The sequence below is a fragment of the Hesperophylax consimilis genome, chromosome 19, assembly GCF_061612785.1.
Source record: "Hesperophylax consimilis isolate HC1 chromosome 19, BYU_Hcon_1.0, whole genome shotgun sequence".
In the NCBI taxonomy this organism is placed as follows: domain Eukaryota; kingdom Metazoa; phylum Arthropoda; class Insecta; order Trichoptera; family Limnephilidae; genus Hesperophylax; species Hesperophylax consimilis.
The window spans coordinates 15,604,416-15,676,504 of record NC_142854.1 but is presented as its reverse complement, the minus strand read 5'-3'; the positions used below and the strand labels follow the sequence as shown (position 1 = coordinate 15,676,504).

The 72,089-nt window shown below is 34.5% G+C and overlaps 2 protein-coding genes across 7 annotated transcripts; one reads left to right on the top strand and one right to left on the bottom strand.

Moving 5' to 3' along the window:
* The first annotated feature begins 29,524 nt into the window (after positions 1 to 29,524).
* Positions 29,525 to 34,072, top strand: LOC149414887 (putative RNA polymerase II subunit B1 CTD phosphatase RPAP2). Its single transcript, XM_089643538.1, has one exon. It carries the CDS (start codon positions 29,616 to 29,618, stop codon positions 31,437 to 31,439), a length of 1,824 nt encoding a protein of 607 aa, XP_089499664.1. The 5' UTR covers positions 29,525 to 29,615; the 3' UTR covers positions 31,440 to 34,072.
* Positions 34,073 to 37,050: 2,978 nt separating this feature from the next.
* On the bottom strand, positions 37,051 to 71,037 carry LOC149414886 (folylpolyglutamate synthase, mitochondrial-like). Of its 6 annotated transcripts, none has more exons than XM_089642906.1 (10): positions 70,904 to 71,037; positions 70,070 to 70,360; positions 64,813 to 64,893; positions 62,822 to 62,929; positions 61,677 to 61,856; positions 57,747 to 57,883; positions 53,175 to 53,355; positions 47,411 to 47,901; positions 44,698 to 44,846; positions 37,051 to 43,530 (listed from the first exon to the last, which is right to left on the bottom strand). In XM_089642906.1, exons 2-10 carry the CDS (start codon positions 70,184 to 70,186, stop codon positions 43,250 to 43,252), a joined length of 1,725 nt encoding a protein of 574 aa, XP_089499032.1. In that variant the 5' UTR covers positions 70,187 to 70,360; positions 70,904 to 71,037; the 3' UTR covers positions 37,051 to 43,249. The 6 variants fall into 6 exon arrangements, with proteins under 6 accessions (XP_089499032.1, XP_089499031.1, XP_089499030.1 ...); XM_089642905.1 differs by having other exon boundaries at positions 70,853 to 71,029; XM_089642904.1 differs by having other exon boundaries at positions 70,070 to 70,310; positions 70,853 to 71,029.
* Positions 71,038 to 72,089: the final 1,052 nt, after the last annotated feature.

The window sequence follows — 72,089 nt, the reverse complement described above, 5'->3', positions numbered from 1 at the left end:
CCCTATTAATTTAGCCTTAAAAATAGTTCAAATTTGAATGTTACATTCGATACTCACTTTAAATCCCTCTACTCCGGGTAATCTAATTGTATATAAACTTACTTTTTATTTTCAAATACAAAGTATACAAGCGAAGAAAATAAATCTTAATCAACATATCATAACTTAACTTAATCAACAATCGAGTTCGTGTCTTACGCTCGTAACGGCAGCCCGTCCCACGGCACTGTCTTCGCGCTCTCGTTACACCGCAACGTAACACTTTCATGACGGTAGAAGAGTTGTTGAGTACGCTAAAAAATGAAGTTCAAAAAATACAAACCGTTAAAGACTCAAAAACCAAAACAAACATCGAAAAAATTATTATCGATCTTGACAATGAAGTGAAATCTGAAATATTAAAAATGCAACAGCAAATAATTCAACTACAAGACAAACTTATCGAAAAAAACGACCAGCTTGTGGGAAACTTTGAAAAAATAATGAAAAGCGCAACAACACCATCATATGCCCAGAAAGTATCAACAACCAAAGTTACTCCTCGAGAAGAAGAGAGATTCTCAATCATCATTTCGTCCACCAAAAATAATGCTAAAGCAGAAGAAATTGAAAAAATAATAAAAAAAGAAATAAATTTAAGTAACATAAAGATAGGAATAAATGGTTTGAGAAAAACAAAAGAAGAAAAAATAATAATATCATGCCCAAAAAAGGAATATGCAAATACCTTAACAGCCGAAATAAAAAAACTGAATACCGATTTGGTGGTAAATGAAATTCAAAAGAAAAGACCAAAAATAATAATAAAAGGATTAAAATCCAATCTTACTGAAGACGAACTAGTTTGCGGAATAATTACCCAGAATGAAGGAATTGAAGATGTTTACAAGGAAAGTGAAGACAACAAAATCACACTTATAACGGAGATAAAAAACACAAACATAAACGAAAAGCAGCGCCAATTCACTAGCTACATCATGGAAACCAGTGGCAAAATGCGAAAATGTCTCCTTGCACTCGGTAAACTAAATATACAGTTTCAACGAGTAAAAATTGAAGATTGCGATCCATTAACTCAATGTTTTCATTGCTGTATGTTCATGCATACGGCTAAAAGATGCCTACACCGAACCAGCCCTCCAATTTGCCCACACTGCATGGGCGACCACATCCTTTCAAAATGTCCGGGAAGAGAAAAAACAGTACCAGCATGTGTAAACTGCACCAGACAAAATTCTAAATATGGAGAAAAAAACACCACGGACCACGCAGCCAACAGTATTAGGTGCAACTATAGAAACAAAATGCTAAAAATTGCGAGGGATCGCATCGATTACGACTAATGATGCATATCATTAATTACAAGTCTAACGAAAACCTAAATAAATTGCACAATATTTCAAAAAAATATTGCGAAAAGCCCTCCCGCAAAGTGTTAACACGCAGTGATAATATAAAAGTCAACACAAGTAATATTATAATTGCAAATGTGAAGTGTATTCCCAGCGCCAACATTATTGTTAATTTTTATTACTACCTCAAAATGAACGACTTTATAATAAACGCAATAGATAATTCATTTAAAATAGACGTAAGGATTTTTGACACGGTAAATAATACAAACGATTTTATAGATATAAAACCTACAGCCAGCCTAATAATAATACACATGAACGTTAGATCTTTTGGAAAAAAATTTCGAAGAATTTCTAATAACTATTAAACAATTAAATAGACTTGACTGTATAATATTATCAGAAATGCATTCATCGAGTGAAATTAATTATAATATACCGGGTTACTCGTACTATACAACAAAATATAAAATTAACAGAATTTGCGGCGTCGCCATATTTGTATCAAATATTTACGCTGTCACAAGTGTAAATGAAATAATGGTGAACAATGTCAATATATTAAACTTGGAGATAAATTTTAAGAATTATTCATTTAATATCATTGCTATTTATCGGACACTTAAATTATTTGAATATGTTAGCAGAATTAAATTACATTTCATGTATAAATTCATACATGAGATTCATAAGAGATTTTGTTACCAATTTATTTTTGTTACCATTGTGTTTTTTTTTATTCTAACAATTTTGTTAATATTTATTTTCTTGCTGAAACTAATGTTTCACTCGGCGAACACTTTTTCTCCTCAAATACATTTTTTCCTACAATTATATTTCAACAATACAATAATGTCAAAATCGAAAAATTTATTTTTCTATACTCTTAAAACACTACCATGTCTGACTCATTATTTGAAGAGATAGACTCATCTTTTAATATTTCGGAAAATATTTGTCTAACTAGTGTTGAATGTAATAACACATTATTAGAAATAGATCCTCTAAAAGCATTAACAATCCTTCACCTAAATATTCGAAGTGTCTCGAAAAATTTTGATCATTTTACACTTGCATTAAATGAACTCACTCATAAACCGGATTGTATTGTGTTGTCTGAAGCCAGAATTAGCGGCTACTCAGGTACCTATAATTTACCTGGTTACAAATACTTTGTCACAACTTACAAAATAAATCAAAACAGCGGAATCATTGTTTTTGTAAAATCTATTCATGAGAATATTTCCGTTAATGAAATTCATATCGATCTTGTAAATTGTCTTCATATTCGAATTATTATAAAACACACGTTTTATGATATAATAGCATTATATAGAACACATAACTCGAGCATTAGTAATTTCACCGAGAATCTGAAATCTATTATAAATACTAATTGTTCTCAAAATGCATTTGTTGTAGGCGATGTTAATATTGATATATCTAACGAATTTGAAAATAATAGAAATAATGAAAAAACTGAATATATCAACACATTAACGGAACTAAATTTTAAACAATGTATAAAAAAATATACGAGAGAATTTCATGGACAAAGGCCATCATGCATAGATCATATCTGGTGTAATTCTAATGAAACTGAAAAAATAAAAACAATTATTTGGAAAAATAACATTACTGATCATCACACATGTATTGTAGCTTTTAAAACTGATAAAATAGATGTGAATAATTACTCCCGCAATAATTTCCCAAAAACTATTATTAATTACGAAAAATTACAACAAAACCTTAATATTGAAAATTGGGAAACTGTTCTATCCTCTAATAACACCGACTTATGTTCACTAAATTTTGAAGCAATCTTGAATAAGCACATCAAATCTTCCTCTTCCATTATAAAATACTCTCCAAAAACTAAATTTAAAAAATTAAAACCATGGATCACTCAAGGAATCATAATTTCAATTAGACATAAAGAAAAAATTTATAAAGAACATAAAAAGTTTCCAGAAAACTATAAACTATATGAATACTTTAAAAAATTCAGAAATAAACTATGCCACATTATTCGGAAAACCAAAGAAGATTTCTATAAAGAAAAAGTCAATATTGCTGGCAACAATAATAAAAAGATATGGCAAACTATTAATGAAATTATCAATAAAAAACCAAAAAAATCTAACATAAACAAAATCACAGATATTGATAACAAACTTTACGATGTAAACACGGATCCAACGAAATGTGCAAATATTTTTAATAGTTATTTTGGGTCAGTTGGTGAAAAATTAGCACTTAAAATAAAAAACACTGATAATAATGAAAAATTAGCACTTAAAATAAATAACACTGATAATAAAGATCTACCGTCACCATCCAATAATTGTAACAACTTGAGTCAATTTCAACGAACTAATGTTGATGAAATTAAACAAATTGTTAATGAATTAAAAGGTAATTCTTCCCCTGGTTTTGACAATATTTCTGTAGAAATACTTAAAAAAAATTCTGACTCACTCTGTAAACCATTGGCTCACATCATAAATACAAGTTTTGAAAATGGAAACTTTCCCTTTACCTACAAAAAAACTATTATTTCCCCAATTTTTAAATCTGGGGACCCTAATCTAAGTAGTAACTATAGGCCAATTTCTCTCACCTCAAACATTGCCAAAATATTTGAAAAAATTGTAAAAAAACAAATATTTAAATTTGTTAAAGAAAATAATATTTTAAATGCACATCAATATGGTTTTAGAGAAAATATGAGCACTCAAGATGCTATCGTTGACTTAACATCTGAAATTTATAAATCTTTAGATAATAAAAAAAATGCATTGGAACATTTGTCGACTTAAGAAAAGCATTTGATAGTATATCACACTCTAATCTTATCTCGAAACTAGCGAAAATTGGTATAACTAACAATGCTTTAACGTGGATTGAAAATTACCTATTTAATAGAGAGCAATTTGTAAAGTTAAATGGCTCTCTGAGTGATTCGCAGACCACAAATTTTGGCATCCCGCAGGGAACTGTTCTAGGTCCAATTCTTTTCATCATTTATGTCAACGATATTTTTAATCTCTCAATTATGTCTAAACTTATTTCATACGCTGACGACACAGCAATTTTAACTGAGGGATTAACTTGGAATGAAACCCAAAGAACAGCAGAGTTAGATATAAACATACTAAAAAAATGGTTCGATAATAATTTGTTAACACTTAATACTGAAAAAACTTTTATAATACCTTTCACCATTAATAAAAATTCATTCCCTGATAATTTAAAGATAAGTATACACTCATGTAATTGTAATAGAATTTCAAATTTATGTAAACCTGACTGCTCTGTACTTACTGTTAAAACTAATGTAAAATATCTAGGTGTAATTATAGATAGTAACATAAAGTGGAAATTACAAATCAATGCAATAGTAGAAAGATTAAGAAAATTATTGTACATTTTTCTTAGAATACGAAACATACTAAATTTTAAATTATTAAGAACCATATATTTTTCACTAATTCAATCAGTATTACAATACGGAATTGTTGGTTGGGGTGGAGCATTCAAAACTTCTCTCTTACCTTTAGAAATCATCCAAAGAATATTAGTAAAAATAATTTTGAAAAAACCGTATGATTACCCCACAATTAGATTATTTCAAGAATTTAAAGTCCCTTCACTTCATATTATTTATAAAAAAATAACTCTTTTTCAAATACATAAAGATTGTTTCAACATTGACAACTTAATAACTTTTTCGAACAGCAATAGACAAAGTATTCTTGGCTCTATAACTATCCCGCGCTGTAACACCACCACAGCCCAACAATTTTATAAATATTTTGGTGTCAAATGGTTTAACCAATTACCTCTTAACTTAAGATTGGAAATGAATTATAAAAAATTCAAAAGCTCAATAAAAGCACTATATCAATAGCATATTAAAATCGTTTATACTTAAAAAGACAATATAATCTCTCAATTATTATTATATTGAAATCCTTTTCTCTTATTTCTTATTCTTATCTCTTTCTTTCTTTTACATCCTTTTCTCTTTTCTATTTGATAAAATTTTGTTACATATAAAATTTTTATTTTGTTATATTAAAAAATAAAAATTCTTTTCATTATCATTACACTCTCTGAAAAAATATGTTAAATTACTATTTACACGCGTATCTCCGCCTTTTTAACACGAGCATTTGCTCTAAAAAAAGGTGTATCACGATGTACTGTAATAAAAAGAAAATAATCTTAATGTAATGTAATAACATGTAATTGTAAATTTAATATTAAATAAAAATTAAATATTTATTTTTTTATATATTTTTATATATTTTAAAAGAAAGTGTTCTACAATGTGCGTGCCGATAAAACGCTAAAGTAAGATACAATTGTAGAAGATAGAATTTTCAGAAGATCATCGACTCGTGTTGGATGCAGGGAATAGACGTAGCATTGGACAGGAAACGATAAAAGACTAAAAATCAAATAGTTGAAGGGCCTCAAAGATCCTCGAGATCAGAAATAACATCACAAGCAACAGGGGGTGACAGCACTTGCTCAAGTGGGATGGTTGGTATCTTCTTTAATTTCTTCAATTTTTGTTCGTAGTACAGAGCAATGGCGTTATTTTTCCTTATTTTGGAGGTCATCACTTGATCTAGTAAATTTTTCTTCTTGCTCTGCTTTAATTTGGCGTTAACCGGAGTCTATTCTAAAACAAATATTTTCATATTAAATGTATGGTTGCTAAGCTGTCCAGATATTGTTAGGCCTAGTGATGCGTACGTACGTCGACTCAATATGATTCTACCTATATATTCATATAAAATGTATGGTTGCTAAGCTGTCCAGATATTGTTAGGCCTAGTGATGCGTACGTACTTCGACTCAATATGATTCTACCTTTTTACTGTATTGTTTAGTATTCTCTTTTTAATAATTTTTCACTCACACTGTGTATGAATGTTTGAATTAACTTCTAGCTGCTATAAATATTATATGGAACATAACTGGTTTAAATCATGTTCTCTATTTCATGTTTAATTATTTAAAAAAAAACTGTATGTGTCCTAAATAAACTTAAATAAAATAAATTAAAACATATAAACAACATAACATGCTCTTTTGAACGATCTAATAAACTCTCTGTATAAAAATGACCATGCAAATGGTGGAAAAAGCTATTTAAGCTGTTTTTTTTATTATATAGCTATTTAAGTTGTTGTTTATTTAGCATTCGTGAAAGAAGAGAAGGTATCATTTTACATTATCCAAAGAAAATCATACAAAAAATGATACACACCTGTTATTGGAGTTTATTGTGGTTGCCCGCTTCTTTGCTGCCTTCTTTAGATTATCCCACTTCAATTTCAATTGAGATACATCCCTGTGAATGCCCCCGTTGTCTGCGTTCAAATTTTCGGCCACTTCGCTCCACGCTGTTTCCTTTGACGCATTTGTGACGGCGTCTGTTTTTTTGGGGGAGTCGCTATATGCACAGCGACTAGTCGACAGGGGCGTGGCCAACATATCCGAGCATACCCGAGTGTGTTCCGAGTAAATTGTTTCTCACTGCCTGTAATGCAAAATCAGTGAAACGAAACGTCAGAAATCATCAGAAATGGCGTCTTTGTGTGCCGGTTTATACCGTCTTTTAGAAGTTTCGTTAAGTAATTTCAAAAAGAATTCAGAGACGGGTGTTATCAGTGGATACATTGACAATGAAGTAAATTATGAAGCATGTCTGTGTTCTGTGAACGCGTTGGGGCACACTTTTTCAACGAGAGACAGTATGAAAAAGAAGTTGGGAGGTAAGTTCTAAACCTTAGGGCCTAGGTCTATGGTAGGCCTTCCCATTTCTTCAGTTCATAAGCAGCTGCTGATATTTACGAGTTATTCGAAATTAACATTTCCAATCTTTCAGATGTAGTATACAGTGTATACACGTTCTGCCCGCCTACAGTGGAGTTCTTTGGGATTCCATTTTTTTGGGCTGCCATTTACATTCGGTATGAATGCGTACAGAGAGTGCGCCCAAGGCCCCCGACTACACCGCCCAAATAAAAAGAAGAAAAGAGAGTTGAATTGGTATGTTAATACACCCTTGAACCACATCAGCTAGGCCTACTCCCCCTCGTCTTTCAATAGTAGCATTGACAGAGCACCGAGGACTCTCTGGTCCAAGATTAATGTCTATAACCCCAAAATGATCACCGTATCGTCGGTGATGTGTTTAAAATAAAAAAAAGCGATGGGCCTGGGCCTAGGTAATCTAGGACTAGATTACACCAGGGGCCTTCCTAATATGGCAGTTGGAGCTCCGTCTCATTTAGATTAACACGACAATCACACCAATCACAATTCATCTTTGTGTGTTTAAAAGTGTGCCGTGGCTCGTAACACATCCTCATGTCGTGTTAGTCTAAAGAAGACCACGCTCAAAGTGCCAAATTAATTAAAGCCCCTGCAGCTATATTTCATTTCACAATTTTAATTCATATCACACTGGATTATAACCACACTTGTAATTTTATACTAATGTCAACATTGCATAGGCCCTAACAACTTTTATAAAAGTTAATCATCTGCGTCAAATAAATTAACCATGGGCAATTTATTTGCCGCATAAATAATAGGCGTCTTATGCGTATAAGCCTATTAGACCATATACCTTGAATTGTTCTTTCAGGCTGATCACCCAAACCGTAAGAAGAAGAGGTTCCGGGTTTTGGACTCCAAGAAGCTTGGTTGTCCCGCAATGATGAGTGTGAAACAAATAAAATATTTTCCAGAATTTCCTGTTCCACCTCAAATTGCAGAAAGAGCAAAAACGAAGGTATGATAGTTTCTTTTCTCTGCTTATCCCTACATGGGCAATCACTTTATAACATTATTTTAATGTTTTCACTATAGTTAGATGCAGTGTTGTGTCAGATACTTTTTAAAAGTATCTAGATACAGATACTTGGCAAAATTTGTAGCTAGATACAGATACAAGATACAATGTAAAATTGTATCTGTATGTAGATACATATACTTTTTAAAAGTAACTCACAGATACTCGGATACTTTTCTTCTTTTTTGGGGGAAAACTTAAAATATATATATTATCGAAAACAGCGATTACTTTAATTTCTTAAAGACGGTAGACGTAAACGCTTGTGATTATTTTACATATTTACACTCGCTTGTTTTATTCGTTGGCCAAAAAGATATTGGCAAATTGGCCTGCAAGCGGTGATAACATAAATGCATTAGGGGTCCTCGCGAGTACCCGGGTAGCATATTACTATCCGGGTACCCGACGCCCCTTGGATAAATAAAACATACGTGAACTATTTGCAACTTGATTACTTTGGGTTCTGATGGAAAATTAATTATTCATAATTTTTATTTTATTTTTTAAATTCTTTTTTTTTTTATATACGGGGGTACCCGGGTACTCGGTTACTCGGGTTAGGACCCCTAAAATGCATGTATATAAACTGCTATAAAATATTATACACTAGATGGACAAAGGTACCCACTAGCTGAATCTGTAAGAAAACTTTAAAATTAACTAGAGAAAATCGGTAAAGAAGTTCACTTCGAAAATAAAGTATCTGAAAGTATCTGAGTATCTGAGGTGTCAGATACTAGTAAAAATGTATCTTGATACAGATATAGAAATATAGCTAGATACAGATACACAAAAATGTATCTAGATACTACACAACACTGGTTAGATGCAAGGTTATACAAATACCGTTTTGGACAACACACATTTGTTTAGAAGAAAATGTGGTGGGAATACGCAACTTCCCATCGCTTACTTAAACACATTTTCAACATTCTTATCTATTGAATTTGACTGTGCTGCCATGGTAGATGTCAGCACAGTACCATGGCCGGAAATATGATTCCCAGGGCCTCAACACTGCAAAATAGAAGGTGTGAAGCATACTTCCCTGTGCCCTTCAGGAAATCAGATATTTTTTTGTTGAAAATATTATTTTATATTTTTTACTGCCTACCAAACCAATAATTACTGTTTTTGTAGGGTTCTGATATTTTTATTTATAGTAAAACATTGTGGCTTGTTTTCAGATTCTGAAACAAGTGAAGGCAGCCCTTCAATCCACCTAAATGTGTGCTACGTTATTACGTCTCGGCAACCGGAGAAGCGAGCCACAACCACAGCAGAGACGCGGCCAAGATGACCCAACAAATTCATCCTGACCTGATACAGGAGATCAACAGGCTTGTTGAAGCTGGAGTTTCCTCAGTACGAGATGTGTCTCTATTGTTGGAGCAATTTATTAAACATCAATTTCAGGATGGGGCAGAACCTGATCGGCTCAATTCAGGATTTATCTGTCATGTTTTTAAAGGGGTTTGTTCCCTCAATGTTTATATTTCCTTTGTGTGGTGTAATGTATTATTTTCCATTAATAAAATAATATAAAATTTTTTAAATTTTTTTTAATTGGCTTTCAAGCTACAATCCCGTTAAACTGCAATAAAGCAGTTTGTCAACAGGATGTTAATGATCAATTACATACATACACACATAATATTATTACTATAACTATACAATTAACACACCTAAATTAATATAAACTATCTCTATTTAGTAACCATTGTTTCAGCATATATCTCAATCTATTTGTAGAATCGCAATTTTTTATATTAATGGGTAACATGTTAAGCATTTTTGGCACGTTAAATTCTAGGGTTCGCCATCCGTATTTATTATTATATTTTGGAACAAGCATTCCTTCATTCTTTGTAAACCTTGTATTATATTCATCTTGCACTTTCTTTTTATAATCAGACTCAGATATATGTTGAATCAATATTTTGTACCATAATAAGGCCTGCACCGGTAATATTGTTAAATTCCGAAAGAACAATGATATGTTTCGTCTCTGTGAAAAAATATGTTTTTGAGCTAATAACTTAACCATAGAATTTTGTACTGATTGCAGGTGGTTTAAATTAGTTTTACAAGAGTGACCCCAAGTAGTTAAACCATACCGTAAAGTTGATTCTGCGAGTGATAGGTAAATAATTTTTAAAATATTCACCGGAACGAAACATTTCAGTTTGTATATCCTACCCACTATCGCTCTCAGCCGCTTGCAAGTTTTGTTTATTTGTGTATCCCATTTGAAATGACAATCAACAGTCACCCCCAAATAAACGTATTCATTTACCAGTTCAATACTTTCACACATACAGGGCTGTAAAATGTTTTGATGAATACGTATAAAGTTATGTGAAATTATTTTAGGCATGATCTGAAATGAAGCATGCGGAGACCGTATGTACATCAATTTAGTTTTCTTGGTATTAATGATTAAACCTGCGTCATGTGACTATTTTATCAGGGACGTAAAGTCATGTTGCATATATTTAATCACAATGGATAATTGTTCATCGGATATGACAAGAGCAGTGTCGTCAGCATATACAAAGTGTCTTACATATTTAAATATTTTTTTCATTATTGATACAAATATAATATAAAGGGTTGGACCCAAAATCGACCCCTGCGGGACTCCAGCATAGATTTTTTTCCTCCAGCTCATTTTTTTCTAATATCTTTACACAGATATGTCCATATAAAAAATTTTTAAACAAATTAAGTAGGTTACCTCTAATTCCAATTGCTTCTAAGATTTTTAATAATTTCTGTGGGTCAATTGTATCAAACGCTTTGGAGTTATCTATAAATAGTACTAAAACATGTCTTTTATGGTTTAATTCATCCTGTAATAAATTCTCTGTGCTTTTTTTCTTTTGAAAGCCATATTGTTTTTGGTCTATAATGCTAAATTTTTCTAAGTATATGAATCAATGAATTGCCCAACTTCCTTCATTGCTCACTTATCCTTCAACATACTATATGGCATCCAAATTTTCACATAGACTCCAAATAATGCTAGTTTTACTTTCCCATAGGTGTACTGTTTTGTAATGTAAAAAGATTAGATACTTTGAGTATATATTATAGGCCTAGTACGAATCTGTACAAAAGTTGAACATAGGGCCTACCACAAGTCTTTTATTGTTCAAAATTAATTATATTTGCAGGAATTAGAATGTGGTTGCCATACCAAACAGTCTTTATTGAGGCTTTGGAATCGACTGAATGATATTGGCCATATAGTAATGTAATCTAACCAAATGAAATCACGGTGCAAGAATTGTATGAAACTAAAGATGAAAATTAGCTATCGGCTGCTCGGCAATATTCGGAAATGCTCGGCCGTGACGTCACAAAAAAAATCTGAGCGGAGAACCAATTTCAAATAAAGCGCCGAAACACTTCACTTCGGGTATGCTCGGATATGTTGGCCACGCCCCCTGTCGACTAGTCGCTGTGCATATAGCGACTCCCTTTTTTTGGAGGTTAATGCCGGCATTTTTTCTATTAAATTCAGAAGTCTGTAGAGATCTTCTGTGGTGAAGTTTCGGCCCTTCGTTCTTTTGTTCATGTTTATTTCTGAAAAATTACAATAATTTCATTAAAACCACATCACGATTGTGTAAAAATATGTCAACCTTTTTAATATATGTAGGTTAGTTTACGCGCACATAAAACTACAAAATAATGTTAATCAACACTATATGCATTCGTATCCACTGTATTATAAATATAAACTTACTTATTTTTTATGTATATTGAAGATTTATAAAGTTATTTAAACTTGTAGCTTAACAACGATTGGCAACGATCTTGACAGCCATTTGACAGCTGACCATAAATAAACATAAATATACCACTCTCTAGATCGATATCATAAATAAACCACTCTCTAGATCGATATCTTCGGGCTTTTTGTATGGCGCCATTTTGTCACCCCCTTAACCACAGACGACCACAGATAAAACGGTCGTTTGGTCCAGACAGGTAAATATATCGTGGACCACAAAGAAATCTCAAGGACATTTAAAAAAAGTGCAAACATAGACAATATAACTGCACCCAAATAACATCGTTCATTCACTAGCCCAAAAAATTATATTTTACAAATAAAAATATTGGAATGCAGGAAAAGGAAAATTAAAAAAAACCCAAAGCTATGCACACATCAAAATATTTTTTATTTTCAAAAAGACAATGGACAGTAATACAAAACAGGGTCAGTACAACCGATGTATTGAGCATTGATTTATTATTGAAGAAGAAGATAATAATAATTTATCTAAACAAAAAATGAAACAGTACAAGACACAGAAAAATAAAAAGTAACGGTCTCAACTAGGAATCGAACCCAGGATTTCTGTGTTACTGCAACAACTTAATAGGATTTAATTTGACCTTGCACAAAAATACAAGAATATATACACAAAATACATATTCAACGTGTTGAAAGATATTCATTATGTCAAGTAATAGTAACGCCTTTTGACTTTTACATGGTATAATTTAAATCATAATACATAAACCATAATATAAAAGAAATAACAAAACAACATAAAACAAAAGATATTATGAAATAGAAGTTAAGAACATGTAATTAATATTTCTATTTTAGATACTGACAATTCGTGGTGGAATCCATTTTCTATAAATATTATAAAATAAAGTGACATTCGCGTCTGTCTGTTTGTGCGCTTAGTTCTTCTTAACTATGCGACTGATTTCAATAAGGTTTTCAGCATCATTTAGAGAATTTCTTCCGGAAGGTTTAGATAAATAACGCATGCATTGACATATATTGATAAAAAGCAGAGAAAAGTCGATATAAAGATTATTTATGGCCGCTTACATTGCTAACGCTGGCGAGACCTTATGAGAATACCAAAATAATGTACTACGGAATTGTATACCTTAAAAAGGCCTACAGAGAAGTCTGTTATATATCGCACCTCCGGTGCTAAACTGTCACTTATGCAAATAATGTAATTTTTCAGGAGAAGCGTTTGAAAATTCAACATCCTATTATAATGTATAGTTCTTCTTATCTAAAAAATGAACTGGTAATTATTTAAACTACAACCTTAAACTTCATATCAAAGTAAAAGCAAACGTCCCACAACTTTGTAATAAAAAAATATAAACATTTTAAATTTACAACCCTCCCAGAAGTGACGTTATGGCACTAGAAAACAATTTACCAGGCAATTATGTCATAACAATCAAAACACGATATCATACTTTTCTAAAGATTTATTAATTGAAAAATCAAAGCAGTATAACAAACTTTCTTAATTCTACATATAGAACTTTACTATTAATCAGACTTTTTAATCTCAGTCTTCTTACCATTTTACGAACGGTTTTCAGCGACATTTCATATTAAATCAGTCATTGGTCACGTATTGTACCTATTTAATACTATAATTACGGAATTAACAACAGTATCAAACAAATACAATTTCTTTTACTTATTATTATTATTTTAATTAGCATTAATTTTGTACTAATTGGGTACTCTTAAAAAATCAAAAACCTTAAATTTATTGTCACATTCCCAGGAAAATCAGGGAGTCTTTAACACTGCGGTTTCAATAAACTTGTTTTCCTTGCAAGTGGAAATGTGACTTTATAGAATGTTAGAAGTACAAAAAATGAAATGAGATCATTGTAGAAACTTTCATAGTATCTTGGTATGATATTTGCCTCCACTAATTGCAATAAATCACGCTTTTTGCGTTCTGTAATTGGTATTTTTGAAGTGTATGCTTGCTTGAAGGGAATTTCATCTATTCTTGGGGCGTTGCCTCTACTTCCGCGTAATTTTTTTCCTCTTGGTTGAATTATAGCTTTTGCTTCCTCCCAGTTTTCAGTTTTGTAAGTTGTTCGATATTGGTAATTTTCACAATTCTTTGTGAATTTAATGCATTTAATATCACCAGTTTTGATTACAACTCCGTTTAAATTTTTTGCTATATTGAACTTCTGAACTAAGTGACTTCAAATCAAAGAAATCATCGTAATTTATTTCTTTTACCACAAATGGTTTACCAGTCTTCTTCGCCCCACGAATCAGTGATATGTATTGGTCGGGTACATAAATAGATCCAGCATTTTTTGCTCTTGTTACAGCTTTTTCAATAACCAAATGCGCTACGTCGCCTTCGTTTTGCGTATGACCTCGAATCAAAAAGTTATGTTGAATGGAATTAATGTCAAACTTACTGACTGCACAATAGTACATCGCAAACACAAACCTGTTCTTTTGTTGGCCACAGCAATTGTCCGAGTAAATAATTATATCACTGCCATGACTTTCAAGTGCAATCTGCTCCAGGTATTTATACACACACGATCCTATTTCTATGGCTCCTCTATTGCCCAAGCCTTCGTGCCAAAAATAACAGGTTGTTTCTTTCTTTTATGCATTAGACATTGTTAAATTATAACAATTTAGTCTCGATTTGTAGTAAAAAGAGCTTGATTTGCCAACAGGACAGGGTAACACTGCTTGTAAGTCATGGATGAAAACAATTGTGTTGGTGTCAGGTTCATGACACTTTTTCATATCCCTGTCTTTTTCAAGTCTACTTAAATTTTTTTCTTCCTGATGTAACTTGAAGCTGTCATGTAACATTGTCACAATTGTTAATTGAACGAAAACTTTATACCATAAAACATAAGGACTGGGGAAACAATGTCACTACGTACACAAGTATCTTTATTATTTCAAGAAAAAAATGTCACAACAAACTTAAGTGTTGTTATTGCTCCAAAATCATGAAAATGAATTGTCACAATTACCTTATTGGCGTTGTAGCTCCAGGAGACTGCTACTCGTGCGGGGTGCCGCGCGCAACTAACCAATCAAACGTTGTTTCTCCCAGTGGAGGTTAGATTTGCACCAAAACCATAACGACATAACTGCCCTCACGCGGAAATTATACGCACTACACAAGCGACGATGACGCACCAAGTAAAGAGGTACATAAGCTATTTTTTCTCATACTCAGATCAATTTTGACAAAACTTGCATAAGTGACAGTTTAGCACCGGAGGTGCGATATATACAAATGTTATGCATATCGCAGCTGCCGTCTGGTCCCCAAAATCTCCAAGTGCGTCTTCTGTTTCCTGGGAAAAAGGGCTGCCGTCGGACCAATGCAGCTCAAAATGCCCTTCGTCTTACCTAGGAAAAGACAAAATTTGAGACCAATGATTCTATTCTAGTATTGTACACATATTTGATAAATTTCATGGATTAAAATTAATTAAAAATATTTTAAGAAAAAGGGGACATTAATGGTGATGGGTTAATTCACTGTTGAACTTGTGAACTTTCTTGTAGGTATGGGAAAAAATCGCGTTTTATGCAGTTTCTGCAGAATTTGTAGGGAACGAAAACAAAACTTCTTGAGCGAGTTTTACTGCAATATAAATTAGGGGTATACCTTCAGAATATTCCTTCAAATGATGAGGATTCCACACTGTTGAAGCGTACTGTAGGTGACTTACATCTTATAAATATTAGTTAAAGAGTAACAAATTTAAGTGTTAATTATTACTGCCACAGCACTAGAAGTTATTCAAATTCTCCTGCAAGGGTTTCATATAATTTCCACAGCTTTGTCGTCAACAAACATTATTGAAAATGCTGTTAAATCTGAATAAGGTACTTACATGATGCAATTCTGGAGAGGTTTAAATGACCTTGTTTGATGTAATCGTGGCTTTGTTTAGCAGTTTTAGCATCCTAATACGTGGTATAGTATCGCGTCGGAAAACGGATGCGTCTGAAAAGGAAAATTAATTAAATTATTAGCCAATGAAGTACATTCAGGAATCAGGAACGAACATTGTATCAAAGAACGAGAGGTTAGTACCTGTATTTAACGGGTTCGGGTCCTTCTTTCAATTGGTGGAGATAGACCCGATAACACACTTTAACACAACACGGCATTAATTTATCACCTTGAAGAATTCTAGCACGTAACATTATTTTTAGATGGGTGAAAGAAAATTCAAAATATTTACGCTAAAATCTTCAACTGACTTTTCAACTTACGAAATGGCGTCTTGGAAATTACCGTTAATTTTTATCGGAGCATAACTCACGCTTAGCTTCTCTTTCTGTTATACAAGTCGCTATGGTAGAGAGCGAGAGATCAAACTACAATTTTTGCTCTAAGCCAATGAGATCTGAGCTTTCACCAGTCAACCGTGCTGTCATCTGTCATAAAAACCAAACAGGCTGATGAAAAGATAACGCCGGCTTGTCATGGATAATTTAATATTTAAACAAACAGCGTAGCTAGCCTCGTGAAACAAAAAGCAAATGTTAGTCCGTAATTGGCGCAAGCGATTCTGACCTTTTGCTTTATACAAATTCTTTATACATAAGGCTTAAAATCGCATTTAAAAAAAAAAACGCCGGATTTAAAAAAAAGCCCGCCGGCGGTCGAGCCACAGATGACTGGAGAATGGTCAGTACATAGCAGAAAAATTGACGCCACAACAGCTTTGTCTATAAGAATTTGGGTTGGGAATAACTCCTCCCATCAGGGTTACAAGGTTATGCGGGAGTTATACGCCCCTGATCGATATCTTCGGGCTTTTTGTATGTAACGGGATTATACATTACTTAACCACAGATATACAAGCAGTACCTGTGCGGAGCAGAGCAGTAGACAAGGTAGAGGAAACTCAAGGCCATTTAAAAAAAGATGCGACCATAGACAACATAATTGTTCTCAGCCTACTCTATTCATTCACTGGCCCAAAAAAACTATTATAAAAATAAAAATGTCCTTGAAGCAGAAAAATGTCGAAATGTTTTCCAAGGGCAAGGTTCATCTGACTAAGAAAATAAACTTTTACAGTGCATTCCCTTAAGATGAAACTTGTTAATCTGAGAAGAAGAAACCCAAAATGACAAGAAATTTGCAAAAACACTGAAGAAAATTTCCAAAACATGATTGTCCGACAGTACGACGAAGAATTCCGACATTTTTCAGCCTCATGAACTAATGGTAACATATGTTTAAAAATCTTTAATTTCACCAAAACAATAAGATAATACAGGATAACACTAATCAATAACATGAATAAGTTTATCGATATAATAAATAACATTTATACGTTGTGGAGGAAGACATATGCCAAGTATGAAGCATTGTTCAAAAAACCGAACGAATAACCTAAAACCTGTCAATTCACTTTAAACTTGAACTTACGTAGGTAGGTTGAATATATGTTTGTAACTCGCTAACACTATACTGGCTTATATTGTATTTTTATCACGAACAACTTTAACACGCAATATTTTCGACGGAAATGATAGTATTTCGGCAGCAAATGACAACCCGCGTGTATAAATAAACCACACTAATTTTGTTTGAATGATTTGAAACTGTCAAACGGCAAAATTCCATCATCTCTTTCTGTTACACGAGTCATTATGGTAGAGAGCGAGAGATCAAACCAATCCTTCTTTTTCTCACCAATGAGATCTGAGCTTTTAGCCATATTATTCGTTTTCTATAAGAATTTTGAGGTGGGCGTGGCGGTTTCAAATGAGTTTCAAGGCCAAAGCTTAGTTAAATGCCCCTGATAAATAAACCACTCTTTAGATCAAGGCTGCCCAACCCCAGGCCCGCGGGCCACAATGTGGCCCGCGAACGAATTATAAGTGGCCCGCGTGAACCATTTTCAAAAAACCCGCCAATTAGAATTTCTCGGGCCCGCGGTAAAACAAACAATGCAGCTTGCGCGCGGTCACCAGTGTTGCCAACGAAGGCGTTAGGCTACTCAGAACAAGAATCAGCGACGAAAAAATATAACCTCTTGAACGTACTTTTTAAACAAAAATACACCGATTTTTGATATAATATTTTCTGCGTCCGAAATGAATCTTGTCTTGATTATCTCACAATAGTACATTTTTATTACTACCCAGATATGAGATATTGTATGACTTATTGGCAGATAATCCGGTTTGCACTTAACAAAAGCGTTTATAGCAGCCTCAACTAAAACAAACCGGCATATATGCCAAAATGTCTGACCCGGGTAAGATTTCTCCCGGTTAAAAAAATAAATTAAAATACGCAAATTTAACAAAAAAAACTTTAACAAACTGTAAGATGCGAAACTGCGTTGAGGAATACGAGTCTAAAACCCGTGGAAGAGTGAACCAACGAAGCATGAAGCCTCCTTGCCACAACTGTAAACTCAAGTGTTCCTAGTCATTACTACAGATCTCAAAGTTCTCGGGAGTATATCGATGCTGGAAAATCTATCGCCAATCACAGAGATTATCTAAAAGAAAGAAAGGAGTCAAACCTTGCAGGAATCAGCTTCTACCAGTACAGAGGTTTTTTCAAGTCATACAAACTTTCACACCGAAGAAAGATCAGTGTGATGTTTGTCTCATTTACGACGGCAACTTTTACTTCAAAACCTCCTACGGATCACATGCCTGGGAGGAGGCAAAGAAAAGGAATAAACGGGGCAATGGGAGCGTGAATCCTGTTCTGATGCAAGCTTATTCCAAGAGACCATTGATGAGAAGAAGAAAAATGGTATCCTAAAGTTAGTTACCGCCGGGATAATACCGTCAATTTATTCAGATTTCCATAAACGATTGGGAAACTGTGAAGTTACCAGCAAAGGAAAAAGCAGTATTATGTTTATTGTTTATAAAAAAATTGTGAAGCAATAAATTATTTTTTCATTGACAACATTGAGTTTTTTTATACTTTAAACAGGTTCCAAAAGAAGAAGCCACTGTGACACAAATGCAAATTTTACACTGATTTTAAAGCCATACTGACATATCTGCTTTTACTCTTAATTTAAGCAATTTTCGATTTATTTGCAACTACTACTTCAATAAGCAGTATTCGTCTAAATTTTATTCATTCATAAGGTGGCTTTGAGGTGAACCAAACGGACGTTAAAAGGAAAATATCATATAATAATAATAATAATAATAATAAAAACGTTTATTTGACAATAATTTTTTACATGTTTGCATATAGTTTGTACACATACATTTTATATGCGAAATCTTTAAAGCGCTCTGGTGAAAAACAAGCATTTTGCAGATATGCCGGTTTGATTTCACAGCGACGATATGTTTATAGAACGCAAAATAAGATAACGAACGGATAGCGGCCCGTTAAAGAAAAACGGTTCGTTACGTAACCGAAATTTGGTACTTCGTTTATAAAACCGGCCCTAAATCTAATATAAATTTTAAAACCAATTTAAATGTATTCATTACTTAAAATTTACTTTTGCATTGGATCAAGGGAAGTAAAAAAAAATATTTGCTAATAAAAAATGGGCGTGTAAAATAACTTTTACATTTTTATTTGTAAAACCACAAATACACCCTGTATACAGGGTGCCCCGGGGTAAAATGCACAAACTTCGGGAGGTGATTCTAATGACAGTACAAGTAAAAAAGATATATATTTTTTTTTCGGAATTCCCACATGCCTCAATACAAAGGACTATCCCATCAAAACCGTGCTTTCAAAAATTCCCCCATTTTTGCAAAAAAGAAATTTGTTCACTTATTCGAATGAGGATTGGACATTGTTGGGGTCCTTCCCACCTTTTAAAAATTCACGTTCTTGACTCCCCAGATTGTACATTCTGTGGTCTAGAAGTGGAAACTCCCCAGATTTTACATTCTGTGGTCTAGAAGTGGAAACTCCCCAGATTTTACATTCTGTGGTCTAGAAGTGGAAACTGTAGATCACATATTTTTTGGTTGTCCCTCTTCTATCAAGCCTTATCTAAAATTGCCTCCCCTCCATTCAACATCTCATCTCTTTTAAGTCTGAACTCGACTCCAATTTTCACTATAATTTTGAAATTTGCCTCCTTTAATAAAATTGATATTTAAATTCACCTTTCATTTCTCCATAATTTAAATGATGTCCAAGAATACCCTTGAAGGGTGAAAGCCAGAAATAAAGGTAAAGGTAAAGTGTAAAGGTAAAATTAGTCCGACTTGTGCGGCCAGCATTATTATTTTGCATTGTTGTCAAATCTGCCGTCCAGCGCCCCTCACCACTCGCTGCCGATTCAGTCAGTCTATTTACTTGCCGTGTGTTGTGTCAATGTCTTTTATTTTATTCTAGATCTGATAATTTAATGTACTGTTTGACTTAACAAGTTGATGGTTATAATCAAAACAGGAAAGAATCAAGGAAGTTGTCGGAAACAAACTAGAAATATTTATAGTGATTTGTTTTTGGGGTATTATGTTGTGTCGCGCTACCTCCTTCTTTATCCAACGTTTCGGACAGCATTGCAGTGTCCATCATCAGGGCAGATGTGTAATGTAAGTGTCATTGCACATCTGCCCTGATGATAGACACTGCAATGCTATCCGAAACGTTGCCTAAAGAAAGAGGTAGCGCAACACGGCATAATACCCCAAAAACAAATCACTTTAATACTTTTGGCTGTGAAAATCTCAAATCATACTAGAAATATTTACATACAAGCTGACCTGTAGTGTGTACCCGCCATTGCTCCGGGTTATGAAATTAACTTAAGTAATGTTATGGTCTTAAAAATAACTTCATTATTAAACACAAAAAAGCACTTATTTTTAGATTTTAGCATGCTCTAGGAATGTTCCTAGGTATTCCCCTCTCAATGACCCAACTCTTAGCAAATTTAGAATCAAACTAGATGGCATCTTCTCCTCAGAGAGATTGATAAGAGCCGGTGTCCCTCAAGGTTTTATTCTTTCACCAGCTCTCTTCAACATTTATTTAAATGACATCCTGTACCCAAGACATACCGATGTCATGTCATCCCTCGGTAAGCGAAAATAAAGCTATCCGTAAAGTTCAATCCCACGTATCCAAACTAGAAACTTTCTTTAAAAATTGGCGAATTAGGATAAATCCCCATAAAAGTGCCGCCTGCTTTTTCTCACGTAGATACCCTAAAAGGCCACCTAATATTCACTTGTTTTGAGAAAACGTCCCGTGACCCTCAACTGTAGACTAACTAGGAAAAAGCACATCATTGAAATCCTATCCTCTAATCCTTGCAGCCCATGCTAAGCAAAAAGAATAAAGTCCTAATTTATAAATCAACTGTAACTAACTTATGCAAGCCCAATCTGGGCCCACGTTTCAGAGTGTCTTTTGAAAAAACATTTCAGAAGAAAGCATAGCCCTGGGTGCCTGGACTTGCAAGGAAAGGGGCGAAAGCACCACTTGCGGGATCCAAGCCGGCCGTAGGAGTAGCAGCTTGCCACACCAAAATACATATTGAGGAATGGGAAAGGGCACCCGGAATGAGGCAATCCAAAGTACTAACAAACGGACCAGACCCAAGATGAACCAGACAACTACTCAATATGGACAGTGCACTCACTGAGGGAACTGGTAGGACTACTAACGGGACACTGCCATCTCAGGAGACACATGCAGCTGTTGGGAGTGGAAAACACCAACAGATGCAGGAAATGTGAAGAGGATGAAGAGATTCCAATTCACTTTTGGTACCAATGTCCGGCTCTGTTGGGAACAAGGCTCAGATACCTGGGAAGACACATTGTAGAACCAGAAGACATAGCCACATATCCAATGACAACCCTGGGGAACTTTATTAAAGGGACCGGATTACTGAGGAATGAGGTAACACGGGAGATAACACAATAGGCCTACGGCCTAAGTGCTCATGGGAACTATGTATATGTAAACCGTCTCTGCTCTTTTTACTTATTTTTATTTTTTATATATTTTTTATTTAATAATTAAACAGTTTACAATGTATAATAATATTTGCTAACAATAATGATATATAAAAATAAGTTTTCACTTTTTTTTTTTTTTTTAATTTTTGATGTTACTCTTTTATGGAAGCAGACGCTTGTGTTTAAAAGAGATGTTGAGTATTGAGATGAACATTATTTATGTAAGTATTCTTATTAATAATTTAAGGAGTTAAGAACATTAAAAATATAAATGTATATCAACAATGTACAATTTAACGATTTATAACGTTACATTATTTATTTGACGAATTTCGTTATTTTGATTTTTTTACATTGAAATGTTCTTTGATCGCTTTGAGAAGGGGTTTTGTCGTCTTCGATTTTTCTGATATTATCAGGTAGGTTATTAAAGTATTTTTTGCCTAGAAATGTGTAATGATGTTGTGCAAATGAGGTGTTACATTTTTGTATTGGAAATATATGTTTTTGACGAGTACGTCTTTCAGTTGAAAAACTGTGATTTTGTTTTTCTTTTATTATTTGAATTATTATGTTTTTTCGGATAAGATCATTAAGGACGGGTTGTTTCGGAGAATTTGAACAATTCATCAAATTTCAACGCTCATTTTCCAGTTATGCGAAAGATTTTTTCAAGTTCTGTTTTTATTTCAGTTCTGTCAAGCAAATAGCCTATAATGATATATTAACAGAACTTGAATAGGACTTTCACAGAACCCGGAAACGAACGTTGAAATTTGATGAATTGTTCAAATTCTCCGAAACAACCCGTCCTAAATTTTAGTATTTTAAATTCTTCAAATATAAGTTGAGTTGGATAATCTCTCGGTTATAATTAAATTAAATGCTTCCCGGTTTTAGCATGCTAGGGGTCGAGTATGTTGTCATTGTCAACAATAAAAGTTTATTGACTTACTATAAATGATGTGAAATTATCTCGGAGTAGTCAATATTTTGTAGCAATGGCCTTTGCGGTCAAGGGGTAAGGCTCTCGACTAACGATCCGAAGGTCGTGGGTTTAAATCCCTTCATGCGCAAGTAAATTTTATTTGAGCAATTTGGTTTATTCAAAATTTATTAATTTAAAAATAATGATATAGTATACTTGCGGCACGTTCCAGAGTGGAAGATACTCTCAGTATCGCCCTTTTATTATTTATTTTTTTATGTGTTTACCACACAGGAGTCCCAACTGCTCCCAACCTTGAGCCAATGAGACTATGACATCTCCAATTGGGGAATGTTGTCAGACTGAAGGTAGTTGGGAGGGGAAGAGGAATGTGTGGAGTACCAAGCAATTCACCATTCAGAATTGAAACGTTTCTTGAAATGACTTTATCCGTGTTTCAGCATTCGCCATACGGTGTTAGGTAATTTATGGCGAGCGATATGCTGAAATAGGCCACGCCATGATGCGTAATGAGTCGCCTACCTTATTATAGTACCTACCTGCCTGAAATTGTATAAAATTGACTTTTCTTTTCTTATCAATTATAACAAGATGTTTGAATGTGGGAGTCGAATGCTTGTCAGGATTCAAAATAAACTATGTATTGGCTATTTATACCAATCGCCATTACATTACATTTATTATCTCTTTTGATTAGAAATAAGTACTTTTCTTGTTCACTAAATTCAGAAATTATCCTAATTAACGTGTTACTAAAAATCCCCTTTAAATAGTAAAGTAATTTACTTATCGGTACATGGTTTATAATCACGATTACAGCTTATTGTTCGCACAAGGTTCAATTTCTGAAAAAATTATCTTGAACGATTTTGATAATCGAACGATGACGGATACGGTACAGAAGGGATGCTGAACAATAAATAGGTAGGTATATATTTACTATTAAATATACTGACTAGCCCACGAATAAGTTGAAACTGAAACTAGTTTTTAAACTGGCAAAAATATTATATCATGTTAGCTCTAAATAACTAAACGAAGGATATTCAAGGTTTCAATAATGTTCAACTACATTTAAGGAACATTGTTAAATCTACCACGCAAACACTAATATACTCCATTCACACAGAGCGATTTTAGTTGATCAAGTCGGAGTTGAATGACACTTGAAAGCTAATCGACCAGTGTGAACAGAGGTGATCAAGTTTTTAGTTGAACGACGAAAGTTGAAAGCCCGTCTACTTTTGTTGTTCAAGTATGAGTCATCGTTCGATTTTCCCGCCATATGTTTCAAGTCACTTGGGATTTTTAGTTCCCTGCCATTCCCTGCGGTCAAAGTAATTAGACGTCCCTACTGAGTGATTTATTTATGCGCACCTAGTTCCTACCATCATGGCATCTACTTCGACCTAAGTAATAAGGTATGCTATTCTGTGCATTATTCGCACAAGAATTAAAGTCGTGTTTAGCATGTTGGATGCTCTAGTTCTCTAATATGCATTTGGCCTTGAAATGCCCAGGCAGGCGGAAGTGACTGATTTACATTATTTTAATAAATTTTCTGATAAAAAATCAACAATTTGGATTGTGGATGCCCAAAAGAAAATTACTACGACTGCTGTGAACGGCTATCAAAAAACATTTATTTCGATTGTGCGATGTACACTTTCACTCGAAAGAATTTTGTATGGTACGGCTACTTCGATTTTTTAGTTTCAGCTTGCCTCGAACCATTTAATCAATGTAAAAGCTTTTTTTGGGTTAGAAAAATGGATTCTAATACAAATATAATTAGGTGCGTATAATACTATTTCGAGAGAATTATATTCCTAAATATAATGGTCTTCTTTCGCTAGACGATGCAAGGAACTGTTTTCAGACGTGTCGATTCGGTGTAAAACTCGAACCAAGACACACTTGAACAGCAAAACTAGACGGGCTTTCAACACGCATCGGGCCGCCTTCAAGCTCGTGACCAGTTGGGAGTCCCAAAGGAACGATCTCTTTCACCTTTCACAAGGTACAATACATAATATTATTATTTTTTTAGTTGATTTCCCCTTACTTATGTTTGTACATATGAGTCGAATTAAAGTTGCAAAAAAATGTGATAATCAGTCGTAAGGGGAAATGTGGTAATCAGTAGTGAATGGTCGAAAAATCCGGGACACCCAAGGAAGCAGAGATGTGCAAAATGGGTACCCAAAACCATTTGAAATGCAAAATGGAAATGGGTCAAAACTTTTCCATTTGAAAATGCAAAATGCAAAATGGTTTTTAGAAAAGCATTTCAAATGCATAATGCAAAATACCTATTTTCAAAATGCATTGAAAATGCAAAATGGTTTCTCAGGTCAAACAATTAAAATAATTATAGAATTTTTAAACAATTTTGTCATTTAATAATGGACATCAATGTAGAACAAACATATTGTTATAACTATAACACATGATGGTAAATCCAAAAACACTACGACTACAGATTATGAAACCACAAAAAATATGCGCGGTACTAATATTGCCAACGTAAAAACATAGAAACTGCTATCTAACATTTAATATTACAGCGTCATGGCCCCACGTTCAGTATTTGAATCAGTATTTTTTGTAATGGTATCACTCAATTGCCAGGGCTCCTACCAGGGAGCAACTTGACAAATGGAAATTATTTCTCATAGCGAGGTTGAGGACAGACTGATATTTGGGGCTTATGAAAAAAAGATGAGTGGAGATAGTAGGAAGAATGTTGCAAAAAAGCATTTAAAATGGAAAATGCATTGAGAAAAGCATTTAAAATGCAAAATGCAAAATGGAAAATACCCATTTTGCATTTCCATTTGAAATGGATTTATTTGAAATAAAGCACATTTATTTGAAATAAAGCACACACCAAGGAAGACATAAGACACTGGAATGATATACGGAGACGAGTTAGTTATTTTAACAGTAACAATATAGTGTACAGTAATGAAAGGTAGAAAAAGTCGGGGACGACTGAGGAAGACATGGCGCGATCAAGTGAAAAAAATACTTTTGTATGGAAAAATATGCGGATCTAATGACCGAAGAAATAGTGTATGACGTGAAATTTAATAATAGAAGACTTCGAGAGCGCCTGAGGAAAACATGAAGCGATCAAGTGAAACAAATAATTTTAAAAAAAACTTTTTAATTTCTTAACAATAATATTATGTATTTCCACCTTAACTACACCTTTTCTCCAAACCATTAATAACCCCTAGCAACGCCAGGTACACGTCAGTTATATCTTTATATATCTCTGGTTTATCTTTCCAGGCACTGTAGGTTTGTACATACCACTACATACTTTGAAAATATGACCATTACATACGTTTAACCAATGTTAAATTTGGCAGCCACCTCTGGTCTAGAGCCTCAACACACTTGATAAAACCATTGACTCAATGCATAAACGGGCGGTCCGTTTGATTCATTCCCTTGTCTTAAAAAACGGATTGCATTCTTTAGAGCACACTCAGGTGAGAATGCTGTCCTTGTTCTACCTGCATTTCAATGGAAGATGCTCCGAGGAACTAGTATCATGTATCCCTTCGGCAACGGTGCATAATCGGGAAACATAACAAACGTGCGCCCAACATTTATACTTGGTTGACATTATTTTTAACATTCTTTAGTTCAACAGTCCGGCTTTGGAAAGATTTTCGTGTTTCATCCCTCCTCCAATATTGGTCTTTTCTAGAACCATTTTCACAGCGCCATCTTCTCAAAAAGACTCTCCGCACTGCACCTCCAAAGATGACATAGGCCCCAAGGAATTCATTTTCATCGGGGCCTCCTATATGCAGTTGATGTTAAAAAGGTCTTTATCCATGTTGAAATTTGGCTTATTTCGGAATAATTATGTTGTGTTATAAATAAATTGTATTGTTTCATTTAGATGTGCTAATGTTAGCTGGCTATTTCGGTATGGGAAGGAGAAGGAAATGGGGAAGAAATAGGTGGAGAAGTACCTGGTCACCAAATACGGATAAAGCCATTTTAAGCAACGCTTCGATTCCGAATGGTTATCTTTCACAACTTTCACCAAGGCGATACTGAAAGTATTTTTTATTTTTTATTTATTTTATTGATTTATTTTATTGATTTATTGTGAAAAACAGTATATTCCATTTACATTTCACAAATAACAGTTTATAAGAAGTCAGTACATACATTTATTTGCATGGGTAAATACATCAATACTATCTGATTAACCAGATTTGTTAAATAGTATGCTTATTGCCGTCTTAAATTCTCTTTGGTTCAAATTGAAAATGTCAATCACAGAAGAAATGTGATTTAACAAAGTAGTTATTCTCCCCAAAGGCATGATCATTGGTAGGTTGGTCCTGCCCCTTGGAAAAATAAATAATCTGTGCTGTCTAGCTCTGATGAAATTATCAGGGACATAAAAAGAAATTCGTTCCAGAATATCTGGATTGCAAATGTGTCATGTGCGACTCTTTGTATGAATACAATTATTCTCAACACTTTCCCTCTCATATCCTTGTCACAATCGTTTACTAAATGAGACTTCAAAGTAATGATGTCTTCAAAGGCAATATCTACAAGACGCTAATAAATAACCCCGATTCTAGATCATCAAAGCATAAGGAACACTGCAAATATTCCTGGGATTTTCCCCTTTTATTCTTAATATTAGTTTTACTATGGTAATTAGTACAATATTACAAATGCATTATAAATAAATAATTGCAAATGCATTCTGCCACTTGTATTGCAGTAAATTCAAATCTCCCAGTGGAAATTGGCTCCTACTACGTCACGATTATCTAGCCAATCACCGCTCTATCCCCTCGATGAGCTAACCTTGTTATTCGTTTTCTACGAATCTTGGACCATGCTTGGACCTAGGCAATTCAGTGTTGCCAACGGATCTTGGCCTAATGTCGCCGTTTTTCAAACATTAAGTAGCCTAATGTAGCCGAATTTCAGTTGCAGTAATTCTAATGAACTCGCATAAATTCTGTCTACGTGAGCTTTGATTCCCCCTTTTATTATTCGAAATCCATGGGGGGGGGAGGGGTTGTTGGAGAATTTCTGTGAAACATAATTCCCCACAAAAATAATTCAAAATGGGTACTCCCACAAAATATTTGAAATCCATGGGGTGGGGGGTTGTTACAGAACTTCGCTGAAAAAAAATTCCGCACAGCCAAAAACATCATACATGATTCCCCACAACAATTTTCAAATCCATGGGAGGGGGGTGGCTACGGAATTCCATTTCGAAAAATTCCTCACATTTTTCCAATAAAATTAAAAAATTTCATTTCAATTATTTATTATTTGTAATTTGGCTGATTTAAATAACTTGTCTCTGAAGTAGCCTAATCGGCTACCAGTCGCCTTTTAGATTTTTTCGGCGCCGATTTTCGTTCTGAGTAGCCTAAATGGCGATAAATCGCCTTTGTTGGCAACATTGTAGGTGACTATGTCACATCGTACTGCGTGACGATGTACACAATCGACATATTCTTTAGAAATATTGATCTGAAACATTTCGAAATGATATTTAATATTATTCAAGGGGATTTTGTTATGACTATTTGTTAATCAATATGGTTTCTGACTTAAATTTAATACAAATACTAACGCCTGATATTTTATATTTACATTTTGTGTCAATTTATCAAGGGTATGGGGGGGGGGGTACTTTTTATGATTATTTTTTACAGAATAAACAGTAATTTATTTCGTTACTAGCTGAAGTGTACCTGGTTGTGCTGGGGGTTATCCTTAGGAGATAGACATATACCATCGCTCACTTTTCTGTAGGCCCTTTTAAGATATTTAATTCCGTAGTACATTATTTTGATGTATCTCATAAGGTTTAGCCAGCGTTAGCAACGTAAGCGCCCGAAAATATTTTTTAACGACTTGATTACAAAAGATCGATATTTTTTACTTTCTGTGAGTAAAATATGCATTTATTATATTTATAAACCTTCCGGAAGAAATTCTCTAAATGATAATGAAAACCCTATCAAAATCCGTTGCTTAGTTTAGAAAAACTAAGCGCACAAACAGACGCGGATAGCGACTTTGTTTTATACTATTTATAGATAGTTGATTTATGACTATTTAGAGATTGAGGTAATTATACACAGAGATAAAAAAAAATGGTTAGGTCCAGGTCCTCAATAATCTCGGAGACTGTGGAACTAACTGGAGTAAGTAAGTGACGACAGCGAGGGGAGTGGAAAATTGGTTATAACTTTTACAAAGACATCGAAAGCGCGCATTTGCTGAAACGCCGACCATTAGATGCGCCCGTGGTACATTTCTTCAAAAATATTCACAAATCTCAGCATTATTTGGTTGGTATTTAAACTATTTTATTATACAAAGGTGTCATTTGGCAATGGAATATTTTAATAAAAATGTGAGAAGAACTAACCAAGTCTGTATGAACGCCAAATCTGAATAAATTATTTCGCGGTTGAATAAACATAAATCTTCTATTGAATGTCGATGTTCCATAGCCATCACTACTTCATTTCGGGCACAATAACCTAAAAACAAGGTGTCAAAATTCCTGCGGAAGACAGCTGTCAGTTTCGTTTAGATTGTTTGTGTTTTTATCTTCTATTCTATTCATGAAAATTCCTGTTTTCATTACATAAAGTTCCATAAAAGTACTCAAGCGTCATTATGAGTGCATTTAAAAAGAAGAAATTACCACCCAAAGTGGAGAATATGACAAAGGAAGAAGTGATATATTTTTTGAAGAAAAAACGCGACTGCGAAGCCGTAGCGCAATCGGTTGTCGTCACGCTGCTCGAAAATAAAGTAACCGAAGAGACTTTCATTCAAAGTTTGCGCTTTATCGCCCAAAGTCACTATGACGACATCACCGAGGAAAGAGCTATAACTAAAGTTTGTGGTTATCCTTTGTGCAGTCAACAGCTTCCTGACAAATTACCATCGCAACAATTCATGATTTCCTGCAAGACGAATAAAGTCTACGATATAACGGCCAGAAAAAACTTTTGCAGCAATGTCTGCTATAAAGCTTCCGTATTTATAAAAGAACAAATCCTTCCGAGTCCGCTTTGGTGTCGTGATAAAAATGATATTCCAAATTTCAAATTGATTTCACGAGATACGAAAGGTATCTTAGGAGAAGAAGTTGATTTAACGCTGGTTAAGAAAATCGATGTGGATGAAATTAAAGACAGTGGATTCAGTTCTTTTCTCGATTTCACCGAAGCATCTCTTTCTCAGATGGATGTCGAAGGCAAGAAAGTCAACCTTGAGTCTGTGGAAGTCGAAGATCAGATAATGGAGGAAGAGGAAAAAGATATAATTTTGGATCTAGATGGAGAAGTGTCCATGGAAGTAGCGGAGCCAGAACTTTCTGTGAAACCTGTAGAAAAGCCCGTGGAAAACAAAGTTGAAGATACTAAAAGTCGAAAAAAACCGTTGATGCAATCTGGAAAAATACTCGGAGAAATCGTCGAGAGAAAACCCGAAAACAGGATCGATCCAATCATCAGCGCTGGTCAGAAGATGCAAGATATCGAAGACGGCAAAAATGAAGTGATTCGAAAAGAAAACTTAGTTAAGCAAGAAGAAAGAAGAAAAGAAAGATTTGTTAAACCGAAGAAAGCGAAGAAAAAGGAGCCACTGCCTTTATCTGCCGCTATTGTTCATATTGAAAAGTGTCTAGGAGAATGGTTTAGCCTTGAAACTATGCTATTTTTGTTTGGAGATGTGAGAGTAAAACAAATGGTCTCCGACAAAGGAGAAAGCATTAAAATTTATTTGAACAATGTAGCCAATGGTTTATTATACAAGTCCACTTCTTACGATCAGTACCAATTGCTGTGCAGGAAATTAAACTTACTAGAATTGGAGGATAGAAAGTTCGATAGCAAAGTTACATCTGCCAAAGAATTGAAACCGTTGCCACATTATTCCATGCTTCAGGAAGAGAGTGAGAGACTGGACATCAAAGTGCGAGCATTTCTAAAGGGAGACATGGAAATGCCAATCAAAAAAGACACGAAAATCATTAACGAAACAATTGCAGATAGCGAAGATAACGACGATAAAGCTACAAATCTACCGTTAGTGGATAAAACCGCACAGCACGCCTTACGAAGAAAGATAGTTCTAAACAGTTTGAATCGAGTGCTGCCAGATTTGTTACAGTCGTTAGGATTGCCATCTAGAGAAGTGAGCTCCGACGTGCGCTTGCTGGTGGCAACATTTAACCTTCAGGCTCACAACATAGTCTTCAAGCCAGCCCAGTGGAGTATGATCGTGATGATCTTTATAAAGTTACTGTCTATTAGAGATGGTAAGCTGAAGAATGCTCTGGAACAAGACAGAGCCAACACACATCTGCAGCTCTTGCTGATGAGCTACCAGCAAGACGGAGGTTACTTGGATAGGTTCATTTTGTGGCTGACGGACATTGACAGATTGTTAGACAGTAATGTTACTCAATTGACTTTGGATGCGTTCAAGTGAAAAACAATAAATGTTTTGTATCCACAATATGGCTGATTTTCATTGAGCAATCCAACAGTGAATTGGTCAAAATAGTGTTGTGCTCATAAATAATAGGGTAAATATACAGAAATTAGGGACACGCTCAATATGCACATTTTATTTTAAAAATCATTTGTATCAATATTAAAATAGTTGTTTTTAATTAAACCCAAACTAACATACTAAGAACCTATTTTAGGATCATAGTTTCGTTTAACCTCTGGAAGACCTTTAGTGCACCTTTGACAAGAATTTTTTCCCGTCGACAAACTGTTTATGCGACCGCCTCCTCTCCTTTGTCCTCCATGGTATAGCCGCTCGCTTTGATAGTAAATGCATTATGGCATAATTCTCTTTTGTTTCTATTGATAAATATTCTGAAAATATGGACACGCTTAATACGCACAATTTGTTTTGTAGTAGTAGGAAAAAAATGTATTGTAATACAGGGTTTGCCAAAAAGAGGTGTTATTTTGATATTCAATCGTAAAAGATCAATGGTTTCGTTGCTTGTGTGGCACGTAGCGCCGTCTTGTTGAAAGTTAACGTTGTCCAGATCAATACCATCCAATTCTGGCCATAAAAAATCATTAATCATCTCTCGATAGCGCAATCCATTCACCGTAACTGTTGCTCCAGCCTCATTTTCGAAAAAGTAAGGTCCAATGACTCCGCCGGACCATAAATCGCACCTAACAGTCACACGTTGAGGATAGAGAGGCTTTTAAACAATAACTCTTGGGTTTTCCGAGCCACAGATGCGACAATTTTGCTTGTTGACGAAGCCACCGAGGTGGAAATGGGCCTCATCACTCAAGATGATTTGCATTTGATTCACTCAAGTGAATTTTAATAATTTCAATGCGTTGTTGAAGCGTGTATCGTTACATTTTTATTAATGGCGTAGTTTCTACTTGTCAAATGTCAAAAAATGACAGCTTCAAAAGTAACATCTACAGAAATAGCGGGCTATTCAAAATAACACCTCTTATTGGAAAACCCTGTAGTTATTTCATAAAATTAAAACCGATTCTTCACTTGGCGGCCATTCTTATTGATTTCAAAGTTTTAAGGTTAGTTTTTTTCTTCTCTTCTTTAACTTTTAGAACACCAGACCCTTTTTGATGGAAATGAAAATTTTGACCAAAAATGAACTCTAAAGTGTTTCAAGTGCAAGCAATTCTGATAAAAAAATGTATGTACTTTCTCATGGCATACAGGTTCAAATCGAATATCGAAAAATTCCAGTTAGGGCGAAATTCCAATGCCAGCAGCATACAAATGTTTTGTCGGCGGGAAAAAATTCTTGTCACTGGTGCACAAACGGTTTTCCAGAAGTCAATGTGCCAAGAAATCCACCTTGATTTTGCAAGTAGCTAGGTATTTTGAACCTAAAAAATGCTCCTAGCATACTAAAATATATTTTATTCGCTTGACAAGGAAATGACGAATCTTGATATAATTTTAGCTAGTCGTTTCGTCACTTGCAAATATATTTATTTTCTATGTGAAAAAGCATGTCACAAATTTTGTAATTTTTCATTTTCAAAATCCGTAGATAGTACTATATTTATTTACAGGAAAATCTTGTATGATTTGTATTTTTATTGTGATTAACGCTTATTTAGCTGGAAAATATAATAAAACTCAAGAATATTTTCGTATTTCTTCATTTTTTAATAACATTAGAGATTAAAAAATACATTACATGGACTGCTCGGCATTTTAGCTGGTTAAGGGTTAACTATAATTTTTTAATATTTTTCTCAACAGATTTAACGAATAATTGATAGTTAGGTGAAGATATGTACATATGATAATCTAGTCTCCTTCAACAGAACCAATCTCCCGAACAGGCCTTCCATTGATATGCTTGGTGTAACTATAAGTGACCAGCTCAGGTACGGGGGCTCCATCGAAGCCAGAGTAAAGTTGGCCTCTCAGAAGCTGGGCGTACTGTACAGGGCCCGCAGATACTTTAATAGTACACAACTGCTGACCCTCTACAAATCGCAAGTGCGCCCTACTGTCGAATTTGGCAGCCATCTCTGGTCCGCAAAAATATGCATTGTCTGATTGTGTAGGTCGAGCAACCAGAGTCGAGGGGAACAACGCAAATAGGGTTGGAGTATTGGTGCATGTATGGCTACACCCTCATATTTTTACGTATTAACGAGAGAATTTTTAGTCACAATGTTAACATCACCTCACTTTTTTGCCGTTTCCCACAAAGATCAATTAAAAAAAATTCACAAAGTTTTATAATTATTTTCAAATTCCTTTTGGCACATTTTAAATTTTAATTGTTCTATGGTTAACTTCAAGATTTGAATATAAAGCACGGTGTTTTCTCTTTCCAACACCATTTAGATCATTTATCTCACCATTATAGTAAGAGAGACAACGATTTCCATTTCCAAAAAAGCAAAAAAATTAGTCACAGGTTAAAAAATTACATTTTTTTTTTCATTTCACTGGAAGTTTCTTTTTTGAAGTTGAATGACAACTTAAAAACGTGACGTATGCACGACCAATGAATCTGTTTTGTACTCAACTCTGGTTGCAAAACCATTTTGTAGTGTACTATTATAAAATAAACATTTTTAGGATATAATTAGGTATAAAAAAACATTGTTGTATGTGGTATTTATTATTTAATAAATAAATTTTAAAAATGAATTTTCTTCTTCCATTTTGTTATGGCAATAAACAAAAGATCCCAATAGATGATCAATCAAGACAACCACAATACTCGGAATAACAATAAAATCCGCATTCCTCTAACACACACTACGAGTTATGGAAAAAAATCATATTGCAAACACACTCTATAACTCTCTTCCAGATATGTATAAAAACAGCCAGAATGATCCAATAATTCAAAGGCTTTAAAAGAATATTTTTTAAAAACATAAAAACGAAAATACATAATTCTTGTCGTGTTGTACTTTGTTTTGTTTCTTTCTCTCTCTTTTTCCACCCCCTGTATTTGAAATCGAGCATAATCTATTTTTACCAATGTATTAGTGGGTAAGTACCTTTTTCTAAATTCCTACCTTGGCTCTGAGCTTATGTGTATCACTGTCTGTTTCCTTTTTTGTTTCTTCTACTTAACTTCTCTTATTCTATTTTTGTACTGTTTCGTATGTGAAGCTTATAATTTCGATATCAAAATACCAATGTAAAATTGTACCTATTGACTCCCACCTGTGTATTGTAAGTTCCTCTCGTCCTACAATGAGTTTTTTAACGCATCGGGATTGCTCTAGCAAGAAATAAAAATATTCAAAAATGTTGGGCTATAACATTTTTTCTATTATTTTATAATTTCTTAGGAATGTGTAAATATTTAGAATACTTAGCCCGTAGGAAAACTATGATAAAGAAATAAATATATTTTTTAAAGCCAATACCATACCTGATAAAGTGACATTTTCATTTTTATCCAACTAACCCAGTAGAAGTATTATCCAAAGGCAAAATGAATGTATGTACAGATAAGGTCGACACTACAATAAGGAAGTTGAGTCCATTTTTTTAATTTTTTTTTATCAATGTCCGCATTCAAACTTAAATACTGGTATTTTTTTTTTTTTTTAAAGTTTGTTTTCATAATTAAATTAATTCTCAAAGTTTAAATTTTATTAAGCCCGCCAAAACGAGCGGAATCCGAGCGGTAAGAGGCGGGGTGTGGGTGTGACGTCATTCGAACTGTGAAAACCACGTCGCGCATTTTGTATGGAAAAATTCTTCAACAAGGAATTCCAGTAATTTTTTTACCAATGTTAACCGTCTATTAGAATTGATGTTATTAAAAAAAAAAAGAAAATTGATTAAGATTTCATAGTTAAATTAATATTTTAAGTTAGAATATTTGCTTTTCCCACCCGGTACGGTATTCCCGTCACTATTTGTTGAGGTGCCCCGCGCGAATTCAGGAATTGCGAATTCACCGCGCAGAAAAGTAAAATAACGGTTTACAGCCCAGTTCACTGTGAGACTTTTCTGGGCGGCCGGCGGCCTGAAGTGTATCACATGTTATGTGACATGTATAATAATAAAAACTTCTAAGTTATGCAATAAACAACATATTATTATTTTTTTTATTTTTTATTTATTTGGGAAAATCAACAGATTATTTACATATATAAGAATAAACTAAATAATAAAGATAAAATCCAATAACAGATTTTCACTTAAAATTATAATAATAATAAAAAATATTAAAACAAGAAACTAAGGGTTCTGTACCCGTGGCCTGAGAAATTTACAAAAAATACAAAATTGTAAATAATAAATAAAAAATAATAACAGATCTAGGAACACAAATAATATACTAATAACCAGCTAAATTTCAAAAATTTAAATTTAACTGATATACTAATAACCAACTAAAATTCAAAACAAAATGTATTGTAAAATTTCAACACAGCAGCAATCAATAACACTACACAATAGCAATAATAACAATATAATAAATGTATACCTACAACTAAATTGAACACATGAGTATAAATTGGAAGGTAAGTAACTGGAAAGGATTCAAAGCAATAACATGATAACTTCAAGTAGAATATTTAAAATTATTTAATGTTAGTTATTACATATCTTTTAAAGGTTCCTAAATTACTTGAGAATATGTCCATATCATTAAAATTCTTATTAAATATACTACAGGCTCTGAATATAAACGCATTTTGTCTTATATTAGTAGAACATTTATGGAGATGAAAAAGTGATTTTTCTCTAGTTCTAACGCTCGGAACTCTAAAATTAATTTCAGACAGAAGGGGAGAACAATCAATAAAGCCATTGATAATTTTATGGAGATATATTATATCTGCGGAGTCTCTTCTAGTTTTTAATGGCTTAAGTCCATAAAGGTCCATCGAGCTGTTTACGTCAAGGTTTGAATTTAGTTTGAAATTTAAATGATGGACAAATTTTCTTTGGATGGCTTCAATGCGATTTATGTAAATATTATATTGAGGATTCCATATGGGAGAAGCGAATTCAAGATGACTGCGAACATAAGAAAAATACAATATTTTAAGTGTTATGATATTATTAAATTCTTTTCCAATACGGAATAAGAATCCTAGCATTCTAAGGGCTTTCTTAACAATCATATCAATATGAGCCTCAAATGTAAGTTTACTGTCAAGTATAACACCTAGATCACGAATTTGTGTAACTTTTTTGAGTAGTTGGCCAGCTATATGATAATTATGGTCAAACTTAATTTTATTTCTAGTGAAGGTAATTACATAACATTTAGAAGTGTTCATGTTGAGACGATTGCGGATACAATAATCATTAAGCCTATACAGATCTTCTTGTAGTTTAAAGCAGTCAATTATAGAATTAATAGGCAGGAATATTTTCATATCATCAGCGAAAAGTAGAACATTTGCATAATTAAAGCATTTTATAATGTCGTTGATGAAAATTGTAAACAGTAACGGTCCCAGGTGAGATCCTTGGGGCACACCTGAGGGTATATTTACAATCTCAGAGATGAAGCCATTTATTGTTACTCCCTGAGTGCGCCCATTAAGATAGGAGACTAACCATCTATATAAATCCCCATGAATTCCCAAAGCTAGTAATTTGGACAAAAGAAGACTGTGGTCAATTTTATCAAACGCTTTTGAGAAGTCTGTATAGATTACGTCAACTTGGATTTGATCATCCATTGATTTAGTAATATTTTCAATGAAAATGGCAAGATTAGATACAACCGATCTTTTTTTCATAAAGCCATGTTGGTTCACGAGTATTACAGACTCGATGCAGTTATATAGTTGTTCATGAACAATTTTTTCAAAAATTTTACTAAAGATTGGTAATTTAGATATCGGTCGATAGTTAAGCACTATACGAATATGTATCTTTAGAAATCCATTTCATATAATAATAACAACAAATACGTACATATATTTGACAAACCCAAATAAACGTTTGGCCTATACACCTCTCTCATCTAAACCGACCATCTCTCATGTAATAGAAAGAGATGCACCATAGGTGATCCGTTGTACGTACAAGTCACGACACATGTGACGTCAGAATTCTTTCGACCAATCGTGGAGCGTATACAGTCTATTGCTATTGAATGCTTTTTCAAGAACGTTTAACTAATTCTAAGAATAATAATATAGAAATATATTTAGAATCGATATTTTTTGATCTACATGAACATATTTTTTATAAGTCAAAATATTTTTCACTCAACTTCACTCATGATTCTTCAAAACTGCAAATGCAGGGGTCCAGCCCCTGGGGTTAGAGTACAAACAGTATGGGTTAATATCTTACCTACCTTCATAAGGCACAACAATAAATTCACAGCAAATTTAGTTTAGTTTATGATCTTTGTGAAAGTTATAATTTATGAAATATGTAATTTATTTATTTATTTATTGCATCTCACTATACATAAAACACTTTTTTTCACATAAAAATCAACCTCACTAGGACTAAGCTTGTATAGAGGTTAACAATTAACATTTGAGTGAAGCAAACATAAGAGTAATCACAAACATAAAGTAATTCTACATACAAACACAAAATATTTCAAAATTAAAGAAAAATACGTATTAGATGTGTTACCAGATGGGTAATTTGACAGTATATTGTAACAATATTTGAACTATAACTAATCATTATTTAAAAGTAGATAATAAAGACAGATAGGGTAACATTCAGTTTTTAGCAAATAGGACTTATAAATGTAATATGGTCGTAAATATTATCTATTTTATTTTATTTATAGAGCGGAGACGGTTTACTTATAGTTCCCGTGAGCACTTAGGCCATAGGCCCATTGTACTATCTCCCATTTTACCTCAATCCTTTAACAGTCATCCGGTCCCTTTTATAAAGTTCACCAGGGTTGTCATTGCATATGTGGCTAGGTCTTCTGGTTCCACAATGTGTGTTCCCAGGTCTCATCTCTCCTCTCCAATCCCCCTTGGTTCACTGAAGGCCCCACAAGGGAAAAAAGCCTCATCGCTCCTCTCCATTGCCCTTTGGTTCCGTGAAGGCCCCACAAAGGAAGAGTTCACAGAGGTGGCCTGATCTCTCCTCTCCACTCCTTCTTGGTTCCCTAAAAGTCCCACGAGGGAAGAGGATCTCATCTCTCCTTTCTACTCCTCCGTGGTTCCCTAAAGGCCCCACTATGGAAGAGGACTTTGTCTCTCCTCTCCACTCCTTCTTGGTTCCCCAAAGGCCCCACGATGGAAGAGGGTTTCGTCTCTCCTCTCCCCTCCTTGTTTCCCTTAAGGTTCCACGAGAGAAGAGGCCTTGGTATCTCCTCTCCACTCCTCCTTGGTTCCTTAAAGGCCCCACGATGGAGGAGTACACTCTCACATGGTTGCCTGAAGGCCCCACGGTAAGAGGTTCTTGTCGCTCCTTTGTTCCCTAGAGGCCCCACGATGGAAGAGTCCACTCCCCCTTGGTTCCCTGAAGGCCCCGCAAGGGAAGAGGGTCTTGTCTCCACTCCCCCTTGGTTCGAGGGAGTTTTCAAATGGTCCAATATTTGTCCCACAGGTATCTAGGGAAATAGAAGGTCTACTCCAGCAGAGCCCCAGAGTGCTGGAGTAAAGTTTAAATAGTCTGAGATGCGACCCTGTTTCTCGGAGGCACCGTCCGTGACACTGTTCCCCAGGTCATTCAGTAGCTCACACCTTAGCTTGGGACGGCTATTGCAGGTTGTGTTTCCACTCCCTGAGCGATGGGTTTGCCACATTCCCTAAGCTTAAGAGTCGCTAGTTTCATTATATTCACAAGGAAGGTAGGGTAAAATTATGATTTTTAATAATCATAATTTTGAGTTTGCATTGAAAATGCCAATGTTGTAAAGGTTAAACAAAGTGATTTATTTATCATATATTTTTGCTTTCCTATGTTATTATAGGCAGATTGAACTGTATTGTAACATTTAATATTAATTGAGCAATTCCATATTCAGGTGTTATCTAATATATAAACGTATACTTACATAATAATCACTTACTTTCAAATGGGCCAGTTTTAAATTTAAAACTAGTTACTATTTAATACTACTAAATACAAAAAAAGCCCTTCAAGCCACATTTTTGGGAATTTTAGTTACTTTTCAGTGGTTTAACATAGAATAGTCTTCAAAGTACAATATGGTAAGTAATTTTTTGCTGATTGGCATTTTCAATACTAAAAACCAAATTTATGTGTACAATTTTTTAGGTTAATTCGAGAAAATCATAGATGAAATTACTCATAATAATAAATCTAATACAAAACTTCAAGATTTTTAATTAGTTTTACGAATTTGTAAACATTATTTTCGTTTTTATTGTTTCTTGAACAATTTAATTTTGTGGCTTGAAGGGTTCTACCAAACCACAGTTGACAAGTAATGCTTTCACAGCATAAAAACAAGCTCATATTCATAGAAGCTAATAACCGAAATACAGTGGAAATAATACTTATAAGGTTACCATATAAGAAGTTTTGGTAAAGTTGCCGAATGACGATGCACGCTTAATGCGCAATTTTATTTTAAATAACCCATAATGTTTTCAATGTAATTACTACAAGAAACATGATTTACACCGGGGACGATGGTAAAATATGCATTAAAGTACCATTTATCAGAGTTAACATTGAAGGTTAGGAAATTTAAATACACATAAATTATTTACATAACCCGAATTAAGAACCTATTTGGTGCATGTTTTTCCATCTCCCTCGACTTAAATAGTTCTGTAGCGATGCTACGAGAATATTCTGGAACGATCGCCAATACAAAACGAATTGTAGCGGGAACACTCTAGATGCAATGCAAGCGTTCGGCGTTTTTAACTACAGGTCTGAAATGTTCTCGATGCACCCTGGAGGTTAAATAATGAGGCGCGTCGAGATGTACTCAGTCAGTCATAAATTAGCAGTTTTACGAGTGACCAACATGCGAACGCTGCGACTGCTTGTTGCATACTGAAGCGGCCAACTACCGACTGCCGGTTCCCCCGGCGTCGCGCCCCGCCGTTGCTTCACCGCACCGCTACAGGACCTATCTACCTACACCCTGCTCTGCACGGACTACAAATTATTTCAGCGGAGTTCAACAACTTTACAAAATTTTCACTTGTAGCGATGGTTAATTTAAAGGATTTTCCCACATAAGTACTTTTTTCCAGTTACTTATAAAACCTTACAAGAGAGTTTGACTGTAAACAACATTTTTATATTTACTTTTATGCTCTATAGAGATTTTTGTAGCAACTATTGAGTTAAATTGTGTATACAAGAATTTTTGCTACATGCGCTTTAGCGTATTTTACATCCATCAGATTTTTTCGATTTCCTGAACAAAAAGTTTTTGGTTGTTTCATTTTTTTAAGATCGAAAACAGCTCTTTCTGGAATAGTACAATTTTTGCAGTTGAAAATATAAACAAAATCTTTTTGTTTCAGGTTATGGCAGAAATTTAAAAAATTACGCTTTCCTGTTTTTCTAGACAGCAATTAAAAAAATATACTTTTTACAAGAACAGAAAGAAACAAAAGACATAAAAAAGTAAGGACGGGTTGTTTCGGAGAATTTGAACAATTCATCAAATTTCAACGTTCATTTTCAAGTTCTGTGAAAGATTTTTTAAAGTTCTGTTTTAATTTCAGGTTTGTCAAACACCTAGCCTATGATGATATAATAACAGAACTTGAATAGGACTTTCACAGAACCCGGAAATGAACGTTGAAATTTGATGAATTGTTCAAATTCTCCGAAACAACCCGTCCTTACAAAAATATTTTGCAAAGTTGCCAAAAATATTGAAATGAATGAGGTTGTTTCCGAATTTTTTCGTATTTTGACGAAAATATATTATATGTTCTCAGGCCTCAGTCATATTCGTCGGAGTATTTCCGCTTTGCAATAAAATCCAAATACATGGAATATTTCTGACCGTATTTGAAAACTGTTTTTGAAAGGTGATGAAATACGCTCTCATATTTTATTATTAGAAATAATCATGTATTTTTTTAAATATTAAAATTTATATTGCAAACATCAAAATATTTTCAAAACGGCTCACTTTACGTTTGTTGTAACTAAAATTACAGATATTAAAAAAACTCTTATTTTATTAGACACATTGTATTAAGACCTTTTTTGTGTTGATATAAAAATATTTAATAAAAATTCACTAAGTTATAAATTTTTATCAAATTGCGATCGGAAACTTTGGTTTCATATAGGTACACATTTTAATCTGTCTGTGGTAAACTTCTAAATTCGAATATAAAGCGTGGTGTTTTCTCTTTCTAACACCGTTTAAATCATATTTCTCACCACAATGGTAAGGAAGACAACGACTTCTGTGAGACCATTATTACATTGCTGTTTCCAAAGCGATCAAATTGGCCTGAAGGGAAATTTAAAGAGTTAATAATGACGGTAAAATTAGCTTTTTAATATTTAAAAAAATGACAAACTTTCAAAGTGAACTTGCGTAAAACGTGTGCAATAATTATAAATATCTCATGACATCAGACGCAGTACAATTATTAATTTGAATTAAAAACCTAATGTACATACTTACCTAATTTCTTAAAAAAATAAAAATCTTATAAAGATGCTATCCGCATCTGTCGGTTTGTGCGCTTAGTTCTTTTAAACTATGCAACGAATTTTGATAGGGTTTTCACTATCATTTAGAGAAATTCTTCCGGAAGGTTTATATAAATAATACATGGATATAATAATTTTAGAAAGTAGAGAAAACTTGATGTTTTGTAATCGAGTCGTAAAAAAAATAATTTCGGGCGCTTACATTGCTAACGCTGGCTAAACCTTATGATGTACACTAAAATAACGTACTATGGAATTGTATATCTTAAAAAGGCCTACAGAAGAGTCCCAGATGGTATATATCTATCTCCTAAGGATGAAATCTATATAAATATAAATAAAAATGTAAATTATCGTTTGTTCAAAATCTTAAATCTCTGAAAATTCTTCACAGATTGCTTTGAAATTTTGACACAACGTTGCATTCGAATACATGTGTGTTTTTATATATCTATATTATACAAAAGTCACCTGTGACAGGTAAAAACATGCTTTTTTGAATGTACTAGCAAACGTGTAACGTGTGCTAGCAAACGTGTAATGTGTGCTAGCAAACGTGTAACGTGCAACGTGTATAGCTAGTTCATTAATAAAAATACATTAAATTTTGTTGCAGGAAATAACCTCATGAGGATAATATAGGTAGTAATTCTTAAATTGAAACATGAAACAATTATTTCTGAGATTTCTTTACCTGAGGGAGTATGGCTACTACCCGTGGCTCTATCCCACTGACTTTCTCTTGGGCATGCTCAGTAAGAACCATCTACGCGTCAGAAGAGATGTGCATATTGTATCACACTTCTTCAAACTGATTCGTGGATGGTTCGAAAATCCGACTATCATGGAGAGTATTAGTCTCTATGTTCCTGATGGTTATCTCCGTCACCGACAGCATAGACTGTTTTATCTCCCGGCCTGCAGGACTAACTTGCCTGCAGGCCATGCCGGTGGGGAGAGCAGTCTTGCTGTTGAACAGAATCAATTCGGATATCGACATATTTAGCATCGGTGAAGCTGCCTTTAAAAGGCAAGCTCTATTGATGCTGGTATAATTGATAGACTGCTTATTTATTATGTTTTACCATTTCACAAATGTACTTAAAAACTAATTAGAATGTAATTTTGTAATGTTTTTAAAGAAATAAAAAAAATTTATTGAATGAGATTTACGAAAGTTAAATTTTATCTGAGATTGTAAGTTCAGGATCTAAAACTGCCAATGCTGCTCCCACGAGATGGAGCGATCCCGTGATCACAACTTGAGGTTTGCGACAATTATTTTCACACGTCTCTTTTATATGCTTGATAGCTTTATCGACCGATGTCAATATTTTGGAAGAGTTTTTGATCATTTTGCCGACTTGTCTTTGCTCGTCGTTTAAATTATTCCAAATATCCAGATGTTCATTGCATTTCTGTAGTATTTCATGACAATTTGTTGTGAGGTTGATTTGATCTGAAATATAAAAATAATTATGGTAATGAATGTGCGATTAGAGTCTTGTACGAGAGAGACAGCATGTGAGACAACTGTACCTATATATATAAATATTATGCATGTTTGTCCGTTTTCTCATTTCTCGGCATCCCCAATTGGGGTGTGTGAGAAAAATAAATGCCACCAACAGGAATTGATCCCGTGCCTTCTGATGTCCAGTCAGGTGCTCTGAAACCACTGAGCTATATCGGCTTATTTCCATCCCGCCAAATAATTCAATATGTACTAGTACCTCAATCAACAATTACTGCTTATTATATGTTTTCACCGGTAAACAACCAACTTTATTTTTGTAGGAAAGGCTTTGTTAGTGCTAAATTTCTCACTAGATGGCGTCGAGACATATTATATCTTCATTTATTATTACAGGTGGAAAAAATATAATAAGCAGTAATTGTTGATTGAGGTACTAGTACATATTGAATCATTTGGCGGGTTGAAAATAAGCCGACATAGCTCAGTGGTTACAGAGCACCTCACCGGACATCGGAAGGTACGGGTTAAATTCCTGTTGGCGGCATTTATTTTTACACAGGAGATATTTTCAATTTGTATTGATATTTCAGGCAAATAATTATTGCTTATAATTATTTGTTATCCTTTGTACTATAAAACATGACTATAGCCATTTTAAGCAACGCTTCAATTCTGAATGGTGGTCTTACACCAGGGCGATACTGAGAGTATCTTCCACTCTGGAACTTGCAGCAAATATACTAAAAATATATATTATTTTAAATTAATAAGATGTGAAATAACACAAATTAAACAAATACAAATTCGGATTGCTAGTCAAGAAACTTACCCCTAGCAGGTTCAAATCCCAGCGGGCATAAGTAAATTTCGTGAAATTTGTTTGTGTTGCTTCATAATCAATTAATTATATAACATTTGGTATATTTGCGGCAAGATACTCTCAGTATCGACCTGGGGAAAGACCGCCATTCAGAATTGAAACATTGCTTGAAATGGGTTTAGTTATGTTTGGTGACCAGATCTGAATAGCCAGGTAAATTCTTATCTTCCTCTTCCCCTCGCAACTACCTTCAGCCTCGCAACATACCCCAATTGGGGATGCCATAGTCTCACTGGCTCCAGACCAAAATGAATAAATAGGTGACTTACCTAAACACTTCAACAGGTTCTGATCATCAAAGGCATTGTTGGGAACAAACAAAGCCATGTGGAAGTCCAGCGGGTGAAGTAACCTGAGCAGAGTCTCCGAGTTTCTGTCTCCCGTTGTGTTGAAGATGAGTATACGGATTGAGGATGATCTGTGAAGGTCAATATATATATAATACACTCAGTTTAGTAATCATTGAACATCGTTTCCTTCGTGCGTAACTTCGCGTACGAGCGTGAGTTTTAAAAAATTGGAATTGATGGATTTGTTGAGAGAATATATATATATATTCCAGCCCGGCACGGTCTCATAAAAGTTAAGCCATCTCACTTTGTATTATGGTGAGGAATATGATTTAACCCTAGATAACTAAACTGTTTTCATTGTTTCATTTTAACTACACTTTCGTCGAATGGACTGCGCAATAAAACACTAGAAATAAATCAAAAATATTTAATTAAGATAGGAACTTGTTACATGGCACAAAAGTAAGGTTTATAATGAACAAATTAATATCAAAATATCAGTCTACACAGTGACCACACATGTCAACATTATGTGGACCACAAATAGCCCCTCTACCTGGTGCAACGGTGTTTGGTCATTCTCCGGGCCTTGGATGGACACAGGTAGCTAATTTTACGCACGTTTGACGTAGATGGAACCGGAGTTTCTATTGTAAAAGATTCGCCAACATTAACAATAAATATAAGAATATATGAATGTACGTATCTTAAAAATAAAAATTGTTGTTATAACTAAAGTTTTCAGCGGACGACGAGATGGTCATAGGGCACGTCCTAGTATGCGTGTGGCTGCAATCGCGTCACGTGCAGTGCCATCTTAAACTAGGCTGGGGCCCTTGGGCACACAAGAATTTGGGGCCCTTTTGGAAAGTAAAAAAGCTGATGGGGCCCCCTTCCCTTCCCTTTCCCTAACAAAGCACCACTTTGAATTTTAAATTGAATGTTTTGTGGATTAATTTTGAGCTATCATATATTTTATTGACCGAAACACATTCCTAGAACAATAAAATATGTACCAAAACAACATTAATTGCGTTAATTTGATAAATTGATAGGTTTTATGATGTTTTCGTCAAGTATCACATATCAGATTTGCATCGCGGCAAATTTGACATTTCGATTCCAAAGATAAATTATTTAAAAATATTCTGGTGTTTTCAGGTGAAAGAAACTAGTGGCTATATCATCAATGATGTTGGCGCAAGCGATTCTGACCTTGTTCTTTATACAAATTCTGTACACAGAAGGGTCAAAATCGCATTAAAAAATTTTTCCGCGCGCATGCGCACATACCGCCCGCATTATCGCGTTTCGTGAGAGAACTTGTCAGTCCTTCGGGGCCCCCTGAGAATGGGGGCCCTGGGCACGGGCCCCGTATGCCCTTATGGTGAAGACGGTATTGGTCACGTGCTGCAATGTTTACTCAAATTAGGAAGGTAATGAAAGAGTCAAGTTCGGGGAGCGGGGGTAAGTAGGTGATTTCGAATTTCGCCGAGTAGCGCATCGTCGCCTCGACGAGCGATTAGTTATCTAGGGTTAAATAGTGTTGGAAAAAGAGAAAACCGTGCTTTCAGTTTACATTTAAAAATTACCATAAATGCTTCTGAAAAATTTGATATAATTCTATCAAACAACAATTACATTTGAAAAATATTTGTCAAGGTTTGCAAATTTTTATATTAAATGAATAAAATTGAATTGACATTAACTTTTATAATACGTTTATCTAATTAAGTAGATTTTTTATTTTTGTGTTAAGTGGTAATTACAGTTTACAAGATAAAAACCATCGGTAAGGAACGTTAAAAACATTATTTTTGTTTGCGTTCAAAATTTTAATATTTTTAATTGCATAAATGTGGATTTGTTATACTAAAATCTGAAAGAGTCGCTCGTCTGAATTAGAGAACAGTACTTTATTTTGATATACGTTCAGAAATAGTAAATTTATCTGGAATCAAATGTAATGTGAATTTTTTTTTCCACGGAATTTATATTCTTTTGCAATGTACTAAGAGCAGTACATTGCAAAATGCCAGAGGTTGTAGGGGTTAAAAAAACGTATCGGCCCGTTGTAGAGAGCTCAAAGCGACAAGCTAAAAATACAGTAATTATCATCCTTTTTTTGCCTATTTTAGCTCTCTGTTCCCAAATGTGTTAACTAAATTATAATAAGATAGAGTGTGCTGAAGTAGACATTTTCTTGCGTCTCTTTTTGTATTTTGTGTCATTCAAATCTTGGAAGTGGAAATTAACCCACTTCCCGACATCCGATCGAGCTGAAACTCAACACATAGACTCGTTGTTGATCATAATAAATTGTATCAACTTTTGGTGGCAACCACACACACACACATACAATAGCATTTCTCTGAAATTGGATGACATTACATTGGTTAATATATGAAATAAATGTCAGTCCTACCCAATCTCTTTTTGGATTTGTCTCATTGTTAGCGCGTTTGACTTCAGTCCCTGGGGAGGAAGATTCAATCTAAATTTATATTTTAAAGAATCTATTAATAAAAACGTATTAAAATTTAAAAAAAAAAAATTATATTTATAATTCTTAGATTTTTGTAATCGTGTATAATAAGTGGATTTTTTTCACATAATAAGTGAAAACCAACTTCTGTAAGAACACAGAATAAATAAATAAATACTTATCTTAAATATACAAAATACATACCTGGCTAAATTCTTAAACCATTCTGTACACACCATCATGGATTCTTTTGTATGGGCGCCATCAATATAATAATCTATGGCTTCATCTTTCAGAATTTGACAACGCCCTGGCAACACGCAACACTCAATTCCTTTACATGTTTTCATCGGCACATCGCAAATATTTTTCACACACCTCGTTAAATATTTATTAAAAGGAGTGACGTTGGTTATTGTCATCTCGTTATCTTTTTTTTTACTGATTTTACTTTTATTTTTATTATTTTTATTAGACGACAATCTGATGTTTTCGTAAATATGGTTCAATTGTTTCTCATTTGAATATATGCGGCCGTTTAATGTTTTCATTTTTTGTTGATTTATCCACTCGTGTGATAGTTGTATAGCCAGGGACGCATTTAATTTAAAGGCCGGAATGTCTTTTAGTATGGCAGGTTCTTTGGAAGTCTCCCAATCGTAAGTGTTCAAATCGGGAACTACACTAAGAGTGCACTGAAAAGAGAGAAACATATTTATAAATTAGTTATCCATTCATACCTAACATTTGACGCCATTTCAAATGTACAAGTCTACAAATATATCTGCGAAAATAGCCAAAGTAGGAATAAATTACACATGAAGTTTTTTGTTATACATATTGCTGTCAAATTACTTTGAATTTAAGCAATAAAAAATGTTACAATCGTGTAATGTTCCGTTTTACTGTTCGGGTACAACCAACATGCTATCTCTGTCAGATGGTGCAAGTACCTCCATCTATGAAAAACACTTAAAACTACCTTAACTGGCTAATAATAGCTTAGATCTACACACTCTACCGACATCTGGTGAGCGTTATCGAAATTACAACAGTCGGTACAATTACTTGAATCGGGCCATGTCAAGAGTCAGAATAAGAGAAGAGTATGTATGAATGTGAATACAGCAAGGAGTGTGTGCCAAGGCTGAGTTGTTTGGCGGTTCGTCCTCTCTGCCTACCTCTGCGGTGAAACGGCGTGATGGTTAGTTAGTTTTTAAATTTTTTTTTTATAAATTATTTTTACTATTACATAACTTTTATTGCCACTTTGAACGATATTTTTCAAAATTAACCTAAAAAATTCATCTTTGAACTCGATTTACTAGAAATAAAAATAGGCCTCAAATGTTATGTAGATTAACGTTTGTACCACAAGTTTCCGGACACCGTGTATTACAGATGATAGAAACGAAGAAGATGAGCCATGAACTGTTATTAGTATGATACCATGTCGACAAAAATGTCACCAACATTGTTCACTGCAAATCGCATCTGCGCCCTTTCTTTGTTTCTACCTGCACTCCAAATGCATAACTTTTATTAAATGCTGCTTTGACAGTTCGTGTTTGGTTATAGCTTGGCTACAGTTGACATACTTCCGCGCAGAATCTCCCTTTGTTTGTATTGTATTAAGAATTAAGTGCACTTTAACTAACTAACTAACCATCACGCCGTTTCTCCGCAGGGGTAGGCAGAGAGGACGGACCGCCAAACAACTTGGTCTTGGCACACACTTCTTGCCTCACTCACATTCATACATCGTCTCATACATACTCTTCTATTATTCTGACTCTTGACATGGCTCGACTCGAGTATCTGATTCACTTGATCGTGCCATGTCTTCCTCGGGCGTCCCCGACTTCTGCTACCATTCGCATTTGCATCATATATTCTCCTTACACTCCTATCTTCGCTCATTCGCTCTACATGCCCAAACCATCTAAGCTTCCCTTTCTTAATCTTACTCATTACGCTTACATCAGCCTTGCACTCTTTGCGGATCTCCACATTCCTCACACGATCAAACATGGTTTTACCACACATACGCCTCAGGGCCCGTTCCCACTTCCGTTTTCAAATCGGAGGCGGGTCCCGTTTTAAAAACGGATGCCCTAGTGGCTGTAGTGGATGTATGGAGCTGTTCACACTTGTCCGACACGATTTGAAAACGGATCCGACATTTTTTGTCGGATGGCTCGCCTACGCAGCGCGTCCGTTTTCAAATCGTGTCGGAACACGCTCGCTCATAGTGTTGTATGGAGCTGTTCACACTTGTCGTCTACTCGTTCCGGCAGAGTCCCCGCCAAACCCCGACCCCTCCCCGCCCGCTCCCTGTCGCAAGGAAGCGAGCACGCTGCGTGCTTGTATTTGGTTATTTTGTTAAGTAAATAAATCAAAACTACAATAATGGATAAGGAAATAAATCCCGAAAATTTAATACCACTGGTCGAAGAAAGAGTATGGTAATATTTTATCTTTAACTAAATAAAAACAAAACACTTGGTGTACACAACTTTTGTACATCAAAATTTTTATTTTTTTAAGTTTACTTTTTTTAAATTTTAAAGCTTTAATGAGATGCACGGAAGAGCGTATTAGTTAAATAAACACATAATAAAAAATATTTGAGTGTTTATTGTTTTCTTACTTTAAAATATCGATAGCCTTTCTTCAGGACAAATGCACTTTCTCAATTTTGTATTTTGATATGTTAAGCTCTCTGAAACTCATTCCAGTAGATGGTTGAAGGAAGTGATAGACATTCTCTTAAGCCATTAAGCGCCCTTGAGGTGATTTTTCATGGTGAAAACGGCGCTATATAAATAATCCAATCTTTATTATTCTAAAATAATTAAAGAACTTTAGTTCATCACTTCTCAACTCACCAATTAACACTTGGAAAATTCCTACAGAAAATCATTCGGCTATGATTGGGTGTACCCAAAATTTTCTTTTCACTTTTTTCCTTCTTTTTAATAAGTACAACATGACAACAAGAGCTTCATCGTCGTCCATTGCGCACCATTACTGAAGAATGAGCAAATAACATGTTTTTGTTGAATCGACAATTATTTTTTTTCGTAGAGTATGGTCCGTTTTCAAAACGGATCCGTTTTCAAAACGGAAGTGTGAACAGGGCCATTGGCCATCCGTTTTTAAAACGGGACCCGCCTCCGATTTGAAAACGGAAGTGGGAACGGGCCCTCAGGGATCTCATTTCAACAGCATTTAATCTTTTTTTTTTTTTTTTTTTTTTTATTAACAAAATTTTTGATACGTATACAATTCAGGTACATACATAGTAATATAGAATGAAAGAGTAACAAAAAAATCCCACAAAGGCGAAGCCTGAGCGTGGGTATTATAGTGTAAGGATAAAACAGTGGTGTTTAAAATATAGTTTTTTTTAAACTTGTTAAATGTATCTATAGAGATCAATGTGATTGGTTTTTTTTTTTAGAGAAGTTTCTATTTTTTTTTTTTTTTTTTTTTTTTAAATTTACAAACATATACACACACACACACACACACACACACACACACATACACACACAGATACACGCACACACAGACACACGCACACACAGACACACGCACACACACTCACGCACACACACACACACCCACACACACACATAAAACATAGATGCATGTATATATTTCTTTGATTTAAAGAAATTAATCTTTAATTTACAGAGAGACATGTGGTAGTTTAGTTATTTAGAAACAGATGGCTTAAATTATAGAAAAAAGTTACTCGCTTCGAAATTATTTCTTATCCAACTTTTAACATTTTTCTTATATAAGTTCAGGTTTTGAGACATGTTGATGGAATTGGGTAAAGAATTGAACAATTTTGGGGCAATATAGTTGATGTGCCTTTGGCCCAGCCTAGTTTTGCAGTGAGGGACTGTGAACACGCATGTGGTATGTCTCTGGCTCGAGCGATTTGTGTTTTTGGTGAAATTGATAGGACGCGTAAATATAAATTTGAGACATTGAATACAATAGATCCGTCTTAGTTCCATGATTTCTGTTTCTTGAAATAACTGGTTGGTGGGATATGTCTTGGTCCTTTGGTAGTAATCTACTTTCATCCTTTCTTTGCCAGTTCCATGCCTCACTTCCATACATCAGGGTCGGCACCAGCACTCCATTGTGGACTGCTAACTTCGCTTCTTTGGACAATTTTTTGTTAGCGCCAACTGCGTTCAGTCTTACGGAATTACCTGCATTTACCCTTCTTTCAATATCTCTGTCAGCCTTCCCATCTCTCTAGAACAAGGCTGCCCAACCCCAGGCCCGCGGGCCACATTGTGGCCACATTGTGGGTTATACGAATTATAAGTGGCCCGCGTGAACCATTTTCAAAAAACCCGCCAATCCGCCAATTTGAAAAAGTGTCGCGGGCCCGCGGTAAAACAAACAATGCAGCTTGTGCGCGGTCACCAGTGTTGCCAACGACGGCGATTTATCGCTATTTAGGCTACTCAGGACGAGAATCAGCGACGAAAAAATCTAACCTGTTGAACTTACTTTTGAAACAAAAATACACCGGTTTTCGACATAATATTTTTTGCGTCGAAATGGAATCCTGTAGCCACCCCCCCCCCATGGAATTCGAAAAATTGCTGTGGGGTATCACATATGATGTTCGGGTGTGCGGAAATTTTTCTCAGCGAAGTTCCGTAACAACCCCCCCCCATGGATTTCAAATATTTTGTGGGGGAGCACTTATTTAGATTTTTTTTTTGTGGGGAATTATGTTTTATAGAAATTCTCTAACAACCCCCCCCCATGGATTTCAAATATTTTGTGGGGAGCACTCATTTAGATTTTTTTTTTGTGGGGAATTATCTTTCATAGAAATTCTCTAACAACCCCCCCCCCCCCATGGAAATAGGAACTGTCAGGTATTCAGTGGCCCGCCAGTGATTCAAAATCGTCAATTTTGCCCAACTGCTAAAAAGGTTGGGCAGCCTTGCTCTAGAACATACTTCCTAAATACACAAACTCATCCACCTGCTCCAAGTATTCCTCATTCACAACTATATTGCACACTGTTTTCGTACTCTCTCTTTCAAACACCATTACTTTAGACTTACTTACATTCATCATTAACTCATTCTTCATGCATACTTCGTTCATCCTAGACACGAGAGACTGTAGATCTCTGCATTTGCAGTGTTAAAGAATCGTGCCCATGCCCGGTACAAAGTACTGCAATTACAGTGTCGTCCTTATACATTCACTTTACCTTTGGATATTACCTCGACTGGATTCGTTAAGGCGATGCACTACGTAGTAATTCAAAATCATGTGTTTTTGGTTTGAAAATTTGGTCGCCTAGAAATGTTTCAGATGCTTTAATTAAATACTGCGAGTAGAATACATCTTGGCCTTTGAAATAATCGAGTATTTTTTAGTTGAATCTTTTTATAAGCCCAGTAAAAAATTATGTATAAGGTCTATGAAAACTGCTTTAAAGTTCAAAATCTCCTACTTACGAACCCATTTTCGGTTATGATTTTATTGTATAATGTGGAAAATTATGTTATTTATAAAATGATCGGAAAAAAATTAAATATTTATGCCTGAACATCCACAAAATAAAATAAAAGGCACTTTTTGGCCATGTTTTTTTCTTGCATAAATCAAAACAGGCGGACGGTGTTAAGCGGGAATTTAAACCTTATCACCATCTACGTAAAGGGTGTTATTGATAACGGCTCGATTTAAAATATTACACTACGTAGTGCATCGCCTTAAAGACAAAAATATAAATGTCACTTTATCAAGTATGGTACTATCAACGTGTTGACTTTAACAAATAAATCTTTTTATTTCTTGTAGTTTCTTGCTGGTCAGGTTTCGGTGATTAAAAAATATTATAATCATATTTACTTCAATAAGTTAAACCTAATAAATTGAATAATTTTGTAAGTTTGACAGAAAGGGTATTTACGTTTCGACTCAGCGCTATGTTTTCCAAAACCGTCATGGCCGCCTGCGGTTGTGCCACGGTGAAGGCGCGTCCTCCCAGCTTCATGATGCCGCCCTTTTCCCGTGCAATCTCCTCTATGGTGTTGCCCAGTATCGCCGTGTGCTCGAGGCCTAGGGATGTGATACCCGATGCGGCAACATTGCTGGAAGCATATTTAAAAATAAACCTAACCGAACCTAAACAAATCATAACTAACCTAACCTAGCACCGCGAGGAGTGGAGGAGCCCCAGCGATGACTGAAAAGAACAGAACCTAGCCTGACCTAACGTATTCTTTTATTTCATGTTCTGCTGTATCTAGTTACAATTGATAATACTTCATATTAATTTTCGCCAATGTTTGTAAATTACGTTTTTGTCATAACACACGATTTTGATTGTTTTTTTTTTTCATAGATACGTACTATATAATATTGGAAAGATATATATAAATAACTGATATTAACCCCTTAGTGACCAATTTTCATGAAATTTCATCTAAAAATTCCAACTTTGAACTTGATTCAATCGAAAATGAAAGTTCAAATCCAAAAAAAGTTACGTCACAAGATGGACTATGAACGTGATTTAAATTCACCAGTTTCCCATTTGTTCTACGAGTTTCCGGACACTGTGTACATGTATACATTGCTCCATACAGAGAGCGCTAAGATTTCTGTTATTAAGGGTGTTTATAATTTTTTATGCGTCACTGTACTTAGCTTTCAACTTTCACTGGGGCTAAAACTTGAAAGGACCCGTTTATTCAGATCTGGTTAATAAACATAGCTAAATCCATTTCAAATTAATACTGATCTCTCTTCAAAACCATACTTAAAGTATGTACTCTCTGGAATGCGGTGCAAATGTAATATAATATATAACGGGTTTTCCAATAAGAGGTGTTATTTTGAATAGCATTTCGGTAGATGTTACTTTTGAAGCTGTCATTTTTTGACATTTGACAAGTAGAAACTACGCTATTAATAAAAATGGAACGATACACGCTTCAACAACGCATTGAAATTATTAAAATTCACTTTAGTGAATCAAATGCAAATCATCTTGAGTGATGAGGCCCATTTCCACCTTGGTGGCTTCGTCAACAAGAAAACCCAAGAGTTATTGTTGAAAAGCCTCTCTATCCTCAACGTGTGACTGTTTGGTACGGTTTATGGTCCGGCGGAGTCATTGGACCTTACATTTTCGAAAATGAGGCTGGAGCAACAGTTACGATGAATGGATTGCGCTATCGAGAGATGATTAATGATTTTTTATGGGCGGAATTGGATGGTATTGATCTGGACAACGTTTACTTTCAACAAGACGGCGCTACGTGCCACACAAGCAACAAAACCATTGATCTTTGATAATTGAATATCAAAATAACACCTCTTATTGGAAAACCCTGTACATAATATAATATTAGATTATACTACATATTATGTGAAAACAATAAGCAACATTAATTTTTATTATATTTGTCCATGTCGGGTTTCAAACACGTCACTTCCGGGTTCAGAGCCAAGGAATTTATAGCTCATTTGATAAGAAACTATGCAAAACATGGTTCATATTTACGAGCATACACAATTACCACCGTAGAGCAATTAGAATGAGGAACCTTGATCGCAGAATGGCGCTGCTAAAAAGACGTCCAATTCAAATTACACACTGAGAATGTTGACCTAACCACGAATATTTCACAGAGTTTGTATGCACAAAGCTGAAAAAATTTCTATATTTACAAAGCAAACAAATTATTCTTAACGATAGATCTTATCTACAGTAAGCCGATTGTTTGCTGTAAGAATTATTAACTAGATTATGAGAAAAGTTTGTTTCGATATTATGTATCTAGTAATGCTTTTTCATGTGAATACCGCACAAGAGTCCTAACTGCTCCCAACCATCTGGAGCCAGTGAGACTATGGTGTCCCCAAAAGGGATATGTTGTGAGGCTAAAGGTAGTGGGGAGGGGAAGGAGATGGGGAAGAGGAATATGAGGGATGTTTTTCAGTTTTAAAGCCATTTCAAGCTGTTCCAATTCTGAATTGTGGTCTTACACCAGGGCGATACTGAGAGTATCTTCCATTCTAGAACGTGCCACAATAAGAGGTGTTATTTTGATATTCAATCGTAAAAGATCAATGGTTTCGTCGCTTGTGTTGCACGTAGCGCCGTCTTGTTGATAGTAAACGTTGTCCAGATCAATACCATCGGATTCCGGCCATAAAAAATCATTAATCATCTCTCGATAGCGCAATCCATTCACCGTAACTGTTGCTCCAGCCTCATTTTCGTAAAAGTAAGGTCCAATGACTCCGCCGGACCATAAATATACCAGCCTTAGTTCCAGAAGGGATGTTGCATTACTCCTGATGGCGTATAAGCTACTAAACGGTTTAGTATCAATACCAGACATTCTGGCTAAAATAGGATTTTATGTCCCGGATAATTTCGCGCGAGGCCGCCAACACAGGCTTTTGATTCTTCCTAGGTGCAGAACTAACTTACCAATGGTGATGCCCTTGGGAAGAATCACTAGGTTAATTAACTGCCTCGCAGGAAATGTGGATATTTTCCACATGTCCTACAATGTATTTAAACGTGAAATATTATTATTCAATACTTAAAATTGTAAATCTAAATTTGAAACTTTTTTCTTTGTCCCACTTGTAAATGTACCTATTTGTTATTCACTTTTTTGTAAATGTTAATTATCGATATTGCAATGTTCTGGTTCATACTGTTTTTGCAAATAAACAATAAATAAATAAATAAATAAAATAAATAAATAAACCGCACCAAACAGTCACACGTTGAGGATAAGGAGGCTTTTCAACAATAACTCTTGGGTTTTCCGAGCCCCAGATGCGACAATTTTGCTTGTTGACGAAGCCACCGAGGTGGAAATGGGCCTCATCACTCAAGATGATTTGCATTTGATTCACTCAAGTGAATTTTAATAATTTCTATGCGTTGTTGAAGCTTGTATCGTTCCATTTTTATTAATGGCGTAGTTTCTACTTGTCAAATGTCAAAAAATGACAGCTTCAAAAGTAACATCTACCGAAATAGCGGGCTATTCAAAATAACACCTCTTATTGGAAAACCCTGTATAATGAAGACGTACAAAATTTCATCATATTTTCCAGCTAAATAAGTGTTTCCTGTAAATAAATACCTTTGATAATCGGAATTACGTCATTTGACACGGAATTTGTGAGATGATTTTTCATAGATAAAATAAATATGTTTGCAAGTGACGAAATGAAAACCTAAAACTACAACTTGATATTTGATATTTTCTTGCCAAGCGAATAAAATATGTTTTAGTACGCTAGGAGCATGTTTTAGGTTCAAAACACCATAAAACTGAGGATTGTGTGGTGAGCTAATAGCAAATCCGCAACGGATACGCTGGTATGGATGCCTCGTCACATTTCCTATGTATATTCGCTTCCTCTCTTTCACTGACAAATAATACATATTTGATAGTAATAGTGTTCTTATGCAAAAAAACAGTGTTATATGAAAAAGTGAGTTCTGAGATATTGGCCGTTAAATGTTTCATTTCACTTTACCGAGCATATACACATTGAAAGTCAAATAAATTTATATGTAACTAGCTATAGTTCAGTCTGTCTGTGCAGATAGAGAAACTATAGCGCGTGTTTCTTTTAAGTCCAGCAGATGGCGTTGTTTAACTCTTTGCACGCGGCCGTATCAACTGTTGTTACGGCAAAAACTACATACTCACACGCGGCTGTATCAACAGTTGATACGGAAACTTTGACGGCCGATATTCCAACACTCTTTCGTCATAAATGTATTTCTTGCTCACTTGGACATTTGTAGAACTATCACGATGATGACATCTACAAGAATTTCTCAAAAATAAAATTGTATTTCATAAAAAAAGATCGATAATCAAGTGCGCCTCTTCGCGCCTTTTAGTCCTTTAGTTTACATTTTTGTCAACGGATGGCGTTAGTACTAGTATGTCATTCATAACTTTTCATAAGTGTTCATGGTGTCCCACTTGTGTCTATCAACGCAGTGGCCTAAGTACACACACGCCGAGTGAATGGCGGGACCACATTCAAAAGATACGGTACATCTTTGTATGAAATTTTATGTTTTTGTTTTTATAAACATCTAAGAGTGTTGACACACGAGGATTTGTTTTCATATTGTGGAGAATAATCTGTTCTGTCTATATAGTCCAATAAATCATGCAAGAATGCTATAATTTGACATTTAATTGCGTGCATAGGTATTTGAAAATATGTACCGCGTACGGGTATAGATAAAACGGAGCAAATTAACGCGTTCAAAAGGTTAAAAAAAAACGTGTGTTTACCTGTCACAGGTGACATCTATATAATATAGGTATATAAAAACACACGCATATTAGAATGTAACGTTGTGTCAAAATTTTAAAGCAACCCATGAAGAACTTTCGATTTTGAACAAACAAATATTAACATTTTTACTGAACGGCATAAGGGCTCAATTTAACACGGTTGAGATAAGACTCCATGTATTTACTTGACCACATTGGTGACGTCATATTCCCCGCCGATTCCCACTTCTATGATGGCCACGTCCACCTTCTCCTGCAGAAACACCTTCAGAGCCAGCACTGTCAGGGACATGAAGTATCCGGGGATGTCTGTGTCACTTTCCTGATGAGGAAGAGCATATAATTCAAGAAACTACGTATGCTAGTAGTACTTAAAGAGTAGACCTCGCATCCAAAAATGTATGTTTCTAATTTTCTCTTATTTAGTAAATCAAAACCAAATTTGCCTCTGAAATCATTCATTGGCTTTAAATCGCAGTAAGCAGTTGATGTGTTTCCATATTAATATTTTTATTTGGCCATTCAATTTAAATAATAATGTGGTGGGATAAACTGGTAGTATCCATCAAGGCCACCATCTTGGAGGATCCGAAACTTAACAAATTTACAGTCAGATGTAATGCCAATTGTTGGAGTTAAAACAGGACATCGCTAAGTCAATTAACGGTCCTCAATAGTAAATATAAAAATAATAAAAGCTACACAGGAAATTTCTGCTGATTTTGATACATTGAAAAAAATTATTTGAAGTAAAAATATTACAAATATAAGCAATAATTACTCGCCTGAAATATCCATATAAATTAAAAAATCTCCCGAGTAAAAATAAATGCCGCCGGCGGGAATTGAACCCTGCACCTTCTGATTGCCGGTCAGGTGCTCAGAACCACTAAGCTGCGTCGGCTTATTCCCAACCCGCCAAATAATTTAATATATACTAGTATTTCAATCAACAATTACTGCTTATTATATTTTTTCACCTGTAAATAACCAACTTTATTTATGTAGGAAAGGCTTTGTAACTGCCGAATTTCCCACTAGATGGCGTCGAGACATATTTTATCTACATTTGTTGGTGAAATATTTTTATTTTTTAATGATAAACTAACATTTATAAGACTAGGTTTTTATGCATGGCATAAATGATCACAAATTATTGCTTGTAATAAGTTGTTATCCTTTGTGCCGTGCATAAAAAACGTTGTCTTATAAACATTAGTGTGTCACTAAAAAATAATAAAAAAATATTACATTCATAACCTTTTGGGGATGTTAAATATTCTACATGTTAGTTTGGTAGTAATATTTTTCCAAAACCTTAAAAAATAAATCTTAAATTGTGGAAATTATTACACGTTTGCTTACACATTTGATGCTTTTTGTTCACCGTGTAGGTCGCTAAGCTTTTGGGGTGACCACATTATTATTATTTTTTAAATAAATGGACAGTGCACGTACAACGAGGTACTGTGTATCTACATATATTATAATACATACAATAATTTTTTCTGCAATCTTCTTATAAATTTATTATGTGAGGTATTCGATACAAAAGCAGTAAATTAATATTACTTTATAACTATTATGAATACTTAGGCCCTAAGCTATTCAACGATTTACCCGATAAAATAAAAAGTGAAAAAAACTATTTAAAATTTAAAAAACAACTGACATTACTTTTTTTTACAGAAAACCTACACAATGATCGATGATTTTTAGATATACACTATTGCAATTTATTTATGTATTGTTATTTTTTTTTTACTTTTGTTCTTTTAATACTTAGATACTGTATTTTTGTTGTAATAACGATGCCTACTATTTAAGACCAAAATAAAAAAATGTATGTGACACTGAATGCAAATAATAATAAAAATTTAGTACTGCTAATGTAAATAATCTAACAAAACAATTGTTATGGAATATTACAGAAAATCAATTAACGGTTGCATATTGCCAACAGTATCGAGAGGTTACCAATTATAATAACAACATAATAACGGAAAACCCCAAACCAACATAGCTTGAGCGAGCATTTGAAATAATAAACAGAGAAACAGTGATAATAATAATAATATTTGGCTAATTTATATAGCGCCGTTTTCGTGAAAAATCACCTCAAGGGCGCTATAATAATATAACGTACAAGGCACACATAATTGGTTTCAATAATATTTAGAAAAAAAGACAACAAACAACCACAACAAAAGATTATAGGTACAGCAAATAATACTTTAAAATAGTTCACATTTTGTAATTTTTTGTTTCAAACAAAATAAATTGAAATATTGAAGACAATATTAGTGATTTCTAAACGAAGATCTGAAACAGAAAAATCAGAAAAGGAAACGGTCACATCTGGGACTCGAACCCAGGACCCTTGTCTTTCCGGGAAAGTGCTCTACCAACTCAGCTAATGGGACCCTATTCCCCTCGGTCACTTTTAACTGTATCATACTTCGAATAAGAACTACTAACATTGTCTTCATTTTTTCACCGCACATTTTTATTGGCAACTATCTTTATGTATGATCGCAAGATTCAACCCGAACTAAATGCAATCCAGACAGCGTCTTTTTAGATAAACCAATCTTATTTTTTATTTTTAATGTGCGACATCTGTTGACTTTTTCTGCAAGTCTAGAATGAATATTTATTTTTGGAATAACTTTATTGAGTAAAACCTCAAATTGTAATATTTAAATATTGAAGACAATATTAGTGATTTCTAAACGAAGATCTGAAACAGAAAAATCAGAAAAGGAAACGGTCACATCTGGGACTCGAACCCAGGACCCTTGTCTTTCCGGGACAGTGTCCCGGAAATGTGACCGTTTCCTTTTCTGATTTTTCTGTTTCAGATCTTCGTTTAGAAATCACTAATATTGTTTTCAATATTTAGATATTACAATTTGAGGTTTTACTCAATAAAGTTATTCCGAAAAATAAAAATAAATTGAAATTGCTGGAATACACTAAATAAACTAATTTTCCTTTGCGATTTATAATAATAACACAATAATCATATTACATATGTGTGGTGTAACGAGTCTTGATTGTATACGTTTTACCCAAGTTCACTTTGGAAGTTCATAACCACTCGAGTGATGTCTGTGCGACATTTACATGTACGGGCATTCGGTTTTGGATTCGCTCGCGCTCATTGAAAACATCACACTTCCGAGTATAAACTGCTTACTGTGGTTTACAGCTTGTAATGAATCCACTTATATTTCATAATTTATCCCATATAAGTAGGATTTAAAAAGTGAAAAAAAAATCATAAAAAACAAATTGATAAAAACTGTTTAACAAAATTTAGGCAGCCATGGATCAAGACCTAGAGCGATGAAACCTAGATACGGGTAACTATCGTTTCTTATTTCCATAATTTTTGGAGATAATTACTATTATAAAAACATCAGACATGCTGTCTGGATTCCGGAACATCTTCGTCGTCTTCCCAAGGCCACCTGTTAGATCCTACTCTAATAACTCGCTACTACAAGGTGGGGCAAAAGTAATCACCCTATTGGAGAACGCTATAACTTTTGCAAATGGCACCAAATGTCAATTCGGTTTTGACATTTGTGAAGTAAACAAACGCAGAATACAAATCGACAAGACATGAATCGGTTTACTCAGCAAGAACGCGGAATAATTGTTTCCATTTTTCCAGGGCGCTTAATCTCTCATTTTGGTGATTTGCACTGGCCGGCCAGATTATCCGATTTAACCGTTCCAGACTTCTTTTTATGGGGTTTTTTGAAGTCACGGGTTTACGTCAACACGCCTCAGACTATTGAAGCCTTTAAGGTGAATATTCGCCAGGAATGCGAGAACCTGTCGCCCCAAGTTCTGGCAAGAGTGATGGAAAATGGGCCCGTATGGTCATCAACTCTGGCGGCTGGCCGATATCATTTTATCGACTTAATGGAATAAATTCTAATGGATTAAATAAATAAATTTTACAAGCAGTACCACAGTTTATCATAAAAAAAAAATTACAGCAAAAAAAAGAACATCGGGTGATTACTTTTGCCCCACCCTGTATTAAGGGGCATTAATAATATTCTAACACTATAATACAAACACCTCTCAAGAATCTCTCTCACCCTCTTATTCCAGAGTTGTTGGTGCACCTGGTGGAAACTACGGGCGAAGTCCTCCCTGCTGATACAGCGGCCGTCCAGTCGGATCCTTTCAGTAGCAGAGACCAGATGCGGTGAGGAGTACAGCCCGGTGCGGTAGCCGTGTTGGCGCAGGATTGACTCGCACATGGCACTAGTGCTGCCCTGAAAATGAAAAAAGAAGTCAAAATGGCGATTTTTACTTCCACATAAGTGAGAGTTCAAAGCTCATTGTCGGAGAGTTATTGCTACTTCAGCAGAGAACAGATTTCTGACTGGTTTGGAAAAACAGATGGAAAACTACTTTCCATCTTTCTAACCAGTCGAAGGATAGCTACCGATATTTAGGTCTCACCGCTCTAGGCCTTGAGCGATAGTTACACATATTTAGGTTTCACCGCTCTAAGCTTTGAGCGATGGCTACACATATTTGGGTTTCACCGCTCTAGGCCTTGAGCGATGGCTACACATATTTAGATCTTACCATTCTAGGCCTTGAAATATGCCTGCCTAAATTTAGGTAAACGATTTTTTATTTTAAAATTACCAAACAGCTCTAGTAAAAAATTAATCAAATAAATAAGCAATTTAGAAGATTCGTTTTAAACAATGAATAAATAAATGTGTGATTATTTATGAGGGTTCCATACATAAATAATCTTGATTTAGGTTCACCCACTTGCGTCGATTTCATGGTATTTTTAACCTTAAAAAAAGGTTCCAGCATATTAAAATATATTTTATTCGCTTGGCAAAAAAATAGCAAATCTTACGTTATAGTTCTATGTTATCATTTCGTCACTTGCAAACATATTTATTTTATCCACGAAAAATCACATAGCAAATTCCGTGTCAAATTACATAATTCCAATTAGCTAAGGAATTTATTTACAGGAAATGCAATTCGCTTGCAAGGAAATAAAAGTCACTTTACCCCTGGCACTAAAGTTAAAGGCACCAAGGTTAAATAAAAGATTTCAAAGTGCTTGAAATGGTTACAACATCAAAGCATAATAGATAATAGAGAGATAAGGCAACCAATAAAGCTAATACATACAAATTTACAAAAACGGCTAGCGTAAAGTTTTTATTGTTTGTTTACAAAAGTGATATGAAGGATGTATTCTTACCTTTCCTTTGGTTCCGGCAATATGAATAACGGAAAGTTTTTTCATCTCCTCAGTACCTATTCCGACTCGCCCTAGAAATTTCCACGCTTCTTTGATGTTCACATTATCCTGAAAATGATAATTTTTTTTTAAATACATCTTTTTGAATTTCGTTATGTTTTCGGTAATGATTGAATGCAAATCTTGGAAGCGGAAATTAACCCACTTCCCGACATCCGATCGAGCTGAAAGTCGACATGTATACTCGTTGGCGATGACAATGCATTCTGTCAACTTTTAGTGGCAATCACATACACTCGGGATTTGGCAAGGTTGGGTAGAAAGGTTCAATCCTCAGTTACAACAAATTATTATTGTTTTAAAATGGATGCATTATAGTAAAAGAACTTTGTTCTTTATCGGTTGATTTTTTTTAAAGATACAGTCAAATTCATTTAATTGGGACACAACGAGCCCAAACATTTAGTCCAAAATAAGTGAAGATTAAGGTAGCTAGGAAAAATGGACTATTTGAAGCTTTTTTATATGTGTACATTTTACACTTATTTGAGTTCTCTCGAATGTGTTTTTAACCCATTGAATTTTAAAAAATATTTATTTAATTGTTGAATTATAATAATTACATATTAACTGAAGGTACACATTATGAATATGAAAAAATATAAATTGCTCCCACTCTGATTACGATGTAAATTCACCAGTTTCTCGCTTGTACTATGAGTTTCTGGACACCATGTATATAATTAACAAGGGCAAATTGATTCAGTATAATAATTAAATATATAAAAAAATACTGAAAATATAAAAGCAATTTAAAGAATAATTACTTTTTTCATGGGTAAATTATATTGATTCTTTTCAAGAATTTCAATACCGGGCGCGTAATACAGCCGATGTGAAAAATTTTTTTTAAAGGAGTAAATACAAAAATATTTTGAAGCAGAAAAATGAAGGTGAATCCACAAATAATATGTGGGTACAATGATCGAAAATATATCTATAGTGGAAGATTTAAAAATGATTTCTTCTTGTATGACAACTTCTTGTAGCATTCTCTCTGTTCATCAGTTCTACATGCCCGAAACCATCCAAGTATCCCTTTTTTAATCTTGTTTTTATGACAGAGATAATAGCACTTATCGTTATTACACTTATATCAGTCTTGCATTCTTTCAGGATCTGCGCATTTGAAACACGGTGATACATGATTTTACTAGACAGAGTGATTACAAATAATTATAAGCAATAATTAGTCACCTGAAATATCAATACAAATTGAAAATATTTCCCGAGTAAAAATAAATGCTCCGAAATGAATGAACGAATGCTAAAATTCCGCTAACGGGAATTGAACCCATACCTTCTGATGTCCGGTCAGGTGCTCTGAACCACTGAGCTATGTCGGCTTATTTCCAACCCGCCAAATAATTCAATATGTACTAGTACATCAATCAACAATTACTGCTTATTATATTTTTTCCACCTGTAATAATAAATGAAGATATAATATGTCTCGACGCCATCTAGTGAGAAATTTAGCACTAACAAAGCCTTTCCTACAAAAATAAAGTTGGTTGTTTACGGTTTTAATTACTGCTTATTATATGTTTTCACCTGTAAACAACCAACTTTATTTTTGTAGGAAAGGCTTTGTTAGTGCTAAATTTCCCACTAGATGGCGTCGAGACATATTATATCTACATTTGTTGGTGATATATGTTGACTTAAATACGTATTAAAGATGTCAAATATTATTATTTATGGCAATTATTGCTTATAATTATTTGTTATCCTTTATGCTACGCATAAAACCTTGTCTTATAAACATTAGTTTAACATTAAAAAATAAAATAATAAGATTTTACTATCATTTATCATTATTTGTACTTCCTCTGCCGGGTCCATGCTTCACTGCAATACATCAGGGTTGGTATCAGCATTCCGTAGTGGACTGCTAACCTTGCAGACTTTATTAATACAATAGTACTGACCTCTCGCCTGCGTTTTCTTTCTTGGATGTGTTGGATGGTCACAGCGTTCGACTGCAGTGAATTCAAAGTGTATATTGCTTTCTGTAATAAATATACCAACAATATAGATTATGTCATGTTGTGCTTTTCCTTCTTTAGCCAACGTTTCAAGCAGTGTTACAGGGTCAATAGGGTGTGTCAATTATTTCAACTTTTGAATTTAGAAACGCCTGATGTCTCAAAAGTTGCGTCTTCCAAAGAAAATGAGAACTACATTTAAAATTATTTTTTTAAAAATGGTTATTAGCTCGCTAAAATGCATTGAAAAACAGAAAAAAAACCTAAAACATGTATTTTTAAATAATGGTAATTAATATTTTCTTCAAAATAATTTAACCTTTTAACGTTTGTTTATTATTAAAAACTGCGTGTAGTTGACAAAAATTAAATAAAAAAATCAATTTTATTAAAGCAAGTAAATCTACAAGAATGCCGAAATTAACAAAAAAATGATAAAAATCCACTAAAACGATTTCCATTGCCATTTAGTTTGCTTTAATTTTCAATTATTGGACTTGGTTTGATATTTGAAGACTCAAATGAACATCTCCCCTTTCTTTTCGTCTGCTCCACCACCTCCTTCTCCTACCACTGTGCCCCTACTCCTGCCACAATAAGAGGCTTGTTTTTTGTCAAGTTTAAGTTGTTAGTCCCCCGTACGCGCCCGCCCGCTGCATTTGTCTGTATTGTTTTATGCGACAGTGTATCGTTTTGTTATCTAAGGCTATAAAATTATTAACATTACGTTAGCAGTATGATTTCCAAACGTATGATTATCTACCAAATTAAGTATGTTCGACAAGTTTCCTGAAGAAATGAAGTGGACTACTCTGCCAAGTTATGAAGATGTCTTCAGGCATTACGAGTGGTTGCGGTATAAAATGAAGCTGACAACATTGAAAGAGCCATCTGCCGCAGAAATCTCCACAGAGGTATCCCAAGTGTTGACTGAGATATGGCAGAAATCTTCAATTCCTATTACTATTGAAAAATTTAAAAACAAGTACCAGCAAGTCCCAAGCATACATCGAACTAGATGCATTCATCGTGAAGGGTCAACAACTTTTTGATATTGCAGCCTGTAAATGTACAAACTATTCCATCTGCAAATGTGGCAGGCTGAGGTCAGTCCCACAACAAGAACGTATTTTTTTGGAGAATCAACGTAGTCAAAGATTAATGATTATGGGGAATATCGATTTCAACACTACGCAAAAACTTCGTTAAAAATATACAAGGGCGCAAAGGATTGTAAATCCGAATAAGTCACGACCTTTAGAAAAACCATCTACTCTTCTTCCGCTTCTTTCCAACAGTTTTTCAGATTCTGATGAGGAACCAGCGCTAAGTGAAGATCATCAATCTGCAGTGGCTCAAGATACATTATCTCCTCTAAATATACAATATTCGAAGATGAAGAATCCATTGACGAGGTTATCTCATATTTGTGATCGATACGGCGTATCACACAGAGCAGCAGCTGCCATTGCTTCTGCGGTTTTACAAGATGTAAATGAAGCTGGTCCGTCTTCCGTTATAGATCATAGTAGATTACGAAGAGCTAGAAAGCAAACTAGAGATATGTTATTAAATAGCCGTAAATTGACTAATATCGAAGGTTTATTTTTCGATGGGCGCAAAGACAAAACAATGTTTATTATCAAGAAAGGAAGTAAAAATTTTATCGACAAATAAAAGTTGAAGAACACATAACGCTTGTGCAGGAGCCAGGATCAGTGTATCTCGGACACGCTACGCCATCATCTGGTACTGCTAAAGACAGCGAAAATGCCATATGTTTTCTTTTGGAAGAGGAAAATCGTCAAATGGAGAAAATCGTTGCAGTTGGTTGTGACGGAACAAATACAAACACTGGCCGGAAAAATGGAATCATTTCAAGAATGGAACAGAGACTTGGAAAGCCATTGCAATGACTTATCTGCCAGCTGCACGCCAATGAACTACCATTGCGACATCTGCTATCTTCATTAGATGGACCGATTAGCGGACCTGTAGCTTTCTCGGGACCAATCGGAAGAAACTTAAAAAATTGTTAGAACATGAAAATTATTCGGTTTGTTCCCATTCAATCATCCATACCTGAAAATATAACAGAAAAATTAAGCACGGACCAAAATTATTTATATAATGTGTGTCTGGCTGTGTCAAAAGGTATGATAACTGTAGATTTGGTAAGGAAACAACCAGGGAAAATGTCTATTGCCAGGTGGCTAACAACTGCAAACAGAATATTACGGCGATATGTTGCAACGGAAAACCCCACAGAAAATTTGCAGATATTGGCCACCTTTATTGTGAGAGTATATGCTCCAACATGGTTTACCATAAAGTGCAATAGTTCTTGTATAGATGGAGCCCGTAATCTCTGGAAAATGGTTAGCATTTCCAGATATCTTTCATTTGAAAGATATTGTCGACCCCGTGATTCAGAGGAACGGATATTTTGCACACCCGGAAAACATTATTCTATCAATGCTAACCGATGACAATAAATGTATAAGGGAGCTAGGGTGTAGAAGAATCATTAAATATAGGGCCCTTCAAACTTCAGGAGTGAGAGAGTTCATAATTCCAAAAATTAATTTCAATTGCAATAGATACATAGAATTAATTGACTGGCAGGCCACAGATTTAATTCTGACAGAACCTCCACTCCTGAGCAATGTAAAAACGGACGAATTACTTAAATTGTGTGATGAAGGAAATGTAAAAAGGTTTTATTTTACTAAATTTCCTTGCTACACACAATTAGTGGAAAGGTGTGTGAAGTTGACCACAGAGGCGTCTTCTTCTGTTGCTGGTTACAATGCTAGAAAAGGTTATATTTACGCCAAGCAACATTTTAAGTAATTACTGTTTTAACAATATGTTATCATTCAATTTTGAGCATCCATTATTTTTTATTCGTTGTATTTTGGTCAAAAATGTTGTTGTACGTTATTGTTTAGTATCTTGAATTTAACCATAAAAAGTGTTATTTTCCCCTTTTATATTTTTAACAAACACATCACATATGTATAAAAAAATATTTATTTTTCGTTCTTTGTACTGCAGTTATGGAAATAAAATTAAGTGTGCTACAAAATATAAAACATGGACCCATTATTTTATTTTTTTCCCAAATCACGAAATCAAATTTTTTTCAATACTTCCGACCATTTTAGCGAGCTAATAGTGAACACCAATTTCATTTATTTTTACGTTTTCGAATAGTTACAGATCGTACGCAACTTTTGAGACCCCAGGCGTTTAAAAATACGGCAATTTTTTTTCTCTCTATGGAGAGCGACACACGCTAAGGGTCAATCATCAGGGCAAACGCATGGATTGTGGTGAAGTGTGTTTTTTACATTAACGCAGGAAAATAATTTATTTGTATCTTCATATTATATTAGGTATACTGTGGAAACTACTTATGGTATATACTCGACCAACAATCAGACACACTCACTGACCAATAGGATGCATGATCTGGGCAACAAGTATGGGGGTGCTATTGATTTATTTATTGACTCCATATATAGAATTAAGCATAATCTACACCAACACTTTGTCGAATCCCACAAATTAGAGTAGGGTTGGTAAATTAGTTTTAATGATTTGTCTTATATGTAGTGTTGTTGTAATTTCTTTTTTAATTTATGTTACTCTTACGTTTTACTAATATTGCTTCATATTTTTTAATATTTTCTCATTATACTTATAATCACAACTTTACAATTGTGTATTTTGTACCTTCTTTAAAATGGATTACATCTATTTACTGTCAATATCTCCTGTATAATACAGATATTCTCCTATGTACACTGCATCATGTATCACTTCTATGTAAAAGCCTTTTTAGGCGTATATATATATAAATAAATACTGTTAATGTAATGTGAATACCGTACAAAAGTCCCTATTGCTCCTTATTATTCGTGTGGAGCCAGTGACACTATGGCATCCCCAATCGGGGTATGTTGTGAGGTTGAAGGTAGTGGTGAGGGTGAGGAGATGGGGAAGAAAAAGTTGGGGGAGTACCTGGCTATTCAGATCTGGTCACAAAACACGGCTAAAGCCATTTGAAGCAAAGTTTCAATTCTGAATGTTGGTCTTACACCAGGGCGATACTGAGAGTATCTTCCACTCTGGAACGTGCAATATGTAAACACATTATCTAGTAAGATGGTACTATTTACAAAAACATGAGTAAGGGTAATTATTTACCTAACCGCTGCACTTTTAGCCACAGATTTTGGAAATTACACTTCATTTCTACAATTATTACAAGAAACAACTATTTATATGCAACAAAAAAAGTTTATTTATTTATTTATTTATTTATTACACGCCCTAGAGGGCTTTCCTTTAAAAAAATACAAGCATTTTGTATCAGAGCAAACACTTAAAAACTAATACAATAAAGAAGAATGTAAACATAATGGCAAAAATGAATCCTCACGCATATAATTGAATTTAAAAGATTCAACAAAACAAAATAGTAGAAGCGGAGAAGTTATATGGGTACATAGGTCTATTTATATGGGTACATAGAAGAATAAAAGTGATACAATATACAACATTTATACTGATTAGTTTTCAAATGAAATATATCACCCAGATCAGAATATCGGCAAGAAATGTCGGCATGATTTTTTGGGAACATGGATATTGATACATTGAAGTAATTCAGGACAGTCAATTTTAAAATGTAGTATTCTTTGTAACAGTATTGAATCTGTGCTTATTCTTCTTTCTGAAAGTTTCAATAGAGACATATGTTCTTGGTTTGGGTTAATTAAGTAATTAATGCATATTTAGACTGAAACGAAACTTTCACAAACTTCAATCCATACTAAAACCATCCAAAATGGTGGCAAAAGGATCATTTAATAAGGGAAAATTTTTAACTTTTCCAAAATGTAATTTTATTGCATCTTTTACCATCTCCCCGATGTAAATAGTTGTTTCTTGTAATAATTAACGTGAAACGAAGTGTGATTTCCATAATCTGTGCATATTAAAAGTGTGGCAAATGAGGTAAATATTTACATTTAATGAGGAAAATAAAATTAGCAGGCGCACTGCGAAGATTTAGCATCAGAGATCAAGACGTTAAACTAAATAGATACCACAAACTTCTGTATCATTATCAAGTATAAACTGATAAACGCAGTTATGCTTACAAATATAAAATAACAGAGTTTAAAATTACCTCGTAATCAAATTCCAAATCCATTCTTGTAATGGTGTTTATGTTTTTACGTGTTATGTTCACAGCGGAGCGCTGCAGTGTGCCTGCCAGCTTTCCTATGCAATTATTGCCAATCATTTATGGACGGAAGCACGACAATATTGTTTTTGCAAACACTTTTTTCTCCCCACTACTTGCCTCTGAGTGTTGCACACAACAAAACATATTATTCCAGGAAACTTTTATGAAAGACTTGATAAAACTGTAACATTTGACCCATAAATAAACCACTCACATTTGACCTGAGGGTCACTGAAAACGATGATAATACAGTGCTTGTGTTTGTCATGTAATTTGAAAAGTTACATCACAATAGAAATTACTATATTACTTAATTTGGTAAGCTTATCGAATTCCGATGCATGACAATGCTATTTAAAAAAAAAAAAACAACACTTGATTTTAACTTAAATAACTAATGGAGACAACTATATAAGTCAGGGGTTTAAGTAAACATTCACAAAATAGGTTTTCAGGGTTTAGTTTGGATTATTTTAATAATTCGTGCATATTTCCTAACCTCCAAACATAACTTTGAGAAAAATGGAACTTTAAAGCATCGTTTACAATCTCCCACCACATAATTAGATATTTCTTGTAGAAATTAAGTTGAAACCAAGTACTTTTTATATATTTTTTGCGTATTAAACGTACAGCGGAATTCGACAAGATTGATCTTAATTTTACCGCACAGATGTTCTTTTAAAATTATTTAATTGGGTGTATGGTTATATATTTAAGCACCTTATAAAGTCGAATAAAAGCGATTTAATTAGATAACATTCTTTAAGTTACCACTTAAATTAGAAAGGTATCGCTGAGAGTCGGTTATTTGTACGAATAATTGGGGTTAGTGCAATATGCACTCACGTGCAATATAAAACTATTTAAGTAAAATGTCAAACGCACACCGTCGCAATCTGAGAGTGCTGACAGTAGTGACAGTTGGTGACAGTACTAGAGGTGAGGCCGGTGAGGCGTACTTATCGTACCCAGTAGAAGTACCGAGTATTTTCATACCGTACTTTGTACTTGCGACAAATCTCCAAAATACCTGGTTCCTAAGTACAGTGGTGCCTCACACAACGAACGCCTCGCACAGCGAATGCTGCACACAACGAACTTCCTTTTCGTTCATTTCACGATTCATACAACGAACTTCGCTTCACACAACGAAGTCGCCCGATCTTCTACGATCACTGCCGATTAATTGCATCCTCCCGCGCAGGCAGTCGTTAGACTCGTTAGTCACTGCGGCCTGGCCTGGGAAGAAGTGTCACAAAGGACCCTCATTTCTGCTTGGAAGATGCTTGTGCCTTCGTGGATTCAGGAAGAAGCAGTAGTTGATGACACAGAAGTGGTGAAGGACATCATCACAGTGGCCCAAAGGTTGGAATTAGAGGTAGAGGAAGAGGATGTAGAGGAGCTTATTGAGGAACACAAAGAAGAGCTGACAACTGAAGAGCTCCAAACACTTCTGGCCCAACAACAGGACAATGCTCAAAGGGAAGCGTCATCTGATAACGAGGAGCAACAATCAAACAATCAACCAATTCCAACTGCTGACATCAAGAACATCCTGGTCAAATGGAAAGCAGTTCAGGAGTTTACCAATGCCCACTATCCGGATTCCGCTGAAGCAAACAGGATCAACGACCTGTACTCCGATACTCTTGTCCGTTATTTCCGGCAGATGTTGAAGAAAAGAGAGAAACAAACGACTTTGGACAGGTTTTTCACTGCACCATCGGCGGAAAATGGATGAAGATGTGCAAGATTCGATTATTTCTTAAAATTAAAAAATGTGTGTTTTTTTCATTATGTTTTTAGATGTATCTAAATAAAAAATAATAAAAAAAAAATTATCTTTTTTTTATGTCATCTTACCATATTTTATGCTACAGAACGAATTATTTTTTTTAACATGTATTGTTATGGGAAAACGCGTTTCACATAACGAACTTTTCGCATAACGAACTTG

Bases quoted from the DNA above. Each gene is read 5' to 3' on its own strand.
- LOC149414886 (XM_089642906.1), bottom strand. From the start codon at position 70,186: ATGATTGGCAATAATTGCATAGGAAAGCTGGCAGGCACACTGCAGCGC. The intron at 61,857-62,821 runs GTAAGAATACAT...TTTCATTTTCAG, and splicing joins TTGCCGGAACCAAAGGAAAG to GGCAGCACTAGTGCCATGTG. The intron at 47,902-53,174 runs GTAAATACCCTT...CTCTCTTTTCAG, and splicing joins ACATAGCGCTGAGTCGAAAC to TGCACTCTTAGTGTAGTTCC.
- LOC149414887 (XM_089643538.1), top strand. From the start codon at position 29,616: ATGAGTGCATTTAAAAAGAAGAAATTACCACCCAAAGTGGAGAATATG.